Source organism: Rhinolophus sinicus, chromosome 15 (genome assembly GCF_057876585.1).
Source record: "Rhinolophus sinicus isolate RSI-liver-muscle chromosome 15, RSI-T2T, whole genome shotgun sequence".
Taxonomy (NCBI): Eukaryota; Metazoa; Chordata; class Mammalia; order Chiroptera; family Rhinolophidae; genus Rhinolophus; species Rhinolophus sinicus.
In genome coordinates this window covers 96,029,243-96,088,432 of record NC_142515.1, presented here as the reverse complement: position 1 = coordinate 96,088,432, position 59,190 = coordinate 96,029,243, and the positions used below count along the sequence as shown (strand labels likewise).

General features: G+C 40.8%; 1 protein-coding gene and 1 pseudogene across 2 annotated transcripts; both read left to right on the top strand.

Annotated features, from left to right (window-relative positions):
* Positions 1–11,436: 11,436 nt before the first annotated feature.
* Positions 11,437–53,234, top strand: LOC109454315 (uncharacterized). Of its 2 annotated transcripts, none has more exons than XM_019744816.3 (4): positions 11,437–11,593; positions 49,810–49,936; positions 50,139–50,199; positions 50,600–53,234. In XM_019744816.3, the coding sequence occupies exons 1-4, from the start codon at positions 11,591–11,593 to the stop codon at positions 52,353–52,355; spliced, it is 1,947 nt and encodes a 648-aa protein (XP_019600375.3). In that variant the 5' UTR covers positions 11,437–11,590; the 3' UTR covers positions 52,356–53,234. The 2 variants fall into 2 exon arrangements, with proteins under 2 accessions (XP_019600375.3, XP_074194224.2); XM_074338123.2 differs by lacking the exon at positions 11,437–11,593 and adding an exon at positions 40,269–40,425.
* On the top strand, positions 41,644–49,803 carry LOC148755271 (large ribosomal subunit protein uL6 pseudogene; annotated as a pseudogene).
* Positions 53,235–59,190: the final 5,956 nt, after the last annotated feature.

The window sequence follows — 59,190 nt, the reverse complement described above, 5'->3', positions numbered from 1 at the left end:
AAAACTACTTCTTCCTTTCCAATTTGAATGCCTTTTATTTCTTTTTCTTGTCTGAATCCTGTGGCTAGAACTTCCAGAACTATGTTGAATAAAATTGGTGAAAATGGGAAAACTTGTCTTGTTCCTGATCTTAAGGGGAAAGGTTTAAGCCTTTCCCCACTTGTTTTTCGTTTTCAAGATTGCTTTGGTTACTCTGGTTCCCATGCAATTCCATATAATTTAAGAAACTGCTTGCAAATGTGTATAAAAGAATAAGCTGAGATCATGATAGGTATTGTTTGAATCTCTAGATCGTTTAGGAAGTAGTGCCATTTCAACAATGTTAAGTTTTCTGATCCATGAAATTGGGATGTTTTCTCATTTATTTATACAATTATTAATTTCTTTAGTGCTTGTTTTGTAGTCTTCCGAGTATGTATTTTGGTACTTCTTTTGTTAAATTTGTTCCTTAGTATTTTATTCCTTTTGATTCTATTGAAATGCATTTCCTTTATTTCATTAACAGATTGTTCATTGCAAATGTATAGAAATACAATTGATTTTTATATTTTGATCTTGAATCCTACAACCTTGTCCAGTAGTTATTTTAGTGGATTCCTTAGAGTCTTCTATGTACAAGATACCTCATCTAGAAGTAGAGATCATTTTACATCTTCCTAACCAATCTGTATGCATTTGATCTCTTTTCTTGCCTAATGGTTCTGGCTAAAATCTCCTGTAAATTGTTGAACAGAAGTGACAAGAGGAGACATCTTTTGTTCCTTATCTTTGGGGGAAAGCATTCAGTCTTTCAACATTATAATATCAGCTGTGGGTTTTCCACAGATGCTCATAATTAATTTTGGAAATTTCCTTCTCTGGGAATTCTGGGTATGCTGAGTATTTTAATTGTGAAAGGGTACTGGGTTTTCTCAATTATTTTCTTTGAATCTATTGCAATTATTTTGCCATTTCTGCTTTTTACTCTATTGATCTTATTTATCACATTAATGGATTTTGAGCTGTTAACCCAACCTTTCATCCCTGGAATAAATCCCACTTAGTCGTGGTGTATAATTCTTTGTATATGTTGCTGAGTAGGGTTTGCTAGTATTTGTTGAGAGGTTTTGCATCCACATTCACAAAAGAAATATGTGTGTAGTCTTTTTTTCTGTGATACACTTGTTGGTTTTTGTATCAGGGCAGTGCTAGCATCACAAAATGAGTATGAAGTGTTATTTCCTTTCTATTATTCAGGAGACTTTGTGAAGAATTCGTAACAAATCTTTACAAGTTTTGGAGAATTCTGTGTTGAAGACATCTGGGCCAGCGCTTACTTTATGAATTTTTTTTAATTTACTAATTCAACCACTTCACTTGTTATAGTCTATTCAGATCTTTCATTTATTCTTGAGTTATTTTCAGTAGTTTGTGACTTTTGAGGAACTTACGCATTTCATTTATTTAATTTTTTGGCATACAGTGGTACATTGAATTCCTTTATAATTTTAACTGAAGCTACTTTGGGTACATCGTGAGAAGGCAGGGTTCTTTGGAAAAGACAATAATGATGGAAAAAATAAAAAGCAGCAGGAAAAGAGGAAGACCAAATATGAGATGGATTGACGCCATAAAAGAAGCCATAGGGGCAGCCGGGTGGCTGAGTTGGTTAGAGCATAGCTCTTAACAACAAGGTTGCCGGTTCAATTCCCAGTTCAATTCCCACATGGGATGGTGGGCTGCGCCCCCTGCAACTAAAGATTGAAAACGGCAACTGGACTTGGAGCTGAGTTGTGCCCTCCACAACTAGATTGAAGGACAATGACTTCGAGCTGATTGGCCCTGGAGAAACACACTGTTCCCCAATATTACCCAATAAAAATTTTTTAAAAATAATAAAAAAGAAGCCATAGGCTGAGTCTACAGGAGCTGAACTGGGCTGTTGAGGACAGGACATTGTGGACATTACTCATTCAGAGGGTCATCAGGAGTTAGAGCTGACTCAAAGGCACACAATGTCAGCAGTAATATCCCACTTTCTTCCTGACTCTATGAATGTGAATCTTCCCTCTTTTTCTCTAGATCAATCTAGCAAAAGATTTCTTAATTTTGCTAATTTTTCCGTAAAACCCATTTTGGGTTTCATTGATCTTCTCTGGGGTTTCTATTCCCTATCTCCTTCATTTCTGCTCTACTTTTTAAATTTCCTTTTCACTTTGCTTTGGGTTTGGTACCTCATCTTTTTATATCTGTTAAATTGAACTGTTAAGTTAGTGATTTGATATATTTATACTTTACTAGAATAGGCATAAATGGCTATACATTGTTTTCTTTTTCTTTTAGATGCAGACCACAAACTTGACACTTTGGGCATGATACAGTGTCCCTCCATAGCTCTGGTAATATTTTTTTCAAGTCTATTTTGCCAGATATTTGTATAATCTCTATAGTTATGTGTGGGTGCTATTTACAGGTGTATCATTTCCCATGCTCTTAACTTTCAATGTATTTGTATCTTTGAATCTAAAATGTGCTTGCTGTATACAGCACGTATGTAGATCATGGTTTGTTTTATTAATCTGGGGTGATGATCTCATCCTCCTGTTTGGATTATGTAATCCATTCACATTTAGTATTATTGACTAATTGCAGTTACACCTGCCATTTTACTGTTTGTTTTCAACAGTTTTCGTGTTGTTTTTAGTTCTCTAGTCCTTTATATCTTTCTTTTGCATTAAGTGAAGATTTTTTAATGTAGGATTTTAATATTTAAATGACTTTTTCACTATACACTTAAACCTATTTTTTAGAGGTTGCTCTATGAACATACACTTCTTAATTGATTAGAATGAGCCTCAGAGTTATACTAGCTTAATTACAGTGATATATGAAAACGGTACTCCTATCTATTCCCCTTAGCAAGTTTTGTGGTATTACTGTTATACAGATTATATCTATTTATGGTATATAACCCAATTATATATTTTCTTCCACTTATTTACCATCTGTAGTCATTTCCTTAGCCCAATATAGCTTTGCTCCCACCCATTGTCCTTTGCGCTGTTAATGGCAAACATAGTGCCATTATTACATTTCTCTATATCATAGTCCCGATAGCACATTACATACATACATACTATTTTATACAATCGTTTTAACAACAGTTAAGAAAGCAAAGGAGAAAATACGTATTGATTCTTTCATAATTACATAATAACTTATGCAGATGTTTTTGTTTCTTTATGTGGATATGAATTTCCATCTGGAGTCCCTTGCTTTCAGCCCAAAGAACTGTTTCAGAGATTCTTGTAAGGCAGATGGCTAATGATATATTCTCTCAGTTTTTGTTGATCTGGAAAGGTCTTGATTTTACCTTCATTTTTTACAAGGTAGTTTTGGTGAATATAGGATTGTGGATGGACAGGGTTTTGTTTGTTTGTTTGTTTGTTTTTTTGCCATAGTGCACTTTGAATATGTTCTACCTCTGTCTTCTAACTTCTCCTTCCCCCCCCCCTTTTTTTTTTGCTGAGATGTCACCTGTTAATTTTACTGCACTTTCCTTGTAGAAGTCAAGTCATTTTCCAACTGCTGTTTTTTCCCCCACTTTATGGCTCCTACTTTCCTATCTCTTTGTAGGTCTCATCTTTTGTGAAAAACTAGACATTTTAGGTAATATATTGTAGCAACTCTGGGTACTGGACCCCGTCCTGCTGGGGCTTTTTATTGTAATTTGCTTATTTATTTGTTCAGTGACTGACTGGATTATTTTAGTGACGTCCATTTCCCTCTGTGTTGAGAAACGGGAGCTAGTGTATTGAATTCAGAGCAGCCAGATAATGACCTGCTAAATGAAGCCACACGGGGGCAGCAGGTGCTCCCTTAGCTTTGTGATCCCACTTTGAGGCAGTGAAACTTCCAGGGTCATTTTGATTAAAAGCGCAGTTTCAATACACCCATACAAAGTAGAGTCACAAATTTATTACTTATAGGTCCGAGAAGTGTGGGTAGGTGGGGGGGAGCGATTTGGGGCGGTGTAAGGGCAGTCTTCTGTCCCAGGTCACTAGAGAGCAGGGGAGCGTGCACCTTTTAATTATAAGCAGGTTGGGGTACACGTCACTAACTTTTCACAGGTTACTCTAAGTGCTTATTTTAAAAGGTACCCTGGGAGAAGCAAAGCAGGAACTTGGGGTGGGCACCTAAGCTCAGGTCCTGATCTAAGTGCGGAGACCCTAGGTGTGAATAGGGTGGTCCCACTATAAAACACCTGGGCAGCACTCAGAACGGCTGTTTTCGCCTCACAGACTAATCCATGTTACATACTCAGGAACTGTTTGGGTGTGATGTGACCAGAGGACAGGAATACCGGAAGTCCACCTTTCCTGTGGTTAACTGTAAAGATTCCCCATAAAGACAGAGATAAACACATGGTGCATCTTTCCAGTTGTTCAGTCTTTTCTGTATATATTATGTGACCTTGAATTTGAACCTGCGGATCTGGGACTTGAGACCTCCCACCGACTTGAGCCACAGATATTTGTGGTGTTTTTTTGTGTGTGTGTTTAACATTATTTGTGAGGATTTTTAATATATACACTTACATATTTTAAATTTTAATGTAGTCGGCCTTTTTTGTGCTGCCATTCAGACTGGTGCCATAGTGTGTACACCCCATTCAACCAGGGAGTTCCTCCCAATTAGAGCAAGTTATGTTCATCTGCACCATTCTAAATCCATCCTGAGTTTATGCTCTGAGTAGGGTGAAAACAATGCATATCCAGTGTGACTTCTCAGTGGAAACCAGAAAGAGCTATGGATATTTAGAAAGTAATCATCCAAGAAATAATTAAAGTAAGCTGCAGACAGATTGTATCATTTTGAGTAATATCCTAAGGTACTGTAAAAGGAGACATGGGGAAAACTCACAACTACACTTAAAATAGTCTGTATCTATATTCAAAATAATAGAAAACAAGCAAAATGTTCTATGTTCCAGGAGAATGTTGAGCTCTGCTGAACCTTGACTTTCATGTGTTCCACTCTCCTTTGTACAACTGCAGGATCCTTCTCGGGAAGAGTTGAAGAACTGGGAAGAAGGACTCAGTCCCACTCGGCCTTTCTTGCAGCCCTGTCTTAACTGAGAAAATGTTCTCTAGGGTTGCACCTTCCTCATCTCATGCACATAAGGAGGAGTGAAGTGGGAGAGCTCCAGGTCTGTCTTTGGATTTAAATCAGGCTCCTCAGACGGACCTCTGGACGTAATGTGGTTCTGAAACATAAAAGCATATCCCAGTTTTCCCCGAGTGGAATCGAACTAATTCATGGGCATCAGAGTTATGTCTTTCCACAGCAGTCCTGGGACCATTTCTAACTGTATTTTCCCAGCTCAAGTCTACCCTTCGCCTGGCTGCTGGCAAACATCTTTAAAAATCCACCCCTGTCCTACTCCAGTAAATTTCTCTGTGGCCCACCTGCGAGCTGTGACCTGAGAGGGTAGAAAAAGCAGTGGCAGAACCCGGTCATGGCACAGGCCCCTCAGTTTCCACAACCCAGCTGTCTCATAATTACTTTCTCTACTTGCAAAAATCTATTCTCAGCCTGGTGTTAAACACATTAGAGCAGCAACTGCTTGCAACAAACAGTCTTTCTGGAAATGGAGAGTCTCAAAGGCCCTGAACTGATGATCCAACGTACCAAACTTTCCATGTTTTCCTTGGGTCATGAAAGGAGGACCCCTTAGGCTTACTTCACCACAGAGGACTCCTCATTGAACAGATTTTGGTACCCGCAGGATAGAGCCAAAAACGGGACTTCTGGTATATCCCACCTATAGGAGGGAGGGTGTTTCCCAGTCCTCCAATGGATACATTCATCCTGGAGAAAATCACCCATTTTCTAGACACATTGGCCATTTGGGGAATCCTTTGAGATCACATGCGTGACCAGGAGAATTCATATACTTATGGACAGTGTGCCACCAAGACACCTAATGGACTCCAGTAGAGAGGTGCTACATTCTGTCCCCAGATCAAACAAGCCATCTGGACAAAAACTGCACACAAGCATCAGCTCCGTTAGTCAGATTCTGGCACTCGTGCTAGCTGTGCAGGATGCCCTGGCCAAGAGTCAGCATCATCTGCACTTTCTCCAGATCCTTTGGCCACTGTCAGTGATCTTGCTGTCTGGTCGCACCATCGGCAACAGGAACTCTTCATCCAAGGTTTTCCCCTTTGGGATAAATGATTCTCTGATTATGTTGCTCAGAATTACCCAAATACGAAGTATTATTCCTAACCCTTCACATATTAAACCTTAATCTTCACAGGCTCATTACAACCCTCAGAGTGATAAATTGATTCTAATTTCTGAGACTTATGCTGAAGCCTTATGGTATTAACCTTGGCCTTGTAAGCCCACGTAATATAAAATCATTGAGGAGCCTCTGCCCTAAAGGTCTAGGCAGAAGCAAAGGAATTCCCTCTTCCTTTCCCATGGCTAATTTAGTGACTGGCCAGTGCTCTGATATAAGAAAACACACCTCTAGTAATATAATCAATTAACTTAATTCTCAGGATGAGGCAGGCATCCCTATAGCTGATTTCAATACATTTTACAGGGCTCCTTACCGCCTCTGTGGGCTATTCGCTATGATCAGACCATGTTATGTACTCATATAGATGTATTACTTATTCTATCTGAAGCCAAAATGCAGGACGCCCCATGACATTATGATGTGAACAACTCATTTCTCCAAATATACAACACTGGGCTCTTCACAAAGCATGTAACAGAACTTATATCTCTCTCAGGACTTCAGCCTGTAACCCTATTAGAAGCCAGAATGGTTTACTTAAATAAATCTTGCTACCTTCTAAATGGGTCTTTGGTCTTTCAAGACATAGATTCCACCCCCAGTCTTTAGGGCCCACTTCTTTGTGCTGATGGCACTTTTTAGGTAGAGACCTTTCTCATTTCTGTCAAAATGGCCACTCTCCCAGGTCTTTGGTTAAATGGAATAGTGTCCATGACCCACTAATCTTATATCCAATTCCTGGGTCTTCCTCCTAACATCACCTGTAGTTGGTACCCTCGATACCAGTTTTTTATTTGCAGCACCCACCTTCAAAACACCCTGTGGCCCATCTCAACACAAATGTGGTGCTTTCCGACCAATTGCACTCACTGGTCACTGGCACTGCCATGATGTCATTCAACAAACTCACGTCATTAATGCCAGTCAAGAAATATCCAAACACTGAAAACCCATGCAGCAGACAGTTCATGTGTTAGAGGTTTTCTATGAAGGAAAATTCCCTGCCAGCTATGGTCATTGATGACCGCTTTGGTTTGGATTATTTGTTGACCAGCAGGCAGCACTCAAAAGGGGCTGCTTGCTGCATGTGGTAAACCATGCAAGGTACCACCAATAACTCCACAGTGAGACAAATAATTACAAATGAACCATAAATTCAATAAAGTTAGCAATAACAAACAATAAAAGTAGTAAAATAATTGAACAGGCCTCTGGAACCCTATCGACATTTTTTTCCCGGATCTCTCCATCATTCTGGGATGGCTGGATTAAATTTTATTTGAGGTTTCTCCTACTGAATTGTAAGTTGGTTTTGATTTTCACATGGCCTTTAAAATTCATATTCAAACAATTGAATATTCAAATTCATTTAAATAAGATGGGACATCGTTCTGTCAACAAACATCAGGACTGAACTTAAATGAAGACACTGACTCTGTTTTGATGTTTGACTGTTAATGAGGTTTAGATACCTGCTCTCCTTGACGGGTCCATGATGGGTAACTAAATTAGAATGTTGACACATGCCCCAGATTTAGGTCAAAACCCCAAATATGCCCTGATTACAGAGCAAAAGCAAGGAGTTTTCAAGTGGTAAACTACTTGAGTTATTTATAAAAAATTCCTATTGGTGCTAACAAGCTTAAGCTAGTCTTGGCTATACATGCTTGGTTACTGATTCTATCTCTAGGCAGAAATCTGTACTCATCAGTCTTTATGTTTAGGATGTTTGTTCACTGTGATTCAGCCCAGTTCAAAAGTTCAAGGAACAAGATGTGCAAAGCAGTTCCTCTGAAATGGAAAATCTGGCTCCATTTAAAAATACTTCTTTTATGTTAACTTTCTCATTTCCCCTTTTTTATCAAGATCTTTCTTCAAGATCAACCACTGGGGTTGTTTGTGATCCCTCATTGTCAGGCCGGCCCATTCCCGATGTATCATATCCCATATAGGAGGGAAACTGGCTTCGTTGAGAGCCTTTAGGCCACATCTGAGCAACAAGAGCACCAAAATGGAGGAATGTTTGTCATCAAGGCCTATGAAATAAATAAAGGTTAGTGAAGTTCAGCATAGGTCTTCCAATCATTTTCTGTGTTATCTTTTATTATCCATGTGAGGTCCCATAAGTATTAGAATCAATTCGAAATTTTAGGCTACCATTATTTGCACAGAGTTATTATAGCATTGTGGAAGTGAGTAGAAGCAGGGTTTAATAATAACCATTATTCCTAAATTTACAAGCAGGTCACTAATTCCAAAATCTGGAATAGTTCTAAACCGTGAGGCTATACCTGAGGATAGCCAACTAAACAGGTCAAAAGACCAGAAGCTTTCAGAGGCCCCAGGGGGCCTGGTCTCTGATTTTGTGTAATTGTGTTTCAGTTAATCCTGAAGAATTTATGAAGTACAGCAGGTGGTATTAGCGATCGCACAGACACCTTTTTATGCTCTGCTAATTTATCATCAAGAGCAATTCTGTTATTTAAAACAACCTGAGCAAGTGAATTTAAAGATTTTCCTTGAGCAGCTATTGCTTTGGTGGTAGATTTCAGCAATCTTTCCTAAAGTCCTAGACAAATTTCTGACCATATATTTATTTGTGCCAATACCCTACCATAGAAATAAAATGCTCAAAAATCTCATTTCTTCAGTTTCAGAAACACCACCAGGCAATTCTTGTAATCTGTGATGTAAATTGAAGGGTGATATCCAATGTTGAGTCTCTGAAATAGGCATAACCAATAATCTAATTGCTCAATACCTACCAAGTTGATAAGGATTTAAGCAATGTGTCCCCCATAGATTTGTCTGCCAAGTACAAGTAAAAATAAATCCTAATGGGGCACAGATAATGGAGTTATGCTAATAAGACTGAGTAAACCAAAGATCTGAAGCATCTGGGCAGTTAAGTTAATCTGTGGGTGCAGCAAAATCATATTGGCATAAGAAGGAAAAGCTGCATAGAACAACTGTTGAAACCTGGGATGCCTGGCAGGCTTACCATTCCATATTACAAATGTTACCTCTTAAATTTCTGGAGGTTTGATTGATTAGGCAAGGAGCTGTAGAAGGTCCTAGAGAAGTCTCACTACTCTGCTGGTTCAACAGTACAATTAGTACACAGGAGGAATGGCAGAGAAATTGAGACTTAAATGTTCTAAAGGATCTCTAGGTTCCTGTACAGAGAGAGGTTTCAGATGCAAATCCAACAGTTTGTCAAAATTCCTCCGTATGCAAGGGATTGGGCTATGCGGACTATGCAATTGTCCTTCTAGGAGAAACTAAGAAGAAAAAGAAAACAACTATTGTAGCAGGTGTTTGGCCTCCCATATTAATACCTTTTATATGCCTCATTTGAGTGACAGAAAGGGATTGATCAAAATATATGCAAAAAGAAAATAAGTCCAATAACTAGTATTGTAGCTGCAATGTATTCTGCATAGGAAGGATTCTTGGGGTGTATTTCAAAACCCCCAATTAATAAGGTGAACAAGTTTCAATATGACAATTAGCATGAGAAAGGCAATAAGGAGTAATAATATTCCAAAAATATCCTAAAAGGCAGGCATCTAAATTTTAGTACCAACACACAATGCAAAAGAGTTTTGCAATTCAGGCACATAAGTGTTTCCAGGTTAATTAATACATCTATCACTTCACAGTATTATTGAGAGAGAGAGAGAGAGAGAGAGAGAGAGAGAGAGAGAGAGAGATCAGAATGCTTAAGAACTACTCTCTCAGCAAATGTCAATTATACAACTCAGTATATGTATATCAAATCATCACATTGTACATTGTAATCTTTAAAACAATTTTATTAATAATTATACATCAATAAAGTTTGGGAGAGTCTCCAGGTGCATCTCAAATTTACATAATGATTATTAAAAATAATAGAAATTCAAGTACCTTAGGGATATCATAGCCATTTACACTTCAAAGTTCTCTAGGGACACAGGCAAAAACTGATCTAAATTAAATTTCCTTCTAATGTAAAATGTACACCTGAGAATGTAATGAACACACCTCACACCCTCTGGTTAGACTGAGAAGAGTCCCAATGCCCAGGCTGAGGCTGCGGGTTCAAACTTCACACCAGACCCAAGTGCTCTGGGATTCTCTCTCTTAAGGACCAAGTGACTGGGGGTGGGGAAGGGATGAGGGAAGGCTCATTGCTGTCAAGGATCAAAGTTTGAAATGAAGCCAGACTGTGTTACAGATGGTGAGGTCACATTGTCTGTGTTTCCAAACAAGGGTCACAGTTCCATGAGTGGCCTGACAGCCTTGCACCAAGCCCTTGATCCCTAGAGGACTAAGACCCTCTTGTTCTGTCGACCAAGCAGAAATGAATAAAACTAGAAATAAATGATAAAGATTTATTCAAGGGTCTTACAGTTTGCAAACTGGAAACACAGCTAGGCAAAATCCCAGGAGATTCTTTTTTAAAAAAGAAATAAAAGTTAAGAGTTCTTAGAGTAAAGTCGCATCCTGGGGAAAAATCAGTCCTGCATTTTAGCCCTAGGATTGGTTATCAGTGAGATGTCAGGCGGTCTGGATGATGATTGCCAGGTGGGCTGAAGAATAGACGCCAGGAGGTCTGGTGACGTCCTGCATCCTTTAGGGGATAGTCCGAGGGTTATCTGCCAGTAAATAAATGTCCGGGTATTGACACAGGGCTGGAAAGTTCAAAAGTTTAAGTTCCCAGACTAGTTAAGACAAGAAAAAGAATCCTTTCCTGAATCCCTCGACCTTCTTAATGTTAATACTTTAGCAGCTTTCTTGAAATGACTCCAATTTGTTTTCCCTGTCTTCACTCTCTTTTCTTAGTTCCAATCAGTCCTGGCCTGGTCCACCCTCTTGTTCATGATTGCTCCATCTAGAAACTGAATCAGTAATACCCTGTGCACACCGGTGCCCGGGCCTTCACAAAGAGCTGGGGGAAAACAACACAGGGAGCCCCAGGCAAGGAAAAACTTCTGTTTAAAGTCAAATGTGCCAGGCTGGGTTAGGTTCCCGCCCACCAGCCCAGGCTGGTTCTGCAGAACTACACGTCCTCCCACCCGATGTCATTTACACAGGACCTTTGCAAATTGTCCAATCAGGGAGCCTCTGGGGCAGGTGGGTGGGGCGACGCACTGCGGAGGAGTGGACATCCCTACCTTATCTGGCCTTTCTGGGGATGCCTGTTGCTTGCCCGTAACGGTCCCTGGCTGCTCTGTCGGTCTCAGCCTTTGTCGCACTGATATCTGCACTAGTCGTGGGAGTCCAGGCAGGACTAAGGGAGACACAGGAAACCTAGAAATGGTGAGTGTTCGGGCTGGGTGCGGAGACCGGACGAGGGGTGGTGGAACCAGCTGTGGCGGGACCCGGTCTCCCCTTCGTCAGCTCTGGAACCTGCGGACCTCAGCCCCCTCTCGCAGGAACCGTAGAGCTGGGCTGGCTGCTGGGACCGAGGCGTCCCGTCCCATCACTGCACGCGGCTTCATCTTCCCCAGATTGTGCGGTGACCAAGGGGAGGGTCATAGGGGACAATCGTGACTCGGTCTCTGGGATTCGTATGTGGGAGAAGCTGATGTCTGTGGGGTCCCCAGCCCATTTTTGTCTCCTCAGAGGACCCGTTTTCTCCTGAGTTTTCCAAATGTTTAGGGGGCGGTGTCTCAAATCCACCACCCTGTCCCTCTTCCTGGGACTGGCAACAAGTCCCTAAATTTCCAGATTCTCTAATTCCCAAGCCAACTCCTCCTCTCCGATTCACGGCATCATTATCATCTATTTGCCCTACGGGATGCATTTCAAACACACCCCATATTTTAATTTTTTATGCTTTTCCCACAGCGCCATGAATGATTCTTTTGTAGAGATTTGTTTGTTGAGGATATTTTACATGAGAGGAAAGCAGGGAATGACCACCTGGAAGACGTTGTATGAAATCCCCGTTCCTCTCCCCCAGGACCTGCCCTGGGCACAGACGTCCTATGGGAAGTCCTTTGGGTGGAGGTTCGTCTTGTCATTTTCCTTGATGCTGCGTCTTGTCAGCATTGCCCCTCCGTTGCTGTCACCTTGATTTCTTCACTTATTTAAAGTCTCCGTTTTTTAACGGGTAAAATATGTTTAACCACTAGAGTTTGAAGACGGTAAAATAGTCCCAAACATGTCAGAAAGAGGTGACTTTTAGAACAAATAAAATATTCCAAGATTACATTCCATTTGTATAGAATTCATCTTTCATGCTTCCCCGAGCATGTGTATTAAGTTTCTGAGATCTGTTCTTTACCTTTGAGTGTTTTCAAACGAAATTCTAGGTCTTGGAATTGCTGAGTAGAAGTGTTCCAGTATGATTAATTATTTACAAACCAAGTTCTGCCTTGGAAATAATAATTAACTGACATCCATTTTCTGAAAGGAATAGGTATTTGGGGGTTTTAGTTGAACTAGTAAAAGTGCCTAACAATTTTCTTCCTTCCCACATAAATGCTAGTTTTAAGTCATTTTGATGGATTGTTCAAACACTGGCTTTGTGTCATTTAGAAAATCAACTGTGGTCCAAAACAGCTTCAATGAGACTAGAAACCTGTGGTCAGTGACCCAGGCTAAGGTCCCTTGAACTGCAAAGGGAAGTACTTGAAGGCCCAGTGGTTCTTCCTGGGGAGCTTCCCCTGCAGGTGTCCTACCTGCTCACACCCACGGTGGATGGAGTCTTTACCCTGGAAAGCTGGGTGCACATGCACCTGGCAGGGGCTGGGGGTGGGGCGGGGAGCAACACTCTTTTTGAGGTTGTGGTTTCCTTAGGCTGACATTTTTTGATAATTTATTTGAATTTTGTATCCATGATATATGTGCACTCAGGATGTATTCGTGTACATTGAGAAAGTCTGTAAAGATCAGGAGTTCTGTCTTGTGGACAAAGGGTTTATGAATTGGGGAGTTCATTTGGATCAGAACCTTACTTAATCAGTCGGAGAGTTTCCTCACTGTGAGAATGGAAGCCTGGGGGAGGGAGCACTTCCATGCTTACAGGAGGGGGAGAGTGTGTTTGGAGTTCCCAGAGTTCATTCCTAAGGCTGCTCAGGTGTCCCCCTCCTCCTTCCCCAGGGACTGACCCACTGTTTCAGCGGGGAGTATCTAGACCCCAAGGTTGGGAATGTGTTCAACTTTCTGAGTGTAAGTTTCCTTCTCAAGTGTAGGGAAGCAGTCAGTTTGTTTTCATTCCAATATATGTTTTTTTCCCCATTGAATTCCTTTCTCCCTTGAATGTTGCAACCTTTTACTTCTAGTTTCCATTAGCACTTGGTCTTTAATATGTAAGTTGATTAAGAGGTAAGGTATGAGTAAGGCAAGAAAGCTGTGGAACCAAATTGAATTTTGGTTCCATTTAGGCTATAGAACCTCAAGATGTAAGATGGGTGTATTTAAGTTCCAAGGTGTATTTTCCATTTTTAGGTCAGTTTACGTATGTCCATGTCTCTAGAGAACTTCAATATCTAAAAAGCTATACTATTCCTAAGAAAATGATGACCTATTTTAAAACGTGAGGAAAAAGCAATTGATTTCCTATTTTCATTGATATGAGGGAAATGCCTCAACGCTGCTGTCTTTCAAATTTCTAATTCATTTCAGGGATAAATTGCAAAATGCATTATAATACGCTACTCATTTCTGAAAATATCCACAGTGAGGAATATAGTGGAGGGACAAATTATTATAATGCCCCTTGTCATTGTAGTTGGAAATGAATTTGTAAATGTTTGATGGTCTGCAGTTTTATATTCCTTAGTGCTTAAAAGATTAAAACTTGCAGTGGTTTTCTATCTAGAAAAATTAAAATTAAACTAATTTTAAAGAGCAAAAGTTAATTAAAAATAATGATTAAGCATAGAAAAATATGGTGTATATAAATTTCTCTATTTTACATAAATAATTCATCAGAATGTTTTAAAAAATTACTAAGATAGAAAACTAACTTCAGAAGACTCCCTGCGGGCATATCTGCTCCACTCCTGTGTTCTTATCCCACCCACATTCAAATAACCAGGTTTGATCATTTCTTGATCATCCTGTTAGTGTGTCTTTATGTAAAAACAAGCCAGTGCAAATGCCTGTTTTTCTTACCTGTGTTTGTTCTTGTCATGAGTGGTCAGGGTCCAGGTATTTGATGTTGACTCCTGACACTAAGCCCCACCCCTCCCTTTCCCCCTCCTGCTTCTTACCTGTCAGGCTGATGAGAAGCCTGGAGGCTCCTGCACTGGGAGCTGCTGGGAGCTGGGGAGCCCTCCTGCGGGCTGTGCTGCCCTGCGCTGTATCGTCGACCCACCCAGCCTGGGGTCTGTATGCAGAGGTCTCTGAGTTGACAATTTAGATAATTCCTCATCCTTTGGGAGCAGGAGTATGGGAATGGGACATGCCTTACAGTGGTCCTGGGTAGATGTCTTGGCTGGAACCGGTCTTTAGAGTGAAAGTGTGAGTGAGGTTGGGTTCGCACAAACATTAGAGGGATCTAAGGGTGGTTCAATGATTATTGTACCCCATGAATGAGGTGAGCCCATCAGATACTCACTCCTTAAAGAGCAGGTATTTCAGAGAGAAAGAGAAGAGACAGGGAAGCAGCCCAGACGTGGAGGGCTGAGTCCACTCTCCTGATCCCAGAGGGCTCCCCAGGTTCCTTCAGTGCCTCTGCTGCTGCTGCCCTGCCTCTACTGCAGCCCAGATCCTGACCCTCCAGGCTATTGAGGACAACACCCATGGCCTCACTGGGACACGGCGAAGGATTAGTTCAAACACGACTTAAGCCCAGTGTCCTTAAATCCTATACAGCAGCCATTTCCATGGGGGAGGCCTGTAACCCAGATGGTGCTGATTTGAGGCTCCCTGGGGGGGAAAAAAGATAAATACCATGGTTGAGAGGACATCCACTCCCCCAAAATTTATCCAGTGAACTAAAATACAAATCAAGGAAGGACACAAGAGAAGGTAGAAAAGGAAAATGTATCAAAAAGAGGTCCATACTTTGACCCAATTGGAAATCCAAAATATACTAAAAGAATTCCAAAACAAAAAAAGATAAAAGGGCATTTAAAACATGTGTTTTATTTTTTGTTTTGTTTTGTTTTTTTAAAGTTTATTGGGGTGACAATTGTTAGTAAAATTACATAGATTTCAGGTGTACAATTCTGTATTACATCATCTATAAATCCCATTGTGTGTTCACCACCCAGAGTCAGTTCTCCTTCCATCACCATATATTTGATCCCCCTTACCCTCATCTCCCACTCCCCGGCCCCCTTACCCTCTGGTAACCACTAAACTATTGTCTGTGTCTATGAGTAAAATATACATTTTGAATGGATGTTACCACCTCCTGAAATGCAGTAATTCACCAATGTTCATTTGGTTACTCAATAGTAAGTTAAGTTACAGTTATACCTGGGATCTCAGTAAATTTAAGCAAGGATCCTCCATGATCTCAGGGGAATTAATGAATATAATATAGCGGTCAGATTGGTATACTTTGCCTGAAGCATCAGCAATCTTTGCTTTTTCTTAGTCATAACACCTATTGTCCTAAAATATCCCACAGCGAGTAGGACAGCTCTGAACCAGTGATGCGTGATTTTAAATTAAGTCTTCATTACTTCCTAATTGGACTCACAAAATGGGGTTTCATGGTTTGTACCCCTTAGTAAAATTAGTTAATATGGCCCCCAGTGTTAAATAAATGGGGCCTTCAAGGATTAAAAACTGTTATAAGAAACCTTTTAAGAAGAAGTGATTCTCCCCAGTGCTTCTCCTTTGAAGAGCTGATTTGGGCCAGTTCTTAAACGTGGAAAGAGTGAGTGACACCTCACACTGGATGTGCTGGGTGATCTGTCCTGTCAGCACTGTGCTTCCTGTGTTTGTCAATTTGAAAAGATTTACTCAATTATTTGAGCCTCAGTTTTTCGAATATTTAAAAATTATATAAATAAAAGAGCTTGAAAGAGGCAAGAAATAGGTGAATTTCAGAAAATAAGAAAATAGTGTTACATTGAATGTGTTGAAAATTATTGTTTTCTTTTTTTTCTGCCCTGAGTTTGTGTAATAATATTCCAAGGTCTGTTCTTTTTTTGTGTGGGGATAGGGTGCTTTTAAATGGAATTTCAGGGCTTAGAGTTGAATACCAGAAGTGTTCAGGTATGATTGTTGAAAAAACAATTTCTTGCCATGCAAATAACAATTAATATCATTATTTTCTGAAAGTAATAAGTACTTCAGGTTTTTCTTGTTAAACTAGAAAGATGCCTTACAGTTTTCTTCCTTGTTTTACACATAAACGTTGGGTTTGTGTGATTTTACTGCATTCTTCAAACACTGGGTTTGTGTCATTAAAAATATCCATGTGATCCAAAGCAGTGTGACTGGGAGCAGAAGCCTGTACTCAGTGACCCAGGCTAAGGCCCTTGAGCTGCAAAGGGAAGTACTTGAAGGTCCAGTGGTTCTTCCTGGGGAGCCTCCCCTGCAGGTGTCCTACCTGCTCAGACCCACCGTGGAAGGGTCTTTACACTGAGAGAAGCTGCAGCCCTGGGGAGATGGGGTGCAGGTACATGTGGGAGGGGGGAGTTGATGCCCCTTCTGAGGTTTTAGTTGTGGTTCCCCGGATCTGTTTCTAGACATAGGTAGGAGTTTTGCGTCCACATTGCAGGTGCGCTCAGAGTGTAATTTGTGCACATTGAGCAAGTCTATGCAAGTCAGGAGTTCTGTGTCCTGAGTTAGGGTTCCTGAATTGGGAGTTCATTTGGGTCAGAACCTTACACTGAATCCAGCTGAGAGTTTCCTCACTGTGAGATGAAGCCTGAGAGAGGGAGGTTTTCCATTATTCCCCAGGGAGAGGAGGGTGTGGGCGCTCCCAGAGTTCATTCCTGGGGCTGCTCAGGGATCCCTCCCTCCTTCCCCAAGGACTGACCCACTCCAGGGGTTCTATCTCAACCTGGAGAGTCCAGAATGTGGAACCTTCTGAAAGTGGCTTTCCTTCTGTCCTGTGGGAAACATGTTGCTCATCTGAGCTGATTCCAATACTTGTGTTTCTTTCCTTTGGATCCTTTACTGACTGAATAATGCAGCCCTTTGGCTCTGGTTTCCTTGGGCACTTTGTAATTTTATTCTTTGTGTAGGAAATAACATGTTTAGTTTCTTCGAATTAAAAATGTAAGTTGATTGAGAGAGTTGTTATTGGTAAGGCACGTAAATAGTGGAACTAAACAGAATTTTTGTTCCTCTCAGGCAACAGAAACTCAAGATGTGAGATGAATGTACTTAAGCTCTCAGGTCCATTTTTCATTTTTACATCAGTGTTTGTATGTGTGTTTCCCTGGAGAAGTGAAATTTAAAAGGCTAAAGTAATCGAATTTTTATTTTAATTGAAATCAAAGCTTATGTAAATCTTTGAAAATCCTACTGTGTGTAAGGAGCTAAACCCAAATGCCTATTGCATTATAATATGCTACTTATTCTTAAAATATCTCCATGTGAGATAGAGGGAAGGACAAACTAGGGTATAAGTTGTTTTTTAGTTATCAGGAGATTTGCAAATTTTCATTTTGTATGGTTTACATTTTTGTAACTGATTTTGTTTAAAGGAATTAAATCTTAGGATGGTTTCCTAAAAAAGTAAAACAAAGACCAGTAGATAGTAAAACATGGTGTGTATAAATTTCTCTGTTTATTTTAAATAAATCTGTAAGATCGCAAAGTCTAACTTAAGAGGACTCACTGCCTACATATCCTGGTCCCTCCGGTGCTTTAGTCCAGCAACCCCCACGTACACAGCTTTGGTCATTTCTTGAGCCTCCTCTTTCTTTACATAACAACAAGCCATGGAGAATGCCTGTTTTTCTTACCCATGTTTGTCCTTGTAATGAGTAGTCAGACTCTGAATTGTTTGATATTTGCTGTGGCTTAAGCCTCCTCCTCTCTCTTCCCTTGTGTCCCCACCTGGACAGGCTGAGGACAAAGTCTGGGGCTCCCTCCTTTGTCATTGTCACATTCCACCACACAAGCCCCTGCCTGTGAGCAGGACTCTTGCCCTGGCTCCGCCCCTGACAAGGATTCTTTGCTGGAACTTTAGTCAGCCTCTGAGCCTCCTCCCAGGCCTACCTGTGCACGTGCTTGTAAAATCCAGTTTTAGCAGGAACCCTGAAGCCAGGTGAACCAGAATCCCCACCCTCCTACCTCATCCCCCTCCATTATCTGATCAGGTTCCCCCTCCTGCACCATCTGGCCATGTCTGATCACCCAGGCCTGTCTGCAGTAAGAATCCTGTTAGGTCGGTTTAGCAGGAACCCCCAAGCCCCAGATTTTTCTCTTAGTTATTTTCCGACCCCCACCCGCTCTCTGGCTGTGAATTCCCACTTTTCCTTGCTGTACTCAGAGGGGAGCCCAATCTTATTTCTCCCCATTGGGAAAGCTCTCCACAACGGTCTCTATACCTATCACAGTGGTTCTGATAAAACCTGCCTTACCATCTTTGACAAGTGGCACTGAATATTTTTTCTGTAATACCCCCAGTCACAATAAAATTCCAGGCCAGGCTCCTTCCTTGCTCTTTCAACCCGTTTCACAGCTGCCCTCCCCAGATACCTCAAACATGTAAGTTATAGACCTTCTCCTACCCTCTATTTGTGTATGTGGGGAGACACACGAGTATCAGTCTCAGCATGAGAACCACCCCTCTGCAGGTGACCATAACACTTGGCACTGTGAGCAGCATGTCTCAACGTGACCACCCCGTGGGTCTGTCTTCTCTTGCTCTGACTTGCTCACCTGCTCTGCTGCCTGATGGTGGCCGCACTGTGGGCTCCTGGGTGCTAGGGAGCTGGTGCTGTGAGCTGTGCTGCCCTGCGGGACAGTGTTGACCCCACCCAACCCCAGTGCTATGTGCAGTCCACCAGAGTGGGCAGTTTGGAGAATTTCCAGGCATTTGGGAGCAGGCGTATGGGATTGGGGCCTTCCCTAAAGTCCTGGGTCGATGTCTTTGCCCGGATTTTTGTGTGTGTTAGAGTGAAGCTGTGACAGAGGCTAGGTTGGCCCCGACATACCTGGGGATGGGGTGGGACAGTGGGACTACACCCTGTGTGGGAGGTGGGCCCATGGGGTAGTTATGCCTATGCCTAGAAGGCAGTTATTTAAAAAGAGAAGGGGAGGGGTGAGGAAAGCCAGTAAGTGGCGGCTGATCCACATCATACCAGAGGGCTCCCCAGGACCCCTCAGTGCCTCTGCTGCTGCCCCTGCCTTTACTGCAGCCCAGATCCTGACCCTCGGGGTTAAGGGGACAACACCCATGGCCCCACAGTGGCACAGCCAAGGGATTAGTTCAAACCAGTTTAAGTTTGGCGTCCTTACACTTTATAAAGCAACCAGTTATCCTGGGGAGGCTTCCAACCTGATAGCACCAATTTGAGGTCCTCTGGAGGAAAAGAATACATAAATATCAGGGTAGAGAGGACACCTTCTTCCAAGAAGTATATAAAGTGACCAAGAAAAAAAGCAAAAACTGAAAAACAGGGAAGGACAGGAGGGAGGGAGCAAAAGAAAAATAAACTAAAACTAAGATGTACAATTTTACCAATTAGAAATCCACAATGTACTAAAAGAGTTCACACAAGAAAATAAATAAATAAATAAAAGGTCGCTGCCTGGCTTTTGGGGCCTCTAAAACACAGGTTCTGCATTAATTTTGCCATCTGCTGTAATGCACTAATTCCCAAACCTTCATACAAGTCATCAATAATGGGACTCAAATTGCAGTTATACCTGGGATCCCACTAAATTTAAGCACGTTACCTCAATAATCTTAGAGGAGTTTCTGAATATAAAATAAGGGATAAATAGGTACGTTCCTTCTTAGCCATCAGAATTATGGTCTTGCCTAAATTTCCCATAGTCAGAGCAACCATTGTCCTAAAATATCCCACACTGAGCAGAGAAGCTCTGAACCAATGATTTGTAAGTTAAAATTATATTAAGTCTTCGCCATTTCCTAATTGGCTTCACAAAAAGGGACCCCAAAGATCTTACCCCCCATTTAAATTACTTAGAATGGCCCTATGTAAAATAAATGGCCTGGAAGGATTAAAACTCTTACAAGAAATCTATTTAGAAAGAAGTGATTATTTATAGTGTTTCTCCTTTAATGCTCCGATTTGTCCTGATCTTAAACGTGGAAAGAATGAGGGACACCTCACACTGGATTACTGCAACCTCAGGGCTGTGGTCACACCAAATAAGCCCCTATTTCTAGTCCCCAGCATTATGGAAATTACTGCCTCCATCCACTCAGCTACTGGTAAATATTTTGCGCCCAGAGATGTGGTTAATTCTGGTCTGTTCAGTGCCTATGTCAACAGCCTCTCAGCTGCAGTTGGCCTTCACCTCTGAAGGGACAGGACACACCTATACCTGGTTCCCCTCAGGGGATCTCAACATCGTTGCCAGCACACACAGTCTCTGCAGGCAGGATCTGACCTGCATCCAGGAGCCACAGGTATGACATTACATTAAGGACATTCTCCTCTAAAGATGGTCATTTGACATTCTGTTAAGAACAGAATATTGTGGGCATATTTCAAACTGGCTATTTTTCTGTCCCTCTTTCCAACTTTTTAGACAGTGGTTTACCCTGTGATCTGAATTCTTTGATAGCTCTAAAAAGAGTTGTTGATTTTAAGTTTGTTTGCTTTTTTTGGATGAGGATGGGAATGTCACCTTCTAACGCCAGAAAGGAAACCAGAGGTCTCTGACTCCATGTTTTAACATTGCCTTCTGGTGTGTTGGAAAAACCCAGTAATCTTCCTGAGTAGGGAAAAACCCAGTTCTTCCCTCCTATGTGTCTCCTTTACTTTCACCCAGAATACTTCACTTCTCACACTTCTGGTCACCAAATGTGTGAGGGTTTTTCACCACAACGCAATTCTCTGCGACACCAGCTGGGTGTTCTATAGCTTAACTCAGTCATAACACTGTGTATCTGGAGATAATGTCATATCCCCCTGATTATGACATTATGCTCAGTCCCACAAGACTGTTCCCATCCCACTTCTGACGCCAATCGCAGGTAGCAGATCCCCAAGTGTTCATTTAAGTTCTGTCCAACCTGTATACAAATCAGAGGTTCCCACCCTCCTCTTTGGGTTCTGTTAATTTGCTAGAGTGGCTCATAGGGCTCAGGAAACACAATTACGTTTACCAGTTTATTAGAGCATATGATAAATGATACTGATGAACAGCCAGATAAAGAGATACACCAAGCAAGGTCTGGTGAGGTCTCTGCGGAGTTGGGGTGCATCACCCAGTCTGTGGATGTGCTCACCAACTTGAAATCTCTCTGAACCCTATCGTACTGGGATTTTATGGAGGCTTCCTCAAGTAGGCATGATCAGTTATTAACTCAATTTTCAACCCCTCCCCCCTTTCTGGAAGATGGGGGTGGGGCTGAAAATTCCTACATCTTGATCATGGCTTGGTCTTTCTGGTGACAACCCCCATCCAGGAGCCATCCGGGAGCCCAACCAGAGTCGCCTCATTAGAACAAAAGATGCTCCTAGTGCTCTTATCATTTCGGAATTTACAAGTGTTTCAGAAACTCTCTGCCACGTAATGAGCACAGCGACAATATGTATTTTTTCTATGTATCTGACAGCTGACAACTTTAAAGCCTTACCCCTCCTTCTTTGTCACGTGCCCCACATCTGTACAAGGTGATGAAAGAGCTTGGCTGCTCACTCCTGTGGCGCTGTCAAGAGATTCAATCCATGAAAGCCCCCTCGGTGTCTGTGCATGTGAACTCTCACCCTAGCCCACTCCTAACCTCAATAAAAAAAAAACAACCCAGGCCCTTTCCTTGCTCTCTTAAGCCATTTCACGCTTGCTTGAGAGGCCTCCCCGCCCCTCTCCAGACATTTCCATTATGGAAGTCGTAAACCCTTTCACACATTCCTGGTAGGTGTGTGTTGGTCCCCACTAGTCAACCAAACCTTGGGTGGTATCAGGGGCCCACCTGTCTCTGCAGGTTGTATATTGCAGTACACTTTGCTTATTTGTTCTATTGATAAATTCTCCAGATCTTTTCATATCAATAACTGTGACAGCCTTGGAATCATCATTAAGATTCATAAACGGCCTGTGGGCAGTGGCGAGGGTTGTCCTGATATTCCCGTCCCTGACTCATCTCTGCCCTGCCCCATAGATGACCACTGTCTTGGTTCCTTATTCTTCATACCTTTGCCATCTACTATATTTCACCAAGCAGTGCTCTTTCCATTTTGCCTCCTTTGACCTTTCAAGGAATGAGTATTAACAGAGTACCTTGAAAAGGTTTTCTGGTGGTTACTTTGCTTCATTTGTTTCACACATGCTGTCATCTGAGGCTTCGGACCTGGTGTAGGCTTTGGACCTGGTGTAGGCTTTGGGGTCAAACTTCCACCAGAGCCAAGTGCCCCTGAGACCGCAGGATTCTATAAAAAGTACCAGATGAGTGGGAGTGGGGGAGGGAAGGGTGACGTCTCCCCGCTGGAACGGGTCAAAAATCAAAATGGGCTAGATTCATCATTACCTATGGTGAGGTCACTTTTAAGTGTCTGTGTGAAGAAGGGTCACAGTTCCGTGCTTGGCGGCCTTATTGTTAAACGCAGTGTCCTTAGAGAGGACAGGTTCAGAGCCATTGCCAAGACAACGTTGGCTCAAAGAGGTGACCTCTGGTCTGCTGTCACTCAGGCCTTGCGATCTGTCCAATCAGGGGAGTCGCACATAACAGGCATTGTGCTACGTGGATGAGGGCACGGGCGGCGTGTTCGTTGCTGCTAGTTGCTGCTCACTCCGCCGCCTCCGGATCAGCTCTAGTTGCCCTCGAAGGCCACGAGTGACACTCCCACATTGCCTGTAGCTGTGATCCGCACTGGCCATGGCTGTGGTAGGGTGGAGGATCAGGTACTCCCTCACCCCCCAAACTGAGAAATGGTTTGTGTGCTGGGCGAGTATCAGGAGAACGGGTGGAGGACTGGTCTGAACCAGTGGAGAGAGGATCAGGGCATTCCCCACGGCCACTCTGAGTCCATAGGTGGCACTGCACGCGCGACCCAGCGTCCTCGGTTCATCTGCGTCTCCCTCAGAATATGCAGTGATCACGGGAAGTGTCATCAGGGGACAAATGTGACTTGGTCTCTGAGGTTCGTGTGTGGGAGAATGTGGGGGGGGGGGTGTCTCCAGGCCCTCCTTTCTCCCCAGAGCATCTGTTTTTTTCCTGACTTTTCCAAATTTTTCGAAGCAGGGTCTCAAATTCAGGACCCTGTCGCCCCAGCCTAACTCCTTCTAGTGCTGGCAATAATGGCTAAATTTCTAGAACTTTCCTGTGTTCGCAAATGCCATCTTACCCTCTCCAGTTCATAGCATCCACGGTGGATTTCAAACTCTTCAGTAACTATTTGTCCTCCACGATGGATTTCAGAGTTTGCAATATTTTAATTGTCTATCATTTCTCTACACAATCATAGATGATTTATTTAAAGATTTTTTCCCCCTGTGAATATTTTACATGAGGAAAGCAGAGAATAGCCACATGGAACTACATTGTATATAAAGTCTTGTGCCTTTACCCCCAAGACCTTCCCTGGTCACAGATATCCTATGGGAAGTCCTTTGGGTGGAGGTTCCTCTTTGGAAACTGCAAGGTGATCTGTCCCTTTATCACAGTTTCAGGTCAGAACTGTCTCTCCTTGAGTTTACTAACTTTCTCTAAGTCTCTGTTTTTCAATAAATGTAGACTGTATTTAATGAATAGGTGTTGAGAGTATAAAGTATTTCCAAAGATGCTAATAAGATACAAATTTAAGAAAAAATATTCCATGATTCCAGTCCATTTGTTAAAATTTTTGTTTCCTTTCACTTCTCGTGAATGGGTATAGTAACAGTCTGAGATCAGTTCTTTTCTTTTGGGTGATTTCAAATGCAGTATCAGGGCTTAGACTTGCAGCACCTAGAAGTATGTTCAGTTATGGTTGTTTTCCAGACAATTTTTTGCCATGGAAATAATAATTAACTCACATTTATTTTCTGAAAGAAATAGATTTGTGGGCTTTCTTACTGAACTAGAAAAAATGCCTTACATTTTTCTTCCTTCCCACATAAATACTGGGTTTGAGTGATTTGCTGGATTGTTCAAACACTGCAATTGTCACTTTAAAAAAATCTATGGTGATCCAGAGTGGGAAGCTGAAGCCTGTGGTCAGTGACCCAGGCTAAGGCCCCTTGAGCTGCAAAGGGAAGTACTTGAAGGCCCAGTGGTTCTTCCTGGGGAGCCTCCCCTGCAGGTGTCCTACCTGCTCACACCCACCGTGGAAGGGCCTTTACACTGAGAGAAGCTGCAGCCCTGGAGAGCTGGGGGTGCACAAGTGATTGTGGGTGGGGCAGATGGGGCAGTGATGCCTTTTCTGAGGTTGTAACAGTGGTTCCCTTGAGCCTGTTTCTAGACATAGGCTTGTGCAGGGAATTCACAGTGTGGGTGTACTCAGTGATTTGAGTACATTCAGAAGGTCTGTGAAGGTAGGTAGTATTGTCTTCTAGACAAAGGATTTATGACTTTGGGATTTTTTGGGGGTCAGAACCTTAAACTGAATCTGGCCAAGAGTTTCCTCATTCTTGAGAATTGAGGCCTGAGAACAGAAGAGTTCTGAGGCCTCATTACGCCCTGAGTCGAGGTTGTGGGAGCTCCCAGAGTTCATTCCTGGGGCTACTTTCCCCCCCGGAATGACCCACTTTAGGGATTGTATCCCAACAGAGGGAGTGTGGACCTCAAGCTTAGGAGTATGGATTTTTCTTCTGAATCATGGGGAAGCAGGCTGCTTATCTCTCCTGATTTGAATATTTGTATTCAAATATTGCATATTGCATCTCTGAACTCTAGTTTTCCTTAGCAGTTTGATATTATTTCCTGGGTGAGTTTAAGATTTTTAGTGCTTGGTATCAAAAATGTTAATTGATTAGAAGATACAATAATAAGTGTTGATACAGTAAGTATTGAGCAAGAAATTCTGGAACCAGAGTATTTGTTCCTTTTAGGCAAAAGATCTTGAAAATATGAAATGAGTGTATTTGAGTTATCAGATTTTTCTTTTCAGGTCAACTTTTGTATGTGTTTGTGCCTAAAGAGCTTTGAAAGTGATTATTGCTAAGCCAAATTCATTCCTATTTTAATTGATAGGAAGAAAACTACTCAAAACTTACATAAGTCTTTGAAAATCCTAGTACATCTGGTGGATTAGGCCCAGCTCCCTAGAGCATTCATTGTACAGGCATGGTCCTGTCATTTTAGCAATACTGTCCCCTTCAGATGCCACCTGCTTCACTTTTTGGACATATTTCATTCAGGTCACCGGACAATGTGCAGGTCCAGTCAGGTTTGGTGCCTACTTTAGGTGTGACACACAAATCCAAGAGTCAACTCCCTGGAATTCAGGGGCACATAGGTTATTCATCAGTACCTGAGAGGGGCCCTTTCAGGTGAGGCTGGAGCAAGTCTTTTTGGAGGTGTCTTTTCCAGTAAACAAATGTCCAGGTTGTAGCATGTGGTCTTCGGGCTTTTTGTCTCCTGGAGTGCTCTGTGGTAAGATTTCGCTAACAAAGAATGATTATTTTCAATAGAAGCAATTAGGCCTTTACAGTATTGAAGTGTGTCTTCCTTTGTCAACTATGGATTGAAAGAAGCAGGAGCCAAGTACAGGGGACGTTCTGTAATTATCTCGAAAGGTGAGAGTTTGAGTCCCAAAGGGGTAGACCTCAGATTTAAAAGGACTAGTGGCATTGCTTTGGGCTAGGATATCTGGAGGGTTTCTATAAATTTGGCCAGTTGAGTCTTAATAATGTTAGTGCATTGGACTAAACCTGAGGATTGAAAGTGGTAAGTGCTGTGAAAATGTTATAAGATCAGCACAGACTTGTTGAAGCACCTGACCTGTTAAAATAGGTTCCTGATCATGTTGGAGTTCAGGAGAGATTCTCCAGGTAGGCATAATATAATCTCTTCCAAAAGGACATCAGCCACAGATATGGCAACAGCCTGCCTCCAAGGGAGAAAGCTTCTGTCTAGTGAGAACACATACCGTGTTTCCCGAAAATAAGACCTAGAAAGACTATCAGCTCTAATGCGTCTTTTGGAGCAAAAATTAATATAAGACCTGGTCTTATTTTAATATAATATAAGACCAGGTGTAATACAATATAATATAATATAATGTAATATAATACCAGGTCTTATATTAATTTTTTCTCCAAAAGATGCATCAGAGCTGATGGTCCAGCCAGGTCTTATTTTCGGGGAAACACAGTACATATCATGACTAAAATGTACTTGTATCCATGAGATTGGGGAAGCTATATGAAATCTATTTGCCATGCCTCAAATCTTCTGTTAGGCAATTTGAAATGTCCAGGGGCAGTGCAAACAGGCTTCCCTGGGTTGTACTTTGGACAGGTGGGTCACTTAAAGTAGGTGCTTTCTACTGCCTTATTAATATTTCCCACCAATGTTGATTTATGAATGCTATCATTTTGTTAGTGGACCAGTGGTTTAATGCATGTACAGTGGTCAGGAATGGAAATATTAGAGTCTTTGGTAGGACTAGGTTGTTATTTGTTCTCTCTTTTTATGAAATCAACAGTTCTTGGATTTCCAATCTTGTTTTTCCCTTTCAGAGGCTAATTGTTGGGTTTCTCTGGCCAGTTTTTCTGAGTTATCAGTTGTGGAAATACATTTTTGGACCATGACAGAGGTTTGACTATTGTTGGTTCCTTCAAGGGCAGCTTTCCTTGTGGAAATGTCAGCAAACTAATTTCTCTTAGCTTCCAGGGAGTCAAGTTTAGAATACCTTGGGATTTTAATACTACTTAAAGCAGCAGGTAAAAGTATAGCATCCAGTAATTCCTGAATATACAAGCCATCTTTAGTTTTATTTCCATTGGAAGTTGGGAAGCCATGTTTGCTTCCACAACATTCCCAAATCATGAATACTCCAAAAGCATATCTGCTCTCAGTGTAAATGTTGGCAGTCTTGCCATTGGCTAGGATGCAGGCTCGGAGGAGGGCATATAATTCGGCTTGTCGTGCTGTAGTAGCCAAAGGCAAAGGTGCCACTTCACTTACATCAGAGCGTGTTCATATTGCATATCCAGCACATTTTGCCATTGTCACCTTTTACATAAGTACCATCAGTGAACCATGAGAAGTCTGTTACCCAGAGGAGTTTGCTGCAGATCATCACAAGGGGTCAGGAGGTGATCAACAGTGTTAAACAGTCATGAGGGGCTTTGTTGGTAATGGAGGGGAGAAAATTTAGCAGGGTTAAAGTTATTACAATGTGAAAGAGTTATGTGAGGAACAGTTAAAATGAATTCCTAGAAGGTGAGGTGATTGACTAAAAAATGTTGATTCTGACGAGACTGGGAGCTTCTGCTGTATGGGGTACAAATGGTTGAAAGTGATCCCATAGTAGTGATTTCCTCAGTGGCTTTAACCAAAAGGGCAGTGGCAGTAATGGCTCTAAGTCAAGGGGGTATCCTCATGCTCCAGGGTCCAGTTGCTGGCCATGATAACCTATGGGTCAATGGTGGGTTCCCGTGTTTTGGGGCAAGTACCCTAAAGGCATTCACTTCCTCTTCATATACAAAAAAGAAAAGGGAGTCTGATAGTTGGGATGCCCAAGGTCAGGCAAGTTCATTAACATCTCCTTAAAGGTTTTAAAGACTTTGTCACCGTCTTCTTCCCATAAAATTAAGTCGGAGTTGTTCTTCAGTAAAACAAGCAGAGGTTTTGCCATAAGAGGGAGATTTGGGATCCAATTTCAGCAATAACCAACTAGTCCAAGAGAACCTTGCTGTTGACTCTTAGTTTTGGGTTTGGGGAAACTTAGGACCCCATGAAGCCTGCCTGGATCTAGGTGCAGCTTTGGTTCTGATATCAGATGCCTTAAATATTGAACCTGGGTTTGGGCAAACTACAACTTTATTTGGAGACTTTATATTCTTTTAAGACCAAAAGTTGTAAAAGGTGGATGCTGTCTTCCTGTGAGAAGACTTGGAAGGAAGAGCAAAGAAAGAAGTTGTCCACAAACTGAAATAAAGGAGAACCCCCTAAAGGACTTGATATCATCCAGACCCTCCTTCAGGACTTGTGAGAAATAAGGGCTCTCAGTAAACCCTGAGCCATTACTCTTCAGGTGAATTGCATTTCTTCCCAAGGGAAGGCAAAAAGATAGTGGCTAGTTACATCACCCGGAATGTAAAAGAATGCACTACATGAATCAATTACAGTAAAGAACTTACTTCCAGTTGGGATGGATGCGAGCAGTGCCTGAAAATTAGGAACAATAAAATGCAGAGGGATAACAAAGTGGTTTATTGCTTGAAGAGGTTTTGAGGGATCTATTTGAATCTCGATAGGAGGTGCACTGTGGATTTTGTCAATTACAGTTGAAGATTTTGACCATAAAACAGGATGGCTGCTGATCCAGCGGGATCAAAAACGATCAGTGCTCCCAGATTGAGCTACAGTGCTGTCAGAAATGGAGCAAATAAAAGATGTCAAAGGGTCAATTTAATTCACCTGATTGACTATTTTGATGGCTACTGTCAAATTCTAGAATTATTTTTCCCTTTTGGGAGAAATAAATTTCAGCATGATACTTTTCTAAGAAGTCTCAGCCTAATAAATGAATTAGGGGCAGACGAACTTAGGAGAAAAGGGTGGGTTTCTCTCAAAGGGCCTAAACAAAAAGGAATAGGTTAGAGAGAGGAACCAGGTGAGGTTTATTAGAGAGCCGCACTGTTTGAACTGTTTTAGTACTCCGGGGAAGGGCTGCTTTACAGCAGTGGGGTTGAGCAAAGAGTGTAGCTCTGGTGTCAAGGACAGAGAGAGGTCATTCCTAACCTGGAGTTATTTCTCCAAGCCCATTAAGAGGGAGGATTGGGAAGAGCCCCTGTAGTTCCTCAGAGCCCTGTTATTTGGAATTAAGAGGACATTAGAAAGACTGGTTAGAAAGCTGATGGTGCCTCAGTGCTTTCATTTGCAACAATCTCTTTTCCAACGTCCTGGCGTTTTGCAATAATAGTAAAAACTAGGAGGTTTTTGGTTTTGTGTAGGGACCTTCATTTGCTGGAGTTGAAAATTAAGAATTTTAGCTGTCTTCTGGGAAACTCATCTAGGGTACAAGCAAGCTGATTTGCCAAATTACCTAAATCTGGAGTAGACATAGTTTCCCATTCCATTCTGGTTCTTTTGACTAAAAGGGAAAGGTCTTGGTTCAGGGCACTAATAAACATAAGAGTTAAAAGCTACCTGAGTGAAATCAACATCTGAAGGAAGACCAGCATTTTCTTTGAAAACAATCTGAAGTCAGATATAATAATCATGAACAGATTCATCAGACTTAAAATTGTTTTCTAATTTTTTAATTACAGTTGACATTCAGTATTATTTTATGTTAGTTTCAGGTGTACAGCATAGTGGTTAGGCATTTATATAACTTACTAAGGGATACCCCTGATGAGTCTTGTAGCCACCTGACAGCATACGTAGTTATTACAATATTATTGACTATATTCCCTTTGTTTTACCTTACATCCCCATGACTATTTTGTAACTACCAATTTGTACTTCTTATTCCCTTCACCTTTTTCATCCAGCCCTCTAACCCCTCTCCCACTTGGCAATTATCAGTTCTGTGTATCTGTGAGTTTGTTTCTGTTTTGTTCACTTATTTTGTTTTTCAGATTCCACATATAAGGGAAATCATGTGGTATTTGTCTTCTCTGTCTGACTTTTTCACTTAGCATAATACCCTCCAGGTCCATCCATGTTGTTGCAAATGGTACAATTTCATTCTTTTCTATGGCCGAGTAATATTCCATTGTGTGTATGTACACTTCTTCATTTATCTATTGATGGGCATGTATGTTGCTTCCATATCTTGGCTATTGTAAATAATGCTGCAATGAACATAGGGATGCATATATCTTTTTGAATTAGTGTTTTGAATTTCTTCGGATAAATATCCAGAAGTGGGATTGCTGGGTCTTATGGTAGTTCCATTTTTAATTTTTTGAGGAATCTCCATATTGTTTTCCATAGTGGCTGCCCAAATTACAATCCCACCAACAGTACATGAGGGTTCCCTTTTTTCCACATCCTCACCAACACTTGTTTGTTGATTTATTGATAATAGCCATTCTGACAGGTAGGAGTGATAGCTCATTGTGGTTTTAATGTGCATTTCTTTGATGATTAGTGACCTTGAGTATCCTTTCATATGTCTGTTGGCCATCTGTATGTCCTCATTGGAGAAATGTCTGTTCAGATCCTCTGCCCATTCTTTAATGGGATTGCTTGTTTTTTTTGTGTGTTAACTTGTGTGAGTTCTTTATAAATTTTGGATATTAACCCCTTTCAGATGTATCATTGGTGACTATCTACTTCCAGTCAGTAGGTTGTCTTTTTGTTTTGTTGATGGTTCCTTTGCTGTGCAAAATGTTTTTAGTTCGACGTAATCACATTGTTTATTTTTTCTTTTGTTTCCCTTGCCAGAAGAAACATATCAAAACAAGAAAAAAAAGAAAAAAAAAAGATACTGCTAAGAGTAATGTCAAAGAGTTTGCTGCCTGTGTTTTCTTCTAGGAGTTTTATAGTTTCAGGTCTTACATTTATGTACTTAACCCATTTTGAGTTTATACTTGCATATGGTAAAAGAAAGTGGTCTAGGTTTTTTTCTTCCTCTTTCTTTCTTTCTTTCTTTCTTTCTTTCTTTCTTTCTTTTTCTTTTCTTTTTCTTTTTTTTGCATGTGTCTGTCCAGTTTTCCCAACATCACTTATCAGGTTCATCAAACTTTTGTTAATAATCCTGAACTTTGTTCTAGTCAACAGGCTTCAGAAAGGCTCCTGTAATTGCTCATTGGAGTTCTCCAGAAAGTGTTTTAATATTTTGCCAAAAGTTAGTGGTTTGTTTTTTTAAATCCTTTTGTGGATGTTATCTTCGGGCAAGCTTCTTCCACCTAGTGTTTGGCTCAACCCTCACCAACAAGCATGTAGACTGATATAAATCTGAGAAACCAGATTGTTGAGTTTGAATAACTATGTCAAATTCTTCAGCAAATGTATGGGAGTCCTCAGTTACTTTAGGAAATTTTTCAGCTGTGACTCAAAATTTGGCCTTACTCTGTGGAACTTAGGAAAGTTGAGGTTTGTTAGGTTCCTCAGAAGACTTAATTTTAAAAGGGCAGGTACTAATAGGTTTAGAGGAGGAGTGAATGGGGAGAGGTTTGAAGGAGGGGAAAGATGGCAGCAGAGGAGGAACCTGAAAAGAAAAGGAATCCAGGGAGAGAAACAAGATGGTACTGGTGGCAGAAACTAAGACAAAGCAGCCAAGGGAGAGATACAAAATGACACTGAAGAGGAACTGGAGGCTTCAGAAACCATTTTTTTCTTTAAATTTTTATTTACCTCAGTTAATGTTAAATTTTTATTTTGCAAAAGGTCATTTTAGTTTGCTGGTAACATTTGGAAGCTTCGAAATATCTATCGAAATAGGTATTCCATTCAGTTTTGCCAGTTTCAGAGCTATGGTTGTCAAATTCGGTTTTAAGAAAAGTAAGTTTGGGGATTTCAATAGTTCCCCTTAATGACCATTGGTATTCTAAATTACTTTTGATCAAATCAGTCCATTTAGTTTAAAATGTGCATGAGGAGAGACCACAGTTTTTAAACATAAAATCAGCTGCAATCCCTGAAGGGTGGGTTGCCCTTAATTTCTTTAGATAACCGGGATCCTGTTTGTCAGAGGTTTTTATTAAGAGCAAAAAGTCCAAACAGTCTGCAGGCCAAATACCAATGCCTTTCCCATAGGAACTGTCTGATCCCAATGGAGTCCAAAGGATGAATAACACAATTCTAGAGGAACAACCTGGTCCTGAAGGAGTCAGGCTGAAGTGGCAAAGGAGTAGTCACAGACAAATAAGGCCTTAACCAGAAAAGGACAGTCTTAAATTAGATCTTGAATCATCTCTAGAGCTTCAAAACACAAAGCAGGAGCTTGGATCCAAGAGAAAACTTACCTTCAAAATTCAGACTTGGTAAGAAAGCAATGGGCTCAAAGGGGTTTGTGGGCATCGTGCCTGTTTGTTCACCAGCCTTGGAGTTATCAAGGGTCTTCCCTGGACGCCGATGTTAGCCACCAAATACTATGTTGACCTTAAGCAAAAAGTCAGCCAGATATTTTTTACACAAAATAGGTTTATTTGGGAACAACAAAGAATTGCAATTCAGAACAGGCAACCATGGTGAGCCACATTCAAGTCCGCTAAAACAATGGAGACGAAATTTATAGGGGAGAAGAGAAAGTTAGGAGGAGGATTATAAAGAGTTCTTCCTGTTGGGCTTTTCAATCTATGCAGGGTACAAGCTCCCCCTACAGGCCCTCCGGATTCCAGTCTTGGTTGAAGTGTACTTTATTGATTTTCACATAAATTATTCAGTTTATTTTAAATAACAATACACGCTAAGATTGGCAAAAATCTGTAAATCGACTAATTGCTGGAACACCCCCCTCCAGTGCTTTTGTTTCAGCCATCCCCAACAACCGGTGTTGAATTTCTTGAGCATCCTATTATTGTTTCTTTATATAAAAAGAAGCAATTGAGGATGTATATTTTTCTTACCTACCTTTGCCTTGCAATGAGCAGTTGGACCCCACACTTTATCTGATGGCTTACGGCTGAAGCCTCACTCCTCTTCCCCTTGTGCCCCCACTTGAACAAGCTGATGAGAAAGTCTGGATGTTCTTTCCTCTAGAGATGGCAGGAGATTCAAATCAAACAAACCCTGTCCCTGGGCAAGAATTTTTGTCCCAGCCCCACCCCCAATCACAATGGACACCCAGGCCGGTCTCCTTTCCTTGTTCTTTCAAGCCATTTCAGAGCTGCTTGAGAGGCCGCCCTGCCCTTCAGAGACCTCAATTATGTAAGTCCTAAGTTTTTTCCTACACTTGGTTTGTGTGTGGTGGTGGGGAGGAGAGGGCAAGCATACCATCATCATTCTCAATATGGCAATCATACCTCTGCAGTTGTCCCAACGTGACTACCTACCTGGGTCTGTCTTCTCTTGTTCTGGCTTGCTCACCTGCTCTGCTGCCTGATGGCTGCACTGTGGGCTGCTGGGTGCTAGGGAGCTGGTGCTGTGAGCTGTGCTGCCCCGTGGAGCAGTGTTGACCCCACCAAACCCCAGTTCTATGAGTAGTCCACCAGAGTGGGCAGTTTCGAGAATTTCCAGGCATTTGGGAGTAGGCATATGGGATTGGAGCCCTCATTAAAGTGATCCTGGGTCGATGTCTTTGCCGGGATTTCTCTGTGTGTTACAGTGAAGCTATGACAGAGGCTGGGTTGGCCCCAACATATAGGGATTGTATAGGTGGGAAAAGGGGACTATACCTGTGCAAGAAGTGGGCCCATTGGCTAGTAGCAAGAGAAACTAGGACTCATATTGTATATACGTGGGATCCCACTAAATTTTAACAAGAGAAAAAGAACGAGGGAGGGTGGGTGGGTGGGTGGGGCTACCATTGGAAATCCTACTGAGCCGCCACTCCTAATGCCAGAGGGCTCCCCAGGACCCTTAAGTGCCTGTGCTGTTGCTGCCCCTGCCTCTACTGCAGCCCAGATCCTGCCTTTAGGGTTAGGGAGACAAAGACCATGGCCTCACTGTGGCACAGCCAAGGGATTAGTTCAAATTCATCTTAAACTTAAAGTCCTTAAACTATAAAGCAATGGGGAGGACCCTAACCCTGATGGCACGCTTTAGGCTCTGTAGAGGGCGGAAAAATACCAGGGTATTTATTTATAAATTTTATAATTTACAAAAAATTAATAAATGCCCAGGAACACCCCTTTCCCTGGAGTATACTTAGTGACCAAAAATATATAACAGGGAAAGAAAGGAGGGAGAAAACAAAAAATACTGAAAAAGAGGTCCACAGTTGGATCCAATTGGAAACACAAAATATACCAAAAGAAGTTACACAACAAAAAAAATGAAAGGAAAAATAAATTTAAAACTGTAAAAAAAGAACCTATATGAAAGGAAACTACTTGTCTTTTGGACCTCTACGACATAGGTCCTGAATTAATGTTATCCCCTGATATAATTCACAAACCTCCATGCGAATAATCAGTACTAGGACTCATATTGTATATACGTGGGATCCCACTAAATTTAAGCAAGGTACCCCCAATAATGTTAGAGGAGTTACTGAATATAATATAGAGAAGAAATAGAGATCTTTTACAATAACCATGTGAACTATGGTCTTACATAAATTCCCCATGATCATAGCACCCATTGTCTTAAAATATCCCACATTGAGCAGCAATGGTCTGAACAAATGAATTATAAAAATAAATTTTAATTTAGTCTTTGGCATGTTCAAATTACATTGACAACATGGGACCACGCAGTCTTTACCCCCCAGTTAATTACTTCATATGACCCCATGTAAATTGAACAGGGCCTTGAAGAATTGAAAACCATTGAACAATATCTATTTAATGAAGAAGTGATTATCTTCTCTGCTTCTCCTTATAATAGCTGAATTTGTCCTCATCTTAAACGTGGAAAGAATGAATGACACCTCACACTGGAATACCACAACCTCTGGGCTGTGGTCCCAGCGAATTAGCCCGTATTCCCAGTCCCCAACATTATGGAAATTACTGCCTCCATCCACTCAGCAACGGGTACACATTCTGCTCTCATAGATTTAAGTAAGTCTGGTCTGCTCAGTGCCTATGTCAGCAGCCTCTCAGCTGCAGTTGTCCTTCACCTCTGAAGGGACAGGACACACCTTTACCTGGTTCCCCTCAGGGATCCTCAGCACCATTACCACCGCACACAGTCTCTGCAGGCAGAAGCTGAGCTGTATCCATCTTGCTCCAGGGGCACAAGTATGACATTAAACTAATGACATCACCCTCTGAGGGTATTTTATCCTCCTCTGAGGACCCTCAGAGGACATAAAAAATATTGACAAAAAGAGCTTTTCAAAAGGTGAGAGGCCATTGCTACGTAAATGAGGTGAGGCCCTGGCACCTTGTTTAAATTCCTAAAAAGTAGTTGGTAATCTGGGTCTTGCTCTGTCCTTGACCTGGTGAAGAAATAGCTATTGTCCCTCTCAGCACCCACGACATTGTCTAGATTCTTTTGGTGTTCTGGAGGCAACATATCCCTTACACATTGAATGTGAGTCCATTTATGTTTTTACTTGCAAACTGGCCTACCTTGAATTGGTACGGCTACAACAAAACAAAAAGGCAAAAAGGCTCGACTTGGTCAAATTGCCATGCAACAAGCACTCCCATTAGTGCCATCAGATACTTTCACAATAGAGGCTTCAGGGACATTCTGGAGTTACCAATGATGACCTTAAGTTCTCCATAGGCTTCTGATGCAAGAAACTGCCCTAGGCTCCAAACTGCATGCCATTAGAGCTGCAGTTGTCATTGCTTATAGGGCTTTCCTAAAAGTAGCCCTGAGCATGTGACCCCTTAGGAAGCTACCCATTATGCCCTGGGACCTGTAACTCAGCTCAGCTATTGAGACCCCTTGAAACAAGATATAGCTAAACCTGGGCCCTCGGTCATATTCTACCTGCAGAACGGGGTGGCCTTCCCTCTCCTCAGTCCCTTGATGGGTGCCGGGTGCCGTAGAGCTGGAAGAGGTCACCCTGTCCCAGACCCCGAGGCTCCCTGGGGAGTTCCTTAGGATTCCCTGAGTGAAAAGCAATGGGACTTCATAGACTTTAGGATCGATCTCACCTCTTTAGTACATGATGAAGTTCGGGCAGAGTTGCTGCTTTTATCCCTTAATTGGAACATCCTTTTAAAAGATAGGACTTGGGTCCACAGGACTGACCAAACATCAGCAGTCATCTTAGCAGTGACCAGCAATTGGCTTTGTCACCTGTGTTTCCAGACTTTGATCATTGTCTAAGAGTTGTCCTTTTGTGGTAAAAGAATTCTGGGACTGCCTTGCCTCACAGTTGTCCATAATACAAATCAAGGTAACGCCTGTCTCTATGGGTATACTCAGGCCACAATACAAGGTCTCGCTAGGACACTTACATTAGTTTTGATTTCTTTGAGTTATGCAATGTCTGGGCTTTGGCAATGTAAAATGACAAGTGTCCATCTTTTCTGTATCATACAGAATACTTTCATTGCCCTAAAAATCTCCTGTACTCCACCTGTCATTCATTCTTCCCTTCCACCCCCAATCTCTGGCAACTGAAGATCTTTCACTACCTCATAGTTTTGTCCTTACCAGAACTTTCCTTAGACTTTCAGGACTGTTTGACCAGAACTAGTAAGAGGGCACATCATTGTCTTCTTCCTGATCTGACCAAGAAAGTACTCAGTTTCTCAACATTATGATGTTATTAACTGCGTGTTCCTTATAAGGGTCCTTGTCAAAAAGAGGAAATTCCCCTCTGTTCCTAGTTTGCTATCATAAATAGATTTTGGATTTTTAAAAATGCTTTCACACTTTCATTTTCTCCCCTTTAATTCCTGATATGAACAATTTCTGTTTTTTTTATTCTCAGCTTGTATATAGACCTTTCTCAATTTCATTAATCTTTTCAAAGAACTAGTTTGGGGTTGTGTTGATTTTTCTCAGTTGATTTCCAGTAATTTTGTTGATTTTTCCTCTAATTTTTATTATTTCTCTTCTTGTGCTTGCTTTGGGTTTAATTTGCTCTTCTTTTTTTAGTTTCATAAGCCAGAGGCTTAGATCATTGATCACAGATCTCTTTTTTTCAGATGTATGTCTTCAATGCATTTCCCCCTCAGCACTGGTTTTGCTGCATCCTACAAATTTTGGTAAATTGTGTTTTCCTTTTTGTTTATTTCAAAATGATGTAATTGTTCTTGAGATTCTACTTTGATCCATGAGTTATTTGGAGTGTGTTGTTTAATCTCTAAGCATTTGAGGGTTTCCCAATATCTTTCTGTTACTGATTTCTAGGTCAATGCCTTTGTGGCCTGAGAGCATATTCGGTATGATTTCTATATTTTCAAACGTGTTAAGGTGTGTCTTATGTCCCAGAATATGTTCTAGCTTCATGAATTTTCAATGTGGACTTAAAAAGAATGTGTATTCTCCTGTTGTTTGATGAAGTATTCATGATTTTCAATCAAATCCATTTGTTTGATGTAACTGTTCAACTGTGGCTTTTCTGATTTTCTTCCTGCTGATACTCGTAACTATTAATAGAGGGTGTTGATGTCGGCAGTATGATAGTGGATTCATCTGTTTCTCCTTGCAGTTCTAGCCATTCCCCTGTGCATTTTCCCACTGTGTTGTTATGCACATAAGCATAAGGAGTGCTATGTCTCCTTGGATACTTGACCCCTTTATCATTCTGTAAAGCCTCTCTTTATCCCTGTGCTTTGTCTGAAATTACTAGATATGCCAGCTAACTTTCAATGTTAACGTGGTATATCTTTTTCTATTCCTAGTCTTAATCTGTCTTTATTGTTCACGTGGCTTTATTACAGACAACATGTAATTGGGTGTTGTTTTTTATCTACTATGACAGTATCTGTTTTTCAATTGTTGTATTTAGAACATTGACTTTTAAAGTAGTTATTGATACAGTTGGATTAACATATGCCATAATTTTTTTGTGTTGTTTATTTCGTGGCCTTGTTGTTTCCCACTTGTCTTCCACCTTTTTTCTGGCTTCTCTGGCTTTGAGCATTTTACTTGATTTCATTTTTTTCTCCTCCCTTAGTATAACAATTATCCTTCCTTATTTATTATTGTATTGGTTGCCCTTGACTTTGCAGTATATAGTTCACCCAAGTTCTCTTTGAAATAACACTAAACCACTTCATTGATTGTGTAAATCTCTTACAACAGAGTCTTCCCAATTCCGCCCTCCCCTGCGCCGTAGTATTGCTGTCATTTATTTTACTTATCCATAAGCTAGGATTACTGAATACATTGTTGCTAGTATTATTTTTGAACAAATTGTTATCTGTCGGATTAATAAAGAATTTTTAAGTGATATTACTGTCCCTTCATTGATTCCTTCTCAAACACTACCTTCATCATTTTCCTCCCTTTTGAAGAATTTCCTTTAATATTTCATGCAAAAGAGGTATACTGGTGATCAGTTCCCTCAATATATGCTGGTCCCACAAAGTCTTAATTCTCTCTCACTTTTGAAGGATAATTTTGCTCACTACAGAATTCTAGTCAAGTTTTAGAATTCTAATTTATTTCTGTGAGCATTTTAAATATTTCATTCTATAAATGGTGCAACCACTTGGAAAACAGTCTGGCAATTCCTAAAAAAGTAAACCTAGAATCACCATATGGCCCATCAATTCCTCTCCTAGGCATGTGTTGAAGAAAAATGAACACATATGTTTGAACAAAAATTTGTACTCGAATATTATAGTAGTGTTATTAATAGTAGCCAAAAATGAAAATAAACAAAATGTCTCTTAATGGATGAATAGATAAACAAAAAGTGTTTTATCCATACAATGGAATATTATTTGGCGAATGAAGTATTGGTACATGCTACAACATGGTTGTCCCTTGAAAAAAATTATGCTGAGTGAATGAAGTCAATCACAAGATCATATGTAATTCCATTCATTTGTAAGTCCTAAATAAGGTAATATATAAAGACAAAAAGTAGATTAGTGATTCCCAAGGCTGGTGATTGGAGGAGGAAGATGGCAATATTGGCAGTGATGGCAAAAGTATAAAAAATTTGTTTTTGAGGTGACGAAAATGTTTAAAAATTGACTTGGTCATGATTGCACACACCTGGGAATTACTGAAAACTGTTGAATTGTACTTTACATGGGTTGCACTGTATATTATGTACATTTTATCTCCATTAGGCTGTTCATACAAATAAATAAATGCATTAAAAGTTTTGCAGTCCAATCACTTAGGCATGTAAGGGTTTCTAGAGTAGGTCATACATCCATCACCTCACATAGTTACTGTGTATCTTTGGGGGTGGGGGATGAGAACGCTTAATCCACTCTTAGCAAATTTTAAGTATACAATAAGTATATGTATATCAAATCATGTTGTAATCTTTAAATATAGACAATTTTATTTGTCAATTATACCTCAATAAAACTGGTGCGAAAAAAGAATTTAAGGTGCATTCCTAGTTTATATAACGATTTATTGTTTTTCTTATATCAGTGAAAAAGGGAATCAGTTGTCTTAGGGTTATTATAGTCATTTACATTTCAGAGTTCTCTGGGGACAGAGGTAAAAACTGATGTAAATTAAATTTCCTTCCAGTGTGAAATGTAATGAACACATCTCGCACCCTGTGGTTAGACTGAGAAGAGTCCTTGCGCCCAGGCTGGAGCTCTGGGTTCCAACTTCCCACCAGAGCCAAGTGCTCTGGATTCTTTCCGTTAAGTGACTGGGGGTGGGGAAGGGATGAGGGAAGGCTCATTGCTGTCAAGGATCAAAGTTTGAAATGAAGCCAGACTGTGTTACAGATGGTGAGGTCACATTGTCTGTGTTTCCAAACAAGGTTCACAGTTCCATCAGTGGTCTGACAGCTTTGCACCAAGCCCTTGCCCCCTAGAGGACACAAGAGCCTCTTGTTCCAGTGTCACCTGGCCAAGTTGCCTTCATGTTCTGCACTTACTTGCTCCATTTGGAAACTCAAGAATTTCCTGTGCACACCTGTGCCCATATGTTCACGAAGAGCTGGGCAAATACAGTACCGTTAGCCCCAGGCCAGACAAAAGTTCTGTTTCAAGTCTGAGTCTCGGGTCCCCCTAAGGGCCGTCACTCAGGCTCGAGAAGGCGCGCCATTGTTAAGCTGTCCAATCAGAGGTGCTTCTGGGGCAGGTGGGTGGGGCGAGACACCGCATGGGCGTGGACTTCCCAGCTACCTTCAGGCCTGGCTAGGGAATGTGCGTCGCCTGTCATTAACGGTCCCTGATGGCTCTGTTGTACTTTCTGTGGCGATGTGATCTACACGGGTAGTGGTAGTTTAGGCAGGACTCAGGGAAACGCAGGAAACCAAAAAATGGTGAGTGTGCGGGGCCGGGTTCGCAGACGGGGACGAGAGGCTGGTTGGAACCGGCTGGAACCGGCTGGAACCAGCTGTGGTGGGACCCGGCCTCCCCTCGGTGAAGTCGGGAGTCTGCACACCGGAGTGCGTCGGGGGCACCGCTGAGACCATAGTCCTCCCCGGCTCGCATCGTGGGGACTGGGCGGGTAGCGGGCGACTTCGGCCCCGGAGCCTCTTTGGGCAGTTCTGCGCCCCTAGTCCCGTGTCTCCCCAGATGGTGTGGTGACCACGGGGAGGGTCATCAGTAGGCAATCGTGACTCCGTCTACGCGGCTCGTGCGCGGGAGGAGCTGTGGTCTGTGGGGTCCCCGGCTCCTTTCAACCCAGGGGTCCCGTTTTTTTGCCCGAGTTTTTCACATTTGGGAATGCAGGATCTCAAATCCAGGACCCTGTTCCCCCAGATTGGCTATTCCTAGGAGTGACAATAAACTCCTAAATTTCCAGATCCGACCTCGAATTCCCAAAGCCAACTTCCCTTCTGCGACTCACAGCATCATTATCAACTCTGTCCTCTGGGTGCATTTCAACCAGACTCAATATTTTAATTGTTTATTTTTTAGCAGAATCATTTTAGCGGAATGCTCTGTCCTAAAAGATTTCTATTTTTGCTTTTTTTTTTTTTTCATGAGAAGAAAGCCTAGAATAACCACCTGGATGGAATACGTTGTATGAAATACCCGTTCCTCCTGCCCTGGGCACAGAAGTCCTATGGGAAGTCCTTTGGGTTGAGGCTCCTCTTTGGAAACTTTCCTGGGTGATCTGTCCTGTCAGCACTGTCCCTCCTGGGTTTGTCACTTGAAAACATGTATTGACGTATTTAAGTATACGTATTTAAGAAACATATAATGACGTATCATTTTTTTTCAATAGGAATAAAATGTGTTTAATCAGTAGAGCTTGAAAGACAGTGTAAAATCCTTCCAAAGAGGCACGAAAGAGGTGACTTCCGACAAAGTATTCTAGTATTACATTCCGTTTTTATAGAGTTCTTTCACTTCTTTCTGAGCAGGTGTAGTGAGTTTCTGAGGTTTTATTTTCGGTGCTTTCAAATACAGTTCCAGGCCTTAGCATTGCAGAGCAGAATTGTTCAAGTAGATTTCTGGAGAAAAGGTAATGATCCCTGGAAATGGGGGTGCAACTGCATAGGGGTGGGTGGGGGTGGGTGATGATGCCCATTCTGAGGTTGTGGTTGTGGGTCTTTGCATTCCAGGGATAATTTGTGCACAGTGAGATGATCTGTGACGATCAGGTGTTCTGTCTGGTGGACAAAGGGTTTATGAATTGGGGAGTTCATTTGGGTCAGAATCTTAAACTGAATCAGGCTGAGTTTCCTCACTGTGACAATGGAAGCCTGAAGGAGGGAGCACTTCCATGCTTACAAGAGAGAGAGTGTGTGTGGAGCGGTCAGAGTTCGTTCCTGGGGCTGCTCTGGTGTCCCTCTCTCCTTCCCCAGGGACTGACCCATTCCAGGGGTTCTGTCTCAATCCGTGTCTAGACACCAAGTTTGTGATTATGTTCACCTTTCTGAATGTGGGTTTCCTTCTGAACTGTAGGAAAGCCAGCTGCTTATCTGTTTTGATTCCAATAATTTGTATTCATTTTCGTTGTATTTCTTTAACCATTGAATATTACAGACATTTCATTCTCATTTCCATTATATTTTATGTTTTAAACCTGGGCTTTTAAAATATAACTTGACTGAGAGATATACAGTGTGAATAAGGCAAGATTGTGGAAATTAATAGAGTTTGGTTCCATTCAGGCAAGAGAACCTGAAGATATAAGATGGATATTTTTAAGTTCTCACGGGCTTACTCCATTTTCAGGTCAGTTTTTGTATGTCCATATGCCTAGAGAACTTTTGCACTTGAAAATCTATACTATTCCTAAGGCAAATGAATCTGTATTTCAATGGATGTGAGAAAAAAGCAGTTGATTTTTTTTCATTGCTAAAAGGAAAATAACTCAAAACTTACGGAGACCTTCGAATTTTCTAGTTCATTTCAATACTTAATTGCAAATCCCTAATGTGATGTAATATGTTATTATTTCTGAAAATATTCCCAGTGTGAAATACAGTGGATGGACAAACTATTATAATTACTGCCCCTTCTCCTTTTTATCAGAAAGGGATTTGGGAGTTTTTGATGGTATGCATTTTTTAGTGATTAAAGGATTAAATCTTGGAGTGGTGTTCTGTGTAGAAAAGTTAAAATCAAATTAATTTTAAAACATAAAAGTTAATTTAAAGTAATAATTAAGCATAGGAAATATGATTATAGAAAATACAAATATTTTCTCATTAAAAAAATATTTTTTTAATTGGGGAACAGTGTGTTTTCCAGGACCCATCAGCTCCTAGTCAAGAGGAGCTGTTTGTTTGTTTTTTCAATCTTGTTGTGGAGGACGCAGCTCACTGGAACCATGTGGGAATCGAACTGGTGACCTTGGTGTTATGAGCACTGCGCTCTAACCAACTGAGCCAACTGCACCCCCCATCTCCTTATTTTAAATAAGTAATGCGTTGGAAGGTCTCTCAGACAGGAATCTAACTTAAGAAGACTTCCTGCCTACATATCCTGGTCCACTCTAGTACTCTAAGTATAGCCACCCTCGAAACAATCGTTTTAATCTCTTCTAGATCATGCCATTAGTGTTTCTTTACATAAAAACAAGACAGTGTAAATGCCTCTTTTCTTACCTATGTTTCTTCTTGTAATGAGTACTCTGGTATTTGATGTTTGTTTACTGAGGCCTTAAGCCGCACCCCTCCCTTTCCCCCTCCTGCTTCTTACCTGTCAGGCTGATGAGAAGCCTGGAGGCTCCTGCACTGGGAGCTGCTGCTCCCTGGGGAGCCCTCCTGTGAGCTGTGCTTCCCTGCGCTGTATCGTGGACCCACCCAGCCTGGTGTCTGTATACAGAGGACTCTGAGTTGACAGTTTTAGTTATTCCTTTGAGAGCATGAATATGGGAATGGGGCTCTCCTTACGGTGGTTTTGGATCCATGTCTTGGTTGGAGCCTCTGTGAGTTTAGAGTGAAATTGTAACTAGGCTGAGTTCTCCTTGATATTAGGGTGGGTCTTGGAGGTGTATTAGGATGATTACACCCTGTGAGTGAGGTGAGCCCGTCAGATGGTTACTCCTTAAAGAGGTGTTTTGTTTTATTTTCTCTCAGTTTAAAAAATTTTTTTAATTTACTTTTTATTAAAGTATGGTTGACATCATATTTATATTAGATTCAAGTGTACAACATAGTGATTTTACATTTATGTATTTTACAATGTGATCACCAAAATAAATATAGTAACCGTCACCATAGAAAATTATTACGATATTATTGACTGATTTTCCCTATGCTGTAAAATTATAACCTGGTGACTTATTTATTTTATAAGTGGAAGTCTGGACCTCTTATTCCTCTTCACCTTTTTCACCCATCCCCCTAAACCCTCCGCCCCCCCTTTTTTTCTGGTAACTATTAGTTCTTTGTTCTGTGAGTCTGTTTCTTTTGTTGTTATTGTTTGTTTTGTTTCTTTAGATTCCACATACTCATATAAGTGTAATCATGCGATATTTGTCTTTTCTTGTCAGACTTTTTACTTAGCATAAAGTCTCTAGCTCCATCCATGTTGTTGCAAATGGCAAGATTTCATTCTTTATTATGGCTGAGTAATATTCCATTGTCAATATTTCCTTTATCTTCGGGTAAAGAAAGAAGTCATTGGGGGGTCAGATCAGGTGAGTAGGGAGGGTGTTCCAATGCAGTTATTTGTTTACTGGCTAAAACTACCTCACAGACAGTGCCGTGTGAGCTGGTGCATTGTCATGATGCAAGAGCCATGAATTGTTGGCAAAATGTTCAGGTCATTTTCATCTAACTTTTTCACACAGTCTTTTCAGCACTTCCAAATAGTAAACTTGGTTAACTGTTTGTCCAGTTGATACTAATTCATAATGAATAATCCCTCTGATACCAAAAAAAAGCTTAGCAACATCATTGCAACAAGTTTGTGAACATAATGGTCAGACCTCAAATAGAGAACAAACTGCTGGTTGCCAAAGGAGGAGGCTACGGGATGGGCAGAGAAGTGGAAGGGGATTAAGAAGTACAAACTTCTAGTTATAAAATAAGTCATGGGAATGTAATATACAGCATAGGGAATAGAGTCAATAATATTGTAATGACTATGTGTGGTGACAGATTGTTACTAGACTTATTGTGATCAATTTTTAAGGTGTATAAACGTTGAATCACTATGTTGTACACCTGAAATGAATATAATGTATATCAACTATAATTAAAAATAAATTTTACAAAAGTAGTGATGGTAGGCATCATGTCTTGTTCCCGATGTTAGGGGAAAAGCTCAGCTGTTTACTGTTGAGTATGTTAGCTGTGGGTTTTCATATGTGGCCTTTATTATATTGCTAGATGTTCTGTCTAGTTTCATTTTGTTGAGAGGTTGTTGTTTTTTTAAATCATGAATGGATGTTGTATTTTGTCAAATGCGTTTTTTGTATCTATTGAGATGATCATGTGATTTTTATCCTTTGTTCTGCTATTGTGGTGTGTTTTGTTGATTGATTTGTGGATATTGAAACATTTTTGCATCTCTGGAATAAATTTTACTTGATCAGGGTATATTATCCTTTTAATGTATTGTTGAATTCAGTATGCTAATATTTTCTTGAGGATTTTTACACCGATGTTAATCAGGGATAGTGATCTATCATTGTTTTTATAGTGTCTTTGTGTGGTTTTTGTATCAGGGTAATTAATGCTAGCCTTGTAGAATGAGTATAGAAATGTTTCTTTCTCTACGAGTTTTTGGAATACTTTAAAAAGTATAGGTAATAATTCTTCTTTAAGTATTTGGTAGAATTCATCAGGGAATCTGTTAGGTCCTGGACTTTTCTGTAAATATCTATGAAATTTGTTGGGGTTTCTTTCATTACTGATTAAATGTTGTTACTAGTTATCAGTTTGTTCAGATTTTCTGTTTCTTCCTGATTTAGTCTTGGAAAGATGAATGTTTCTAGGAATTTTATCCATTTGATCTTGGTTGTCCAGTTTGTTGGTGTATAGTAGTTCATAGTATTCACCTATGATTATTTGTGTTTCTGTGATATTGGTTGTATCTTTTCTTTCATTTCTGATTTTATTTGGGCTTTTTTTTCTTGATGAGTTTGGCTAAGGGTTTATTAACTTTATCTTTTCAATGAAGCAGTCTTAGTTTCATTGATCTTTTCTGTTGTTGTTTTTTTGTTTTTGTTTTTTTTGGCTCTACTTCATGTATTTCCACTCTGATCTTTATTTCCTGCTACTAACTTTGGGTTTTGTTTGTTCTTTTTATTATAATCCTTTTCAGTGTAAGTTTAGGTAGTTTATTTGAAATTTTAATTTTGTTTCTTGAGGTAGGCCTGAATCACTGTAAACTTTCCTCTTACAATTGCTTTTGCTTTGTCACATAGATTTTGGAATACTGTGTTTTTATTTTCATTTGTTTCAGATATTTATTTATGTTTCTTTGTTAACCTCTTGATAATTTAGTGGCATATAGTTTCACCTCCATGTGTTTGTGTTTTTTCCACTTTTCTTTTAATTGTTTTCTAGTTTCATACTGTTGTGGTCAGAAAAGACACTTGATATGGCTTCAATTTTAAATGTATTGAGACTTCTTTTGTGGTGTAACACGTGACCTATCCTGGAGAATGTTCCATGTGCACTTGAAAAAGAATGTATATTCTGTTATATTTGGATGGGATTTTCTGTAAATATTTATTAAGCCCATCTGGTCTAATGTGTCTTTTAAGGCCAATGTTTCTTTGTTGGTTGTCTGTTGGGATGATGTGTTTATTTATGTAAGTGGGTTGTTAAAGTCCCCTACTACTATTATTATACTATCAATCTCTACCTTTATGACTGTAATTTTTGTGTTATGTATTTAGGCACTGATGTGTTGGGTGCGTAAATGTTTACAACTGTTACATCTTTTTATTGGATTGATTCTATTATCATTATGTAATGGCCTTCTTTGGCTCTTATTAGAGACTGTTTTAAAGTCTATTTTGTTTGATGTAATTATTCCTACACCAGCTTTCTTTTCAGTATTTGAATGAAATATCTTTTTCCATCCCTTCAATTTCAGTCTGTGCGTGCCTTTAGATCTGAAGTAATTCTTTGTAAGCCAATATATGTGGCTGTTTTTATCTGTTCAGTGACTCTGTCTTTTGATTGGAGAATTTAGGCCACTTACATTTAAAGTAATTATTGATGGGTATGGACTTATTGCCGTTTTATTAACTGTTTTCTGATTATTTTTGCAGTTCTTCTCTGTTCCTTTCTTCTCGTGCATTGGTGACTTTCCTTAGTGTTATGTTTGGATGCATTTCTCATTTATTTGGGGGGTACCTGTTACAGGTTTTTGGTTTGTGGTTATCATGAACCTCACATATAACCTGTGTTTATAGCCTGTTTTAAGTTGATGGTCGTTAAGTTCAACATATTCTAAAAGCACTACATACTTTATTCGTTCCCCCCGTATATTTTATTTTTGACATTATGTTTTGCATCTTTGTGTGTGTATGTGTATGTCCTTAATTAATTACTATAAGTACATATGATTTTACTATTGTCTTTTAACCTTCATACTAGCTTTATAATTAGTTGATCTACTTTTACTATATGCTTACCTTTACCATTTACTTTTTTTTTTTTTAAGATTTTATTGGGGAAGGGGAACAGGACTTTATTGGGGAACAGTGTGCACTTCCAGGACTTTTTTCCAAGTCAAGTTGTTGTCCTTTCAGTCTTAGTTGTGGAGGGTGCAGCTCAGCTCCAGGTCCAGTTGCCGTCTTCTAGTTGCAGGGGGCACAGCCCACCATCCCTTGCGGGAGTCAAACTGGCAACCTTGTGGTTGAGAGGATGCGCTCCAACCAACTGAGCCATCCGGGAGCTCAGCGGCAGCTCAGCTCAAGGTGCCGTGTTCAATGTTAGTTGCAGGGGGCGGAGCCCACCATCCCCTGCGGGACTCCAGGAGTTGAACCGGCAACCTTGTGGTTGAGAGCCCACTGGCCCATGCGGGAATCGAACCGGCAGCCTTCAGAGCCAGGAGCATGGAGCTCCAACCGCCTGAGCCACCGGGCCGCCCCTCTTGAGACTTCTTTGATTCCATGGATTATTTAGAAGTGTATTGTTGAATGTCCACATACTGGGTTTTCCAACTATCTTTCTGTTATTGATTTTTAGATTAATGTCTGTGTGGTGTGAGAATATATTTTGCATGATTTCTGTTATTTTTAATTTGTTAAAGTGTTTTTAATATCCCACAGTGTTTTCTGTTGGACTAATATCTACCACTGTTTTTACATTTTTCTATTTGTTACCTTTGTTCACTTTCTCTTTTGTCTTCCACCTTTTCCTACCTTATTTGATTTTATTTGAGCATTTTCCCTGATTCTTTCATTTTCTATTCTCTTAGCAATCAATTACACATATTTTTAAACTTTTTTGGTGCTTTCCATTGAATTTTCAGTATACATTTACAACAAGGTCACCTTCTCTGTCAAGTCACACTGTATCACTTCACTGATTATTCAAGTGGCTCATACCACACTATTCCCAGTCCCTTCTACTGTGTCCCTTGTCACATTGCTGCCATTTATTTTACTTATTTATAAGCACATAATTACTAAATACATTGTTGGATTATATTATTTTAAAGAAAATATCATTTGTTATATTATGATATGAAACAAAATGTATTTTGCCTTCACTTATTCCTTTTCTAATTCACCACCTTCATTATTTACATTCTTTCTTATGAATTTTTGAACGTTTCTTTCAGAGTTGGTGTAGTCATGACAGATTCCCTCAATTTTGTCTAAGAAAGCCCTACTTTATTTTTGAAGGATAATTTTGCTTTACGCAGAATTATTGGAGAGTGGTGTTTCTCTTTTAAAACTATAAAAATTAGTGTTTTGTTGTTTTGTTTTGTTTTGTTTTGTTTTGTTTTTTGCCACATCTACTACAAGGATGAAGACCATTCAGATTGTAGACATTCCAGAAAATGTGGACATCACTTTGAAGGGACGCACAGTTATTGTGGAGGGCCCCAGAGGCACCCTGAGGGGGGACTTCAATCACATCAATGTAGAACTCAGTCTCCTTGGAAAGAAAAAGAAGAGACTCTGGGGTGACAAATGGTGGGGAAGTAGAATGGAACTGGCTCCTGTCCACACTATCTGTAGTCATGTACAGAACACGGTCAAGGGTGTTACCCTGGGCGTCCCTTACAAGATGAGGGCTGTGTGTGCTCACTTCCCCATCAACATCGTCATTCAGGAGAATGGTTCTCTTGTTGAAATCAGACATGTTTGGGGTGAAAAATACATCCACAGTGTTCAGATGAGGTCAGGTGTTACTTGTTCAGTATCTCAAGCCCAGAAAAATGAGTTAATTCTTGAAGGAAATGATATTGAACTTGTATCAAATTCAGCTGCTTTAATTCAGCAAGCCACAGCAGTTAAAAATAAGGATATCAGAAAAATTTTAGATGGTATTTGTGTTTCTGAAAATGGAACAGTTCAGCAGGCTGATGAATAAGATCTAAGTTGTCCAGCTATAGAAACACCAAGATGTTGAGTGATTCCTCAAACTTATTTGTGATATTTTAAAGATACAATAAAAGTCATGTATTGAAAAAAAATTAAATAAAACTATAAAGATTCCACAAGGGAAAAGCAGTGCTTGTCTATAAGAATATTGTCATTCAGCCAGCAGCATCTGATGATTTTTAATGGCCTGGGGAACTTTAGGATGATGTGGCCAGCTGGACCTTGCTAAAACTGGCATTGCCATAGGCCTTCTAGACTCTCGTATTTGGTGATGGCAATAGAACAAAAAGCTTTTAGTCTTTAGTATGTATTTATTCACTGAAACCTCATGCAGATGTGACCCTCTGTCTCATGGAGTACTCTAAATAATAAGGGAGAAGAAGAAAAATTTTTTTCACATGGAATTGGTCATCTTAAAACGATAATGTTTGTTTCATTTTCATAGCATTTCTGTTTGTCCCAACATGCTGTGAACCCTGCCTTTAGAAGAATTACATAAAATATAGTATGATCATGGTAAAAATGTGTACATAATTTCCATGTGTTCATGATGGTATTAAATTTATGAGGAAGTAATTGTGGACAGAGTGTAAGTTTCTAATGACCAGTCGTAGGATAAATGTTTGGAAATGAGACAGTCATATGTAGCCTTCCTGTAAATGGAGTATAGATGTCTAGAGCAGTCAGTCTTGTGAATTTTACTATACACTTATTTGTGGTATTTTAGGACTCAGTGGCCTTTGAGGATGTGGCTGTGACCTTCACCCTGGAGGAGTGGGCTCTGCTGGATCCTTCACAGAAGAAGCTCTACAGAGATGTGATGCGGGAAACCTTCAGGAACCTGGCCTCACTAGGTAAGGATGACAAGTTACCTTCACTTTGTCAATTAGAGAACAAGGGTTTCTTACCCATTAACATTTTTCTAACTTGTAATGTGGGAAGGGAGGCCATTGGTCAATAAACTGGGCATGGTCACAGCTCATCATAGAACTAGAATGTGTGATATTTATAAAATTTCTAATACTTTGGAATCATATTTCTTCGTCTTCATTTTAGGGAAAAAGTGGGACGATCATGACATTGAAGAACAGTACAAAAACCAGGGGAGAACACAAAGGTGAGTCACACAATAGAAAACAGTATCTCAGGTGAGAAACCTGTTATGCTGTGGAATTTTAAAAAGAATCAACCAAAACTACTTGTGCTTCAAATTAATTACTTTCAGGAATTTTTCACCAAATTGCTTTTTTATATATGACATAAATGTTCAGTGTTTGCAAAATAGTTTACATGGAATAGTTTACATTAATGAAGCCAAATGTGAATGTCACTGTTTTGATAATAGCAAGGCTGAAGTTGTCTTCCAGAGCAATTCAGTGTATTCAATGTCCAACAATTTAGACAAGGCAGAAAACGTATACTTTGCTGTAAGTCATAAAAATGCAGTTCGAATATTCTAATAAATATAGAATCATTAACAAAGAAATCATTAATATTGTGCTTTTTGTTTTTTATAGATGTCATACGGTAGAGAGACTCTGCGAAGGGAAAGAGAGTAGTCAATGTGGAGAAAACTTCAGCCTTACTCCAAATCTCAATCTGAAAAACAAAACTCTTCCTGGAGTAAAACCATGGGAATACAGTGTGTGTAGAAAAGTCTTCACACTTGAACCATCACATAACAGGGACATCAGATGTCACACTGGACACAAGCCCTCTGAGTATCAGAAATATGGAGAGAAGCCATATAAGTGTAACATATGTGGGAGAGCCTTCAATTATATTCAGTTTTCTGAAACACATGAAAGAAATCCCAAAGGAGATAAATCGTATAAATGTGAGGAATGTGGGAAAGCCTTCATGTGCCTCAAAAGCCCTCAAAGAGACATGAGCACGCATTCTGTAGATGCTCCTTATAAATGTAAGGTGTGTGGGAAAACCTTTACTTCTTCAACTTCACTTCAAATATGTGAAAGAACCCACACAGGAGAGAAGCCCTATCAATGTAAACTCTGTGGAAAAGCCTTCCGATATTATAAAAGTTTTCAAAGACATGAAAGGAATCACCCTGGAGAGAAACCCTATGAATGTAAAAAATGTAATAAAGCCTTCAGATATCCCAGTCATCTTCAAATACATGAAAGAACTCACACTGAAGAGAAACCCTATGAATGTAAGGAGTGTGGAAAGGCCTTCAGATCATACAGTTCTTTACAACCACACGAAATGACTCATACAGGAGAGAAACCCTATGAATGTAAGGAATGTGGAAAAGCCTTCAGATATTACAGTTCCTTGCAAATACATGAAAGGTCTCACACTGGAGAGAAGCCCTATGAATGTAAAAAATGTAATAAAGCATTCAGTGCTCCCAGTTGTCTTCGAAAACATGAAAGAATTCACACTGCAGACAAACCCTATGAGTGTAAGGAATGTGGGAAAGCTTTCAGATTTTACAGTTCCTTACAAACACATGAAAGGACACACACAGGAGAGAAACCCTATGAATGTAAGCAATGTGGAAAAGCCTTGAGATATTATAGTTCCTTACAAATACATGAAAGGATACACACAGGAGAGAAACCGTATGAATGTAAGGAATGTGGAAATGCATTCAGATGTAACAGTTTCTTAAAAATACATAAAAAATCTCACACTGGAGAGAAACCCTATGAATGTGAAAAATGTAGTAAAGTATTCAGTACTCCTAGTAACCTGCGAATACATGAAAGAACTCATACTGCAGAGAAACCCTACAAATGTAAGGAGTGTGGAAAAGCCTTTAGATATTATCGTTCCTTACAAACACACGAGAGGACTCACACAGGAGAGAAACCCTATGAATGTAAACATTGTGGTAAAGCCTTCATTTGTCGCACCACCATTCAAAGACACATGAAAATGCATACTGGAAACACACCTTATCAATGTAAGGAATGTGGGAAAGCATTCACCTGCCTTAGTTTGTATCAAAGACATGAGAGGACTCACACTGGAGAGAAACCCTATGACTGTAAACAATGTGGTAAAGCCTACAGAGATCACAGTTCCTTACAAAGACACGAAAGGACTCACACTGGAGAAAAACCCTATGAATGTAAGGAATGTGGAAAAGCCTTCGTTTGTAACAAAATTTTTCGAATACACATGATGAGAGTGCACACTGCAGAAAAACCATATAAATGTGAAGAATGTGGGAAAGCTTTCAGTCATCCCTATTCTTTTCGAAGGCATGAAAGGACTCACTGGATAAAAACTCATGAATGTAAATAGTGTGCAAAGACTTCAGTTGGCTCACCTCCTTACATGTGAAGACTCCCACAGAAAAGAACTGAAAATGTAAATAATACGAGAAAGATTGACATAAGTTAATGTAGTTACAATGTTCTAGAAAACTTTCAAGATTAAAGGGTTGTTATTAAAATTGTAAATTAATTGTGTTTACCAGGTTTCTTTCATTAAGTGAATCATTGGACATGGAATTTTTACCACAATAGACCCTTGAAAAATGCAGGGGTTAGAGGTACCTACTGCCCACACAGTCAAAAATTTGTGTATAATTTAAGCCAGTCCTCTGCATAAATGAATACCAAGTTGAAGATCAAAAATACAGTTTGACCCTTGGACAGTACAAGTTTGAAACTGCACAGGTCCATGTTTTAAATTCCATGTAAAAGTGGACCTGTGCATTTCAAACTCGTGGTGTTCAACATTAATTATGATTAATTTTAGAATTAAATATTGAGGTGAAATAATTCTGCAAGTTGTCTTTCAACAATGGCATAACATAAATATGTAGTGATTTTTCATTAAATCAGTTAATAATATTGTCTCTACATTTTTTAATCTCTTTTTAAATTTGTCTCTTTACATTTTGAAGCCTGTTAGATCCATGGGTGAATTCAAGTTTATTTCCAATATGAATTAGGTTTAATTTTTTTTTATGATGCTTTATTTGTTTTGTGTTAAAGGGCCATTGAAAATATTTGTTGGGATTTTCCTACTGGTTTTGTGATAGTTCCTTGGTATCCCTATTCCATTATATATTTTCTCCCTTTCTTACTGACAAAGCTCCTTTTGTGGAGTGATGGGTATTAAATACTTTTTCCATTTTCCATTCTAATAAACAGTTGGAATAAATGTTTAAATATATCAAGTTTTTGAAAGATTTTAGTTTCATGTGAATTACTATTTTCATATTTGGGTCTTTGGTTTTTGTTGTTTCTTCTGACTGACGGTGAATATCTTTTGATTTAAGAAGAGCCCTGTGATAGGCCAAAAAAAAGTGAGAGAGAGCTGGAAATACCACCCCTGTGGGTAATGATACCCCTGTGGGTAACGTTGCTGTAGAGGGCGCAGCTCACTGGCGCATGTGGGAATCCAGCGGCTACCTCGGTGTTAGGAACACTGTGCTCCAACCACCTGAGCCACTGGGCTGCCCCTGAACCTTGATTTTTATGTGTTCCACTCTTCTTTCCACAACTGTAGGATCCTTCTTGGGAAGAATTGAAAGACTGCGAAGAAGGACTCAGTCCCATCAGGCCTTTCTTGCAGCTCTATCTTAATAGAAAACACCCTCTAGGGTTGCATCTTCCTCATCTCATGCACATAAGGAGGAGTGAAGTGAGAGAGCTCCCAGGTCTGTCTGTGGGTTTAAATCAGGCTCCTCAGACAGACCTCTGGACGTAATGTGGTTCTGAAACAAAGGCATATCCCAGTTTTTTCCAGGTGGAAACTAATTCATGGGCATTCGCGTTATGTCTTTCCACGGCAATCCTGGGACCATTTCCAGCTGTATTTTCCCAGCTCAAGCCTACCGTTTGCCTGGCTGTTGGCAAACATCTTAAGAAATCCACACCTGTCCTACTCCAGTAAATTTCTCTGCAGCCCACCTGGGGGCTGTGAGCTGAGAGGGTGGAAGAAGCAGTGGTAGAACCCTGTCATGGGTACAGGCCCCTCAGCTTCAACAGCCCAGCCGTCTCATAATTACTTTCTCTGCTATTTTACTTACAAAGTACTTAAAAATTAACCAACTTTGAGTGAGAAAACAAAAGCTCCAGAATCTGACCAAGTAATAGTCACTCCATTAGTGTCTCCCTCTTCTGACTCCTATACCACGGAGGCTTTAGCATCTGCTTCTCATGCCTCCCAGAGTCTCTAAATCACCCATGATGGCCATAACTTGCCAAGGATATACTGATGCAAGAAGCTGACAACAGACACAGTCTTTCTGGAAATACAGCCTCTCACTGGCCCTGAGCTGATGGGTGATCCAATGTACCCAGCTATCCATGTTTTCCTTGGGTCATGAGTCAGGACCCCTCAGACTTGCTTCACCACAGAGGCCACCTCATTGAAAAGATTTTGGTACCCACAGGATAGAGCCAAAAATCGGAGTTCTGGTGTATCCCACCTACAGTGTGTTTCCCAGTCCTCTGATGGATGCCTTCGTCCTGGAGAAAATCACCCATGTTCTAGACACATTGGCCATTTGGGGAATCCTTTGAGATCACATGTGTGATTATGGACAGTGTGCCACCAAGACACCTAATGGACTCCAGTAGAGAGGTGCTACATTCTGTCCCCAGATCAAACAAGCCATCTGGACAAAAACACACAAGCATCAGCTCAGGTAGTCAAATTCTGGCACTCGTGCTAGCAGTGCAGGATGCCCTGGCCAAGAGTCAGCATCATCTGCACTTTCTCCAGATCCTTTGGCTACTGTCAGTTATCTTGTTGTCTGGTCGCACCATCGGCAACAGGAACTTTTCATCCAAGGTTGTCCCCTTTGGGATAAATGATTCTCTGATTGTGTTGCTCAGAATTACCCAAATACAAAGTATTATTCCTAAACCTTCACATATTAAACTTTAATCTTCAGAGGCTCATTTCAACCCTCAGAGTGGTAAGTTGATTTGATCATAAGAGATAAATTCATGCTGAAACCTAATGGTGTTAACCTTGGCCTTGTAAGCCCACATAATGTAAAATCATTGAGGAGCCTCTGCCCTAAATGTCTAGGCAGAAGCAAAGGAATTCCCTCCTCCTTTCCCATGGCTAATTTAGTGACTGGCCAGTGCTCTGACATAAGAAAACACACCTCTAGTAATGTAATCAATTAACTTAATTCCCAGGATGAGGAAGGCATCCCTATAGCTGATTTCAATACATTTTACAGGGCTCCTTACCCCCTCTGTGTGCTATTCGCTATGATCAGACCATGTTAGATACTCATATAGACATATCACTTATCCTATCTGAAGCCAAAATGCAGGACACCCCAATAAAATCTTTATATATACATATATATATATATATATATATATATATATATATATATGCAAAAGGAAAAGAAGTCCAATAACTAGCATTGTAGTTGCAACATATTCTGGAAAGGAAGAATTCTTGGGATACATTCCAAAACCACCAATTAATAAGGTGAACAAATTTCAATAGGACAATTAGCATGAGAAAGGGAATAAGGAGTAGTAATATTCCAAACATTTCCTGAAAGGTAGGCGTCTAAATTTCACAATGCACAAAAGTTTTGCAATTCAGGCTCATAGGCACCTAAGTGTATCCAGGTTAATTAATAGGTCTGTCACCTCACAATGTTATCGCGCGCGCGCGTGTTGAGAATGCCATGACCCACTCTTCTAGCAAATTAGTTATATAGTTCAGTATATGTATAGCAAACCATCACATTGTAATCTTTTAATATAATTTTGTTAGTTTCCAGGTAAATCTCAAATTTACAAAACGATGTATTGTTTTTTCCGGAACCGGCAGTGGTGGTCCTGGCCTACCCTGGGTCAATTTTGGAGTCTGCGGTGCGTCCCCTCCCGCACGTGGCGTGGGAGTTGGTTCCGCAGGCAAGACACCTAGCGTTCTCTCCCGTCACTGCGCGCTGTCGCTTCGACCCGAAGCCTCTCTGGGCAGCTCTTGCGCCCTCGGTTTTGCATTTCCCCAAATGGTGGTGCGGTGACCACGGGGAGGGTCCTCAGTAGACTATTGTGACTCAGTCTCCGGGGTTTGTGCGTGGAAGGAACTGTGGTCTGGGGGATCCGCAGCCGCTCCTTTCTCCCAAGGATGACCCGGTTTTTTTCCTGAGTTTTCCAACTGTGTGGGTAGCGGAGTCTCTGATCCACGACCCTATCCCCCAGCCTAGCGCTTCCTGGGACTGTCAGTCCCTAATTTCCAGATCTTCCTTGCATTCCTAAGCCAACTGCCCCTCTCCTAGTCACAGCATCGTCATCAAGTATTTGTCCTAGGAGTGCATTTCAAACTGACCCAAGACATTTTAATGTTTTTCTTTTTTCCATAGAGTTATGATGACTTTTTTAGAGATTTATATTTGTTGTGGATATTTTATATGAAATGAAAGCCAAGAATAACCACCTGAAACTTGTTGCTTGAAATCCTTGTACCTCTCCCCTCAGGATCTGCCCTGGGCACACTGTTCTTATGGGAAGTCCTGTGGGTGAAGGCTCCTGTTTGGAAGTTGTCTGGGTGTTGTGTCCTGTCAGCACTGCCCCTCCCTGGGTTCACCTTGATTTATTCACTAATTTAAGTTTACATTTTCAACAGGGGTAAAATATGTTGAATCATTCGAGTTTGACAGACAGTATAAAATAGGTCCAAAGAGCCAGACAGAAATGAATTTCAGAAAAAAATAAAATATTCCAAGATTACATTCCTTTTGTATAGCATTCATCTTTCACTCTTTGTTTCCCCAAACGTGTGTAGTAAATTTCTGAGGTCTGTTTTTCACTTTTGGGTGTTTTCAAATAAAATTCTGGGGCTGAGCCTTGCAGAGCAGAAGTGTTCGAGTATGATTAATTATTTACAAACTAAGTTCTTTTAGTAGAAAAAATAACTGACATTTTTTACCTGAAAGGAATAGGTTTTTGTTTTCTGGGTTTTATATTTGTTTGTTTTGATTTTTAGTTGAACTAGTAAAAGTGGCTTCCTTTCTACATGAATACTGGTTTTAAGTGACATTGCTGGATTGTTGAAACACTGTGTTTGTCACTTTTAAAATATCTATGGTGATCCAGAGCAATTCGGTGGGAAGCTGAGGCCTGTGCTCAGTGACCCAGGTTAATGCCCCTTGAGCTGCAAAGGGAAGTACTTGAAGGCCCAGTGGTTCTTCCTGGGGAGCCTCCCCTGCAGGTGTCCTTCCTGCTCACACCCACCGTGGAGGGGCCTTTACACTGAGAGAAGCTGCAGCCCTGGAGAGATGGGGGTGCAGGAGTACCCAGTGGGGAGTGACGCCCTTTCTTAGGTTTTACTTGTGGTTCCCCAGGCCTGTTTCTAGACATAGGTAGGAGTTTTGCATCCACAGTGCAGGTGCGCTCAGAGTGTAATTTGGGCACATTGAGAAAGTCCATGAAAGGAGTTCTCTGTCTTGGTTTAGGGTTCGTGAACTGGGAGTTAATTTGGGTCAGAACCTTACACTGAATTCAGCTGAGAGTTTCCTCACTGTGAGATGAAGCCCGAAAGAGGGAAGTTTTCCATTATTCCCGGGGGAGGAGGGTGTGGGAGCTCCCTGAGTTCATTCCTGGGGCTTCTCAGGTGTCCCTCCCTCCTTCCCCAGGGACTGACCCACACCGGGGGTTCTGTGTCATCCAGGAAAGTTTGGAATGTAGAACCTTCTGAAAGTGCTTTTCCTTCTGTGGAAAGCAGGCTGTTCATCTGAGCTGATTCCAATATTTGTGTTTCTTTCCTTTGGATCCTTTATTTACTGAATAATGCAGCCCTTTAGCTCTGGTTTCCCTGAGTACTGTGTAATTTTATTCCCTGTGAGAGAAATAACATTATTAGTTTCTTTGGCTTAAAAATGTAAGTTGATTGAGAAAGATATGTCGGTAAGGCAAGTAAATAGTGGAACTAAAGAGACTTTTTGTTCTAGTCTTTTGTTTCAGACTAGAGAACCTCAAGATGTGAGATGAATGTGTTTAAGTTCTCAAGTCCATTTTTCATTTTTACATCAGTGTTTGTAGGTGAGTGTTCCTACACCAAATTGAAATTTTAAAAGGTGGAAGTAATTGAATTTCTATTTTAATTTGATATGAGGAAAATTAATCAAAGCTTTTGAAAATCTGTGAAAATTTTACCGAGTTTAAGCAGTTAAACCCAAACCCAAATTATATCATAATATGCTACTTATTCCTGAAAATACCCCCAGATATAGGGGAAGGACAAAGTGGGATGCTACTTGTCCTTTTAGTTAGCAAGGGATTTGAAAATCCCTTGTGTCCCCACCTGGACGGGCTGAGGGCAGTCCAGGGCTCCCTCCTCTGGCACTGTCACCTTCCAATACACAAGCCCCTGCCTGTGAGCAGGACTGTTGCCCTGGCCCTGCCCCTGACAAGGATTCTTTGCTGGAACAACTTTAGTCAGCCTCTGAGCCTCCTCCCAGGCCTACCTGTGCACGTGCTTGTAAAACCTAGTTTTGGGAGGAACCCTGATGTCAGGTGAACCAGAATCCCCACCCTCCTTTCTCATCCCCCTCCATTATCTGATCAGGTTCCCCCTTCTGCACCATCTGGCGATGTCTGATCACCCAGGCCTGTCTGCAGTAAGAATCCTGTTAGGTCGGTTTAGCAGGAACCCCCAAACCCCTGATTTTTCTCTTCCTAATTTGCCATGCACTGACCCCTACCTGATCTCTAGACGTGAATTCCCACGTGTCTGTTTTTGTTGTTGTTGTTTGTTTATTTGTTTGTTTGCAAACAAAGATCACAGTTCTATTTGTGGACTCCCAACCTAGGCCAAACCCTCACCCTGGAGGAACTCAGACCTTCTGGTCCCAGTCTGGCCTGGCTTGGGCGTCCCTCTTGCTCTGCACAAGGGTGTCCCTCCATCTGGAAACTGACTCTGGAATGCCTTGTGCACTCCTGTGTCCCTGGGTTCAGAAAGAGGTGCGCGAACACCACTGTCCCTGTAGGACCAGGAATAAGTTTTGTTTAAAAACAAACGTTCTGGAAGGACAGGTCCCATCCACTTGCTGAAGCTGGTTCTGTTAAGCCATAAGACCTCTTGCCCAGGTTGTCACTCAGGAACAGGGAGGCGGGTCGTTGTGAACTGTCCAATCAGGGGAGCAGCA

Bases quoted from the DNA above. Each gene is read 5' to 3' on its own strand.
- LOC109454315 (XM_019744816.3), top strand. The intron at 49,937-50,138 runs GTAAGGATGACA...TCTTCATTTTAG, and splicing joins CAGGAACCTGGCCTCACTAG to GGAAAAAGTGGGACGATCAT. The intron at 50,200-50,599 runs GTGAGTCACACA...TGTTTTTTATAG, and splicing joins AACCAGGGGAGAACACAAAG to ATGTCATACGGTAGAGAGAC.